This window comes from Dryobates pubescens, chromosome 7 (assembly GCF_014839835.1).
Source record: "Dryobates pubescens isolate bDryPub1 chromosome 7, bDryPub1.pri, whole genome shotgun sequence".
Classification (NCBI taxonomy): domain Eukaryota; kingdom Metazoa; phylum Chordata; class Aves; order Piciformes; family Picidae; genus Dryobates; species Dryobates pubescens.
Window position 1 is genome coordinate 39,835,839 of NC_071618.1, and position 71,805 is coordinate 39,907,643.

The 71,805-nt window shown below is 43.4% G+C and overlaps 1 protein-coding gene across 1 annotated transcript; it reads left to right on the plus strand.

Annotated features, from left to right (window-relative positions):
• Nucleotides 1-8,944: 8,944 nt before the first annotated feature.
• AKAP11 (A-kinase anchoring protein 11) lies at nucleotides 8,945-50,212 on the plus strand. Its single transcript, XM_054163090.1, has 11 exons — nucleotides 8,945-9,046; nucleotides 15,397-15,513; nucleotides 21,043-21,090; nucleotides 22,527-22,664; nucleotides 24,497-24,761; nucleotides 25,207-29,809; nucleotides 34,482-34,637; nucleotides 39,795-39,908; nucleotides 40,665-40,711; nucleotides 41,245-41,405; nucleotides 48,270-50,212. The coding sequence occupies exons 1-11, from the start codon at nucleotides 8,987-8,989 to the stop codon at nucleotides 48,414-48,416; spliced, it is 5,856 nt and encodes a 1,951-aa protein (XP_054019065.1). The 5' UTR covers nucleotides 8,945-8,986; the 3' UTR covers nucleotides 48,417-50,212.
• Nucleotides 50,213-71,805: the final 21,593 nt, after the last annotated feature.

A 71,805-nucleotide genomic window follows, 5' to 3' on the forward strand; every position in this document is an offset into this window, starting at 1 on the left:
CACAGAGAGAGCTGTTAGCCGTTAGGCTGCCCAGGGAGGTGGTGGAGTCACCATCCCTGGAGGTGTTCAAGAGAGGCTTGGACGTGGCACTTGGTGCCATGGTTTAGTAGTCCTGAGGTGTTGGGTGACAGGTTGGACTTGATGATCTTTGAGACCTTTTCCAACCTCATTGGTTCTATGATTCTATGAAGGAGCTCGTGCTGAAATGGAGGGCTGGAAAGTTATAAGAGGCTGTAGTGTTTCCATCCAAGTAGAAAGGAATCCCAGGCCCCAGCAGCACATTTCCATTGTAACTTAGGCAGATTTGAAAAGCAATTGCTTATTTTCTAGGGTAAACAGCACACCTAATGTAGGAGGAAGCCTGGCAATATCGAGTTTAAAAAGAAGTGGAAAGCAAGGAACTGCACAGCAACTCCAGACAGGGCTTAACAGCCAATGCCTTATCTGACTAAAACCAGACTCCGGCCTCTAACACATTCTGAGGAGCCAGCCAGATGGAAAGTAAGGCTGGCATCAGAGCCTTCAATGAGCACCCAGAAGGGAGGCCTCCTGCCCACACTGACCCGGCGGGCACGACCGCAGGCACACAATCTCCTGAACCTATGCAAAAAGCTGTAACCGCCGTGCTTTCTTCCACACAGGGCTGATCTTGGTCCCCCACCGTGCCGACCCACACGGCTGCTGTGGATGGGACCGAGCAGTACCGGCAGCAGCGGCTCCCTGGTCGGCGCGGTGCGTAAGGCGAGCGGCTCCAGCTGCCCTACCGCCCCTGAGCAAGCCTTCGGGGCGGCTCTGGCAGGAGCAGGCGGGGCTCCACTCGCGGGCGGGCGGGTGTAAGCGGGACTCGCGCTGCCAGGAGGGCGGCGCTGCACACAGGCCACGCCTCCTCCTCCCGGAGGCCGAGTAACGGTCGCGGACGGCGCGCGCGACACACAGCGAGCGCGAGCAGGAAAACTCACCGGCGCGCGCCGACACCAACGCAAGCTCGGCCCCGCCCTCTACGGAGCCTCTTTCCACAGCGGCCTCCACCTGCCGCCAATGGGATCGCGGCAGTGTTTTCCACGTGACTCTCTCTCTCCTCCGGAGGCGCGCGAGGTTGCGTGGGGCGAGAGGGGCGGGGTCGGGGGGAAGCGTCGCGAGAGCGGAGGCGCGCGCCGGGGGCGGGGCAGAAGGGGGCGGGTCGGCGGCGGGTGGCTGAGCTGCGGCGGTGACGGGGGCGGCGGGGCTGGGCCCGGTCCCGGGCTGTTGTGTTGGTGAAATGGCTGCGGGTGCCGGGTACTGAGAAGGCAGTCAGGTACGGGGTGCCCGCTCTTCTTCCTCTTCCTTCCCCCCAACCGTCCCGCTGCTGGGGGAATCGAGGGAGCCCCCCGGCCCCTCACAGAGCAGTGGGCAGCCGCCCGGTCTGTCAGGCAGGGCTCGCTCTCACAGGTGGTCCGTTCCTGGGTGGCAAAGGACGGGCAGAGCATCCTCCGTCGCCCCTCCCCCCAGGGAGCAGGCGCTGCTGGCGCCTCCCCAGCGAGCGCTGTGTGGCCTGGGGCAGCGCTGCCCGGCACGGGCCCGGCGGCTCCTCCGCGCACACACCTGAGGGAGGGCGCTGGGGGGGGGCCGCTCCGCGCGGGGCGCTTTTGAACCACAGTACGGAGTGGGGGACACGGGAGTGAGATAAAGCAGCGCTTTGGCCTCTTGACCCGCGGAGCGGGATCGGTGGTGCTTGCAGCATCCCTTCTTCCTTTCCGGATAGCCTCCTGGTAGGCGCGGCGGCCTGCGCCGAAGGCCTGCCGGTGGAGCGCCTCGCTGGGAAGTCCAGTAACCCCCTCGGTTACGGTTGTTTGCGGTCTCGACTGGCGACTGACTTACGCCTGTGTTGGTGCGGGTGATGCACGGAGGATAAAGAAGTTCGCGTTACCTCCTGCGCTGTTTGGCTTGTGATTAATGAATATGGGTTAAATAAGTTCACCCCATTCTCGACATTTCTCTTTCTAAAAGCGTCTCCTCCATCTCTTTCCCCACACCCTTCCAATTCCTTACCCCTTCAGGGAAGAGGGATAACGAATATTGCTCGTTTCCTTTATCTTTTGAAGGGCCTTTTTATTATAATTGAAGTCCATTTCGCAAGATTATTTTAGAATTGTGCCATTAACCTTTACTGATAAATACTGCCAATATTTATTTATTGAGAAATAAAGTGTTTTTAAATTCTATTGGTCTCATTTGCCCAGGGACATTTCTTGGTCTGCAGGGCAAGGTGGTTTTTTGAGGCCTGGTAACTGAATTGTGCCATCTTGGTGGATGTCTTGGTAATTTCATTTCCTTTGGGGATTCTTTACAATATGTTGGCAGCTGAAGTAGTGGTGGAAAGTCTTACTCAGTGTGGAAAAATAATAAAATAGATCAGGTTATTACTTCTTTCTGTTGATAATTTGGTATAATCTGTGAAAACAAAGCAAAACCCAACCAGATGAAAAACCCAACCCCGAAAGTACCTCCTAATCAAAGTATTGTCTGGTGAAGTTTCCTGTAAGGGGAAATAAGCTCACTTGAGAAAATGCTGCTGCTTATAAAACAATAAACCCCCCCACAACTAAATTGGTTTAGTTGTAGTATGTACAAAATAAGCAACATAATAAGAGTACAGAAACTTAATGCCACAAACCACAGAATCTATAGGCTAATGGATTTTTCTGGTGCATCAAGTAACATTTTCTTCCCCAGGGTGTAGTTGAGATTCCAGACCCAGGACTGGTGGAGAACACAGGGAAGTGGTGGGGTGATGATTTTTAGCAGTGATATAGGCAGAGAATTGATGAAGCTTGACATGGATGTCATGCTTCTATGTTACAAAACCACTGTAGAACTATTAGAACCAAAGAAGAAAAAGAAGATGCAACCTCTCATAGCTGTCATTAGTGCTGACCAACAATGATGTATTACACACACCCTCTTAGTGTGGATGTGGCTGCAGTCAAGACAGCTTCTCATTTTGTAAACAGCTTTTTTTCAAGCCTGCCCACCTAATTAGTGGAAATGCTAAGTCATTAGAAATGAGAAATAGACAAGGATCCATCAGGCTGTTCTACCTGCTGTTAGTGTAGGCTTGCTGAATTTGTTTTTCAGCAGCAATTGTTTTGCTAAGGTTATAAAAGAGTTAACATGTTATTTTTCAGGTGCTTTTAAATTTCATATTTGGAATTAATCTTTTAGAGCTCAGTATTGGTTAAACCCAGCTTTTGCAAATCACCAGCGAAGTTCTTGTGGCTGCTTCAGGTCATTGTATTGAAGACAAAGTATTTTCTTTAAAATATGTGTTTGGAGACTTGGTGGGGTGCTTGGTGCCATGGTTTAGTTGATTAGATGGTGTTGGGTGATGGTTTGGACATCATGATCTCAAAGGTCTCTTCCAATCTGGTCTGGTTTCGCCTCTTCTCTTCTCTTCTCTTCTCTTCTCTTCTCTTCTCTTCTCTTCTCTTCTCTTCTCTTCTCTTCTCTTCTCTTCTCTTCTCTTCTCTTCTCTTCTCTTCTCTTCTCTTCTCTGATATTACAGCAAAAACAATACCTTTTAAAAAAATAGATGCACTGTTTCCATCATCTAGAATTGCTTACTGGAAATTCAACTTAATGTCTTACATACAGTTCAAATGTATTGCCTGGTTAAAAATTATGATGTCCTTGTATGTGTTTCATGTGTGCACGCATAGATATGTATGGCCCTGTAACTGTTTAAGAGATTTATTGAGCATGTTTGCACTTGACAGAAAAATGATGAATTTTCCTCCTTTCTGTCAGCTAGTGATTGTCAGTGCATACTGATTTTTGATAAATTTAGGCATAGGCTAAATTTATGCCAAGAGAATAAATCCGTGGCAAAATTCCTGTTGTGTTCCCATAGGCTGCTTAATTAATTTTGCCCCTTGCATGTATTCAAACAAGATTGTGGAAGCTAAATAAATGCCTGTATCATGTTCTGATGGGAAAGGTGTTCTTCAGAAAATCACTGACAAGATGGATTTATAGAATTATAGAATAGTTTGGGCTGGAAGGAAACTTAAAAGTCATCTAGGCAACATCCCCCGTGCAATGAGTGATGGAAACCAAGTCATAGCTTTCTAGCAGCACTGCAGCTTGCAGCTTCTCTTGTTTGTTGCTCGTGTTGTGTGTGTTTAAGGTGATCCAACTTGCTAGAAATGTAGCCACAGTTAAACTTAGTGGGCATCCACCTTCAGCTGGATAGGTTGCTCAGAACCGTGTCCAGCCTGAGCTTGAATGTTTCCAGGGATGGAGGTCTACCACCTCTCTGGGCAACCTGTTCTAGTGTTTCACTGCTGTCATTGTCAAAAATATCGTTTCTATCTAGTCTAAACCTGCCCTCTTTTAGTTTAAAATAATTACCCTTTGTCCTATCACAACAGGACCTTGTAAAAAATTTGTTCCCATCTTTTTTCTAAGCCCCATTTATAATTTGAAAGACCTTAATAAGGTGTACCCAGAGCCATCTCTTCTCCAGGATAAAACCCTCGACTCTTTCGGCCTTTAGTTACAGGAGAGGTTTTCCAGCCCTCTGATCATTTCTGTGGCCCTCCTGGTAATGCTTCAACAGGTTCATTTATTTTTTTCCTCCTGTGCTGAGGACTCCAGAGCTGGATTCAGTACTCCAGGTGGGGTCTCACCAGAGCAGAGTAGTGGAGGAGAATTTCCTCTTGGGCTGCTGGCTACACATCTTGGTTTTCTGGGTTGCAAGCACACATTATCGGCCCATGTCAGCTTTTCTTCCACCAGTACCTCAAAGTCTTTTGCAGCAGGGCTGCTCTTGGTCTCTTCAGCCCTCAGCCTGTGTTGGTACCAAGGACTGCCCTGACCTAGGTGCTGGACCTTGCACTTGGTCTTGTTGAGCATAATGAGGTTCACATGGGCCCACTTGTCAGGCTTGTCCAGATCTTTCTGGATGACCTCCCAGTTCACTTTGTTACCTCGGTCTCTTAATTCTTAGCCATGAGATTTCAACCTGGTTATGGCAGTTCTTCAGAGACATCTTCACAATCTCTCCATTTTGTGATGCAGAGGGCAATGCCTCTGCCCCACCTTCCTCACCTGTCCCTTCTGAACAACCTGTAGCCATCAATGGCCACACTCCAGTCATGGGATTCGTCCCACCAAGTTTAAGTGATGGAAACTGGAGAGGAGGAGGTTCAGGGGAGCCCTTATTGCTCTCTACAACTACCTTAAGGGAGGTTGTGGACAGGCAGAGGTTGGTCTCTTCTCCCAGGCAACCAGCACCAGAACAAGAGGACACAGTCTCAAGCTGCGCCAGGGGAGGTTTAGGCTGGAGGTTAGGAAGAAGTTCTACACGGAGAGAGTGATTGCCCATTGGAATGGACTGCCTGGGGAGGTGGTGGAGTCACCATCATTGGAGGTGTTTTGGAGAAGACTTGATAGGGTGCTTGGGTGCATGGTTTAGTTGATTAGGTGGTGTTGGATAATAGGTTGGACACGATGATCTTGAAGGTCTCTTCCAACCTGTTCTGTTCTGTTCTATTCTATTCTATTCTATCCTATTCTATTCTATTCTATCCTATTCTATTCCTATTCTAAACCAAGTCATAGCTTTCTAGCAGCACTGTAGCTTGCAACTTTTCTTGTTTCTTGCTCAGCCTGTGTGTGTTTAAGGTGATCCAACTTGCTAGAAATCTAGCAACAGTTAAACTTGGTGGGGATCTTCTTCAGCTATTCGCACAATCAGTTTTTTCCTTTTGTTTGGAGGTCTGTTGATACTTATTCAGAATAGTAACAGGAGAGTCTTGTTTCTCTTACCTCTGATATTTCTGCCATTTATGCCTTTTTTAATTTACAGTAGGAAGAAATTAAATTTTAATAGTCAAATACAATATGCAGAAGTAAAAATAATTGTAGACAGTAGGCTTTATTTACACAAGAAATGAGCTATTTCCAGGCTGTTTTGTTTGTCAGTGCTTTCACTTCCTGTCCAGTTAGTTGTAGAGTTTGGGTACTTCTTGGATGATTGAGACATTTTTCTTTTGAAAATGGATAAGAATTTCAAAAAAGATACTTTGAGGTTTTGTTTTGTTGTTGGCTAAGTTGGATAACAGAGCTGAGGTGCTATAGGTGGTGGGGAGAACTTGTATAATTCAAATGCTGAAGGACAGGATGCAAACAAGACATAATGGTTATGGGTTTACATTGATAAACCAGTACAGTTGTAGTCCAGCATCTTTCAGAGTCTTTGTATTGTGATTTACAAGTCTTCTGGTTTCATGAGGTAGGTGATACTACAGGTGACTCTGTGTTGTTGCTCAGGCCTCCAGAGTTTACTATCTGATGTCACAGGGAAGTACTTCCTGAAAGCTTCCTGAAAGCAGTGTGAACTGTGGACTGCTGTACCTGATTAAATACTGGGGGACCCAAGGTGGTTGTAAAGTCATCTCCATGATTTTGCTATGCTGGGCTTTATTAAAATTGCTGCAAGGAGCAGTCAGTCCAGAAATGCAGAGTGCAAACAATTAGCATGACCCTATGTGAAAAAGACCAGCTTTTCATCTAGATGGCTCTTAGGACAAGGATGTGTCTGAGAATATTTCCCTGATGTGATTAGATTAACAGAGTGGATTAGCCACTTTAGATAGTGCAGGAGGGACAAATGAGGAGGATTCCATTCTCTTGCTTGATACTGCTTCAATGGTGTCTTGTTTTAAACAGGAGCCTCAATAGAAGTGTCCTTGTGTTTTTTAATCATCCATCCACAGAAGTTTGCTATGATTTGAGTTTTTGATTTGTATTTGTTGAGACTCAGGGGTGACCTTATTGCTCTCTACCACTCCCTGAAGGGAGGCTGTAGACAGGCAGAGGTTGGTCTCTTCTCCCAGGCAACCAGTACCAGAACAAGAGGACACAGTCTCAGGCTGCACCAGGGGAGGTTTAGGCTGGAGGTTAGGAGGAAGTTTTACACAGAGAGAGTGATTGCCCATTGGACTGGGCTGCCTGAGGAGGTGGTGGAGTCACCATCACTGGAGGTGTTCAGGAGGGGACTTGATAGCATGCTTGGTTGCATGGTTTAGTTGATTAGATGGTGTTGGATGATAGGTTGGACACAATGATCTCGAAGGTCTCTTCCAACCTGGTTTATTCTATTCTAAATATAATAGGTATGCATATAGTACATATATAATGATATACTACATATGCCTAAGTTCTTCATGTTAATGTCTTAATTTTCCAAACCTTAGCTATTCAGTTTAGTCAGATGTTGTGTTGCAGTTTATTTGCCTAAGTGGTTTGTGTTTCTTCAAGGGTTCTAGCAAGTTCATCTCATGAAGGGAAGCAGAAAGGTGAAAATGTGAATAGATATACCTAAGAATTTCATGCTATTGTATTCTTGAATAAGTTTTACTTTTCTAGGTGCTGGGGTGGGGAGGGGGGAAATGAAGAATACAATTAGTTGATACCACTGCTCATTTTATTTAAATTACATGTACTCAAGAACAAACCCATGTAAAGGTTCATTTCCTATGCAAAAGGTAAACAACATCATGTTCTTGAGCCAAGACTGAGAAAACCAAGGTAGACAGTCGTGCAAAGTTGACCTGCACAGTGATGTTTTGGTGTGTGGTTTTTGTTTTTAATTTATTTTGCAGTCACTTTTTAAATGTATTGGCTCTGTACCTGGTTTATTTTGAGCAGTCTAGGAGTTGCTTTTCCTGGCTACATTGTGTGACTACGGGAAAAGATGAACTATCAAAATTTGCGTAGAACTTAAAAGCCCGGCACATGCTTTCTGTCTTTATTAATACCTTATAGTTATTGTCTGGTTTTGGAGGTTTAGAGATGAACAAAACAAAACAGGTTATTCTTTCAGGAGGAGACTTGATAGGGTGCTTGGTTGCATGGTTTAGTTGATTAGGTGGGTTGGATTAGTTGATAGGTTGGACGCGATGATCTTGAAGGTCTCTTCCAACCTGGTCTGGTCTACTCTATTCTACTCTACTCTACTTTATTCTACTCTATTCTACTCTACTCTACTTTATTCTACTCTACTCTACTTTATTCTACTCTATTCTACTCTACTCTATTCTACTCTACTCTATTCTACTCTACTCTATTCTACTCTACTCTATTCTACTCTATTCTACTCTACTCTATTCTACTCTACTCTATTCTACTCTATTCTACTCTACTCTACTCTACTCTACTCTATTCTACTCTACTCTTTTCCTTGCTGCTGATTAAAGGGGGAAACTTTTTGAACATTTATTTTGATACCATTGCTGGTTTTCATTACTGTTGTTGGTTACACTGAAGATCAATAAGGGTAGCTGGCTTGAGCAGAAACTTTGCTTTGCCAAAGTAAGAATGCTGGTAAATACATCTTTGGTCCCTTGTGCTTTGTGAGCAGAGACAGGACTGCCCGGAGTGGTGCCAGAGAACAAGATTATTGGTACATGTTAGGCTAAACAGAAGTCACATATGTTTGTCTGTAGTGCTTAGAGTTGACAGAGATAAAGTCCAGTTGGTTCAGTGGATAAGTAGTGCATTTTCCTCTCAAGATCGTTGAAGTGTATTTCCAGTGCGTTGCATGGTAGAGAAATTAGCTGATAAATTTCACCAGAATATCCGTGGTTGTGAAACACTGTTTCACATCATGTTCCTCCCCCACCACAATGCAGCCTTGAAATATATATTTAAGGGAAAATATTGGAACAAACTGTAAGGTCCCTGTTCTGCATTTCACACATCATTTCAAAAATTGCTAAGGCAGTACTTATTTAAAGGCAACAAGCAGTGTGGATGGGGTGCTGGATAATCTTCCTCAGTTTTAAAATGCTTTTAAATTTGTTTTTTATTGGTTCTTGTTTAGTGTAGTTGGATATTCAAGATGCATGCAGACCAAACAAGGAAGCATAAAATAACTAAATGTAAATATTTTCCATAGGTGTTTCTGAGCAGAATTCTTCCATCAAATACTGAGATTGGTCAAACCATGGATGTGTACAGCAGGGCTCAGGGCAGTCGAATGAAACCAAGAATACCTGTGAAAAAGGTAAGTATCTGTTGGTTTGTTGATTTGTTTGGTTTTTAATGTATCAGACCTGACAGATTTTTATCGCACCAGTCTAGTAATGAACAAAGGGAACTGATACTGTGATTGAGTTTTTGTTGTTTGGTTGGTTTTTTTCCCTTCCTGTATTTTGATTTTGGTGTCTTTTAACATTTTAGGGAGGCAAAGAAACTGCCTTTGCTTTGTGCTTTGGTATATTTAGCACAGCTGAATTGGGAGGCAGAATAATTTAGGAGGGGATGCATGCTTTTGCCTTTTGTTTACATGAACTTGGAGGCAGTGTTTTGGTGAAAAAGGAAATCTCTCTAACACTTATGTAAGATACTAGTGTGCTAAGTACTTACTCTCTTAAATGTTGTTATTCTAGTTTGGAGAACATAAATGCTCTTCCTCAAATTGTCTTGCAAGTTCCATAAGCACTTACTCAAATGAAAGTTGCAGTTCATCCTGCAAGAACAAATGTATTTATCCAGCCATATTTCTCAAAGTAGTGGAGTAGCAATGAATATTCTTCTAGTTCTTCCCTGGTTACTTATACATCCTTTACTTAAAAGTGTGCAATGATTAAGAAGAGAAACTGAGCAAGGAGGTATCTTGCCACATGGAAATTGCATTATTTTATTGCATTTTGTTGTTTTAAGGAGACAATGCCTGTGGTATAGATCCTGTAGAAACTGCATGAAGGCAGAAGTAGACATGGGACCACCAGGCAGTTAATAGTTGTTTCAGGCCCTGCTATGGAATATTAACCACCATACACTAAGCATCTTTAATTATGGGTGATATTTTTTCAAGACACACTGTATAAAAGATTTTATTTTACTGGTTTATGAGGAATCTCCAGCTGAAAGAGTTCTTTATCTACAGTTATAAACCTGAACATAAACTGATTTTTAGAAGATTTTGTTTTAGTGTGCCCTTTATTTGTTTTTCCTCTTCAATTTAAAAAGCAAAGCAGAACAGACAAACCAGCACTCTCCCCTAGGTTTTTAGAGCTTTGGGTTGCAGAAACATCTTTCTGGTAATGACAGGGACCAGTACCTCACTGATCCTATTAGTTGCCAAAAATACTAGCTTTTTGAATTGCTCTGTTAATTACCTTTGAGCATTCTGTAGTTCCAGGAACATGAGTGTGGCCCTTCTTAGGTGTATTGCAGAATTCAGCCAGACTCCAGTGTTTTGATCTGAGGCTGCCTCTTCATGTTTCCCTGAGGGACAGCTACTTGGATTACAGCGTGGAACTTTCATTCTTTCTCAGAGCTAGGCAGTAGGGTGGTCAGAGTGGTTCTTATGTTTCATCTTCTCTTGATTCACAGCTTGTGGTTTGATTCATGTCTTCTTTGTGATATTTCATAACACTTGACAGGAGTTGTTGCAGTGCAGGGTTGTGGTATGCTCTTTTAAAGCTTTAGAGAATTACTTCAAAATACTCAGTCCATTAAAATCTTATGGCACATGAATTACTTCAAAATACTCAGTCCATTAAAATCTTATGGCACATGAAATCAAAGAGCTGCTTTGTTGTTCAAGAGCAGAGTAAACATGACTTCCCAGCACTGACCTTCTCTGCAGATCATGGCATCCTACAGGTTTGTGGGTTATTGAAAATATTAGAGAGCATTTGTTTAAAATAGTTCATGACACTGATTAGTATGGAATTTTCTCTAGTGTACTCTAAAGGATCCATGGATAGTGACTTCTTGATTTGCTGGCCACAAAATGCAAAACACTGAATTGCTCATTTGAGGTAGACCTTAACAGTGATTTTCATTGTTCAGGTCTGTCTGCCTCTGTGCACATTTGAGGATAATCATGGTTTTGTGTAGCGTATATTAGTAAGCTCAAAATCTTTGCTTATGATTGAAGTGGGATTTCTTGCAACTCACATGACTTGAATTTCTGTGTGGAAGGAGTTCACAAGCCTAGCAAGTAGAGCTTTACAGATTGTTTGGGGTTTTTTGCCCATAAGTTGAAAGTAGTATATCTTGAAAGTAGTCTTACTGTCTACAACTATACCTGAAGGGAGGTTGCATGCAGGTGGGGGTTGGTCTCTTCTCCCGGGTGGCCAGCACCAGAACAAGAGGACACAGTCTCAAGCTGTGCCAGGGGAGGTTTAGGCTGGATGTTAGGAAGAAGTTCTTCACAGAAAGAGTGATTGGCCATTGGAATGGGCTGTCCAGGGAGGTGGTGGAGTCACCATCACTGGAGGTGTTTAGGAAGAGACTGGATGGGACGATTGGAGCCGTGGATTAGTTGATTAGATGGTGTTGGGTGATAGGTTTGACTTGATTTCAAAGGTTTTTTCCAACCTGTTTTTTTCTATTCCTATTCTATTCTATTTGTTGAAGGTGACCTCTTGTCCTTCCCTAAACTGAGCCAGTAGTCTTGGGATCTTTGTGAGTTTCCATTTTTAATGTATTTGTACGTCCGTTATGTAGGAGAATTTGTAGGCGAATCTGAAATGGAGTCCAGTTCATTGCCATCACAAGCACAATTTTCATGAGAAGATGAAAAAGTTATTAAATATAGTCTCACAATAAGAGGAGATTAAAGAAAGCACCCTACTGCAGTTAAGCCTTTTTTAACCACACTAATGTAAAAGTGAAGAATCTTTTTAATTCCGGACTGAAGGTATTCACAGCATATTTATACCTGTTAGTTTAGGGATGCCATTATTCTTCAGCTTCAATAGGTAGTATTTTTCCTTTGTTTCATTGATATTCTCCCTTGTGATGTTTTTACAGTTGGTCTGTCCTCTGTTAGTCTTGGGTTTTGGAAACTGTGTAAACTAAGGCTTTAGTCTGCTTTCATACGCAAGCCTCTGCATTCAAGCGATTATCCTTCATAGTCCTACTTTCTGTGCTTGTTGGGAGTTAATCTTCTTTTTGCATGTGGATGATACTGTATGTGCAGTTGCGTGAGAGTCACTGAGAAGGACATTCTGTGTCAGTTCTTTTACTGAGGGCTGCATACTGGGGTAGTGTTTGCTGTCTTCAGTGCTGTATCATGTTGCCCATCCATTCCACTGTATTTTTCAAGAGATCAACTTACGTCTTTTATTTCTGAGCTTGTTAATCTGCACTTCTATTTTAAAGCTTGATTTTAGTTTTTAAGGGTGTAACTTTGCACTTCCTCTGGTTGACCTTTAAAATACTGTCACACTGAGCAAGTTATTTCTGTAAGATTTGCTATTTTTCTTGTTAACTGATCACTTCTGCCTACTTTGAATTATCATCACGTGTCATCTACATGTTTCCATTGGTGATACTTGACTTTAGTTCAAGATAAATTTTGGGGAAGTTGGTTATTGGGTTAGTGACCTACATCTATTATATCCTCAAAAAAAACCACTTTACTGTCTCCTTTCAGGCAATTTTTTCTCTTCCAGATACAACAGTTTCAGCAAACTATCTTTTTCTGGTTTTGTTAACACTTCATTTTATTTTGATGTAAATAATCTATGGATGTCCAGATAGAGGAGATCTTTATCTATGTGTTCTGCCTGTCAATTGCAATATCTTTATTCTTTCCATGTTCAGAATTTTTGTCTATTCATTAGTGTGATCTTACAAACATGCATCACTTTTTCCTCTTTTTTAAATACATGTATATTCTCTTTCTGGTTGTGTTATGCCTCCATCAGCATGATACCAGACCTTCGTATAGTCTCCTATGATGGTTCTTCCAGACCTGAGGGAGACTTTTTCCAGTTGTTGCATCTTGCTTCTCCCACTTCAACTTAGTATTATTCTCCAAAATCTGAATCTTTCATCACTTCAGTAGTTCCTTATAACTATACTCCTGTTCTAGTCATCCATCCTACCTTTCAGGGAAAAGAACTTGCTTACAAGTAAGATATATAGATATAATAATTTGTAGCCTTAGAAAACCTAAGTGCTGGAGAGTAATGCTGAGCCCATCTTAAACTGGATTATTAGTGGTCTGCAGAAAATGAGCAGCTCACATTGCATGATGGTTTTTTCCTTTTAATTATTGTTTTGAGTGCTGTGACTGATTATTGTAGAAGCTGAAAATTAGACATTTCAGCATGCTTGCTTGACTTCACAAATTACTTGTGTATAAGATGGATGGAGGAATTACTGGGGAGGAGTCTTTGAGCAATATTGGTATTGCAGCCACCTGTAAATTTGGAAGATTAGTCACCGTCACTGGAGGTGTTAGGAGGAGACTGGATGAGGCACTTGGTGCCATGGTTTAGTTGATTAGATGGTGTTGGGTGATAGGTTGGACTTGATCTTGAAGGTCTTTTTCAGCCTGGTCTGTTCTGTTCTATTCTGTTCTCTTCTGTTTTATTCTATTCTTAGCCTGGAGAAGAAGAGGCTCAGGGGAGACCTTATTGCTCTCTACAACTACCTGAAGGGAGGTTATAGGCAGGCAGGGGCTGGTCTCTTCTCCCAGGCAACCAGCACCAGAACAAGAGGTGACAGTCTCAAGCTGCACCAGGGGAGGTTTAGGCTGGATATTAGGAAGAGCTTCTTCACAGAAAGAGTGATTTGCCATTGGAATGGGCTGCCCAGGGAGGTGGTGGAGTCACCATCACTGGAGGTGTTTTAAGAAGAGACTGAATAGGGTGCTGGGTGCCTTGGTTTAGTTGATTAGATGGTGTTGAGTGATAGGTTGGACTTGATGATCTCAAAGGTCTTTTCCAACCTGCTTAATTCTCTTCCTTTCCCGTTCTCTTCCTTTCCCCTTCTCTTCCTCATTTCATTTTTAACAGGACAATTATGTAGAGAATAAAGAACTGTATTAACAATCTATAACCATGTAGTGATCTTATTTTTCTTCTTAACCATGCCACTTACTAGAGATAACAAAAATAAATAAATAATTTTAAAACCTCAAAAAAACACCACCACTAAAAAAAAAAGTTGCTAACTTCCTAAAACAGATGTGAGGACACTCATTTTTTTACATGCTGAGTAAGTCAGGTTTTGTTGTTCTGTCATTTTGTTTTATTTGCCTTCAGATGCCAGTGATAATTCTTTTGTTCTGCTGCACATTGTTACGCTGGGAGAAAGTCTTGGATTCTTAAGCCTTTTTTAGCCCTCTGTGGATGCTTGCATGACACCATAAGTGTAAACACTAGAAACATGGCAAGTAGTGTTTATATGGGACTAAATTGGAGTTGTCTCATATTCATGAAGGAACGGGAGAGCAGAATGTGTGTGTCAGCAGGAGCAGGGGGGTCATTCTCCCCCTGTACACAGCACTGGTTAGGCCACACCTGGAGTCTGTATCCAGTTCTGGCCCCCTCAGTCTAGGAAAGATGTTGAGTTGCTGGACTGTGTCCAGAGAAGGGCAACAAAGCTGGGGAGGGGGTTGGAGCACAAGTCCTATGAGGAGAGGTTGAGGGAGCTGGGTTTGCTTAGCCTGGGGAGGATGAGGATGAGGGGAGACCTTCTTGCTGTCTACAACTCCCTTAAGGGAGGTTGTAGGCAGGTGGGGGTTGGTCTCTTCTCGCAGGCAACCAGCACCAGAACAAGAGGACACAGTCTCAAGATGTGCCAGGGGACGTTTAGGCTGAATGTTAGAAAGAAATTCTTCATAGAGAGAGTGATTGCCTGTGGTGGGTTGAAAGGAAAGGCCCAGCTTCCCCTCCCCCACATTGCCCATTGGAATGTGCTGCCTGGGGAGGTAGTGGAGTCACCATCACTGGAGGTGTTTAGGAAGAGACTGGATGGGGTGCTTGGTGCCATGGTTTAGTTGATTAGAAAGTATTGGGTGATGGGTTGGACGCGATGATCTCTAAGGTCTCTTCCAACCTATTCTATTCTATTCTATTCTATTCTATTCTATTCTATTCTATTCTATTCTATTCTATTCTATTCTATTCTATTCTATTCTATTCTATTCTATTCTATTTTGTTGTGGTAGTAGTCTGTTTGCTTTCTTCCCCTCTGAATTTTCAAGCCACCTCCATTACTTTCACTGCCTAAATTTGCTTTTCTTCCTTTTTAAGGAAAAGCTGATGGAAAAGTTCCATATATAAGCTTTAATGCCAGAATAGGTGGGGACTGGATTTCTTCATGGATCCATATGTTTGATTTTTTCCAAGTCTGCCTGTTCTCACTTCTTTCTTTCTTTTTAATACAGAATGGTCAATTTATGTTGGAATGGAAGTATTGCTTAAATAAAACAACTTAGGTGTTTCAGTTCTGTGTCTTGAAGTACATTTAACTTTCAAACCTGATGATTTTATACACAAAGTAATTTGAAATAGTACTTGGAGCAGGGAAACCCATGGGGGCAGGGGAAGTATCCATAGTGGGAAAGCTTTTTTAATTCCCTTTTATTTTTCCATTGTTTTTCAGAGGTTTGGTGAAGGTCTGCTGCATTCTATGAAGTCACTGCTACACAGCAGAAAAGAATTATGCAATGTATCATCAGAGGAGTGCCTGAGTCGGGAAGAACAAGAGAATTTTATTGAGGTTTGGCATAACCTGATAATTTATATATGTGTTTATATTTTGCAGCTATGATAGAAAATGATTTAGCTGGAAACAGTATAGGAGGTTGAAGGATAGTAAATGTGAACAATACTGCCAGTTACTGGCTGTAAAATCTGTACCCCCTACTGTCATTCTGGAATTTAGTCACTCTAGTCTGGAAAACAGCTGCGACACACTGCATTGGTTAGGCCACATCTTGAGTACTGTGTCAAGTTCTGGGCCCCTCAGTTCAGGAAGGATGTTGAATTGCTGAAAGGTGTCCAGAGAAGGGCAGCAAAGTTGGAGATGGGTTTGGAGCACAAGCCCTGTGAGAAGAGGCTGAGGGAGCTGGGGTTGCTTAGCCTGGAGAAGAGGAGGCTCAGGGGTGATCTTATTGCTCTCTACAACTACCTTAAGGGAGGTTGTAGACAGGCAGAGGTTGGTCTCTTCTCCCAGGCAACCAGCACCAGAACAAGAGGACACAGTCTCAGGCTGTGCCAGGGGAGGTTTAGGCTGGAGGTTAAGAAGAAGCTCTACACAGAGAGAGTGAGTGGCCATTGGAATGTGGTGTCCAGGGAGGTGGTGGAGTCACCATCGTTGGAGGTGTTCAGGAGGAGACTTGGTGCCATGGTTTAGTTGATTAGGTGGTGTTGGATAATAGGTTGGATGCGATGATCTTGAAGGTCTCTTCCAATCTGGTTTATTCTGTTCTATTCTATTCTAAGATGGTATTGCTGTGCTTTGTAGGATTTGTGAAACTGAAACCCCCCAGATGTGTAGATAGATGATTTTTGTAAGAATTCTATAACTGGGTGTACTACATTTTGAGGTGATATGAATGACAGCCTAGCAAAGTAGCAGAACATTTTGATCCAGTGCTGAAGTTATAAGCGATTGCTCTTTTTTTGCCTTGTGGTCAGCACTAAAAGCTGAAGTCTAGGCATTGCAGTTCTTGACTTCTTTTATATTAATACAGATGAGCCAAAAGCTGATCAAAGTCTAGAGAGAAGTAGACCTGGAGAGAATGGAGGCCTACTAGGTGAATCTCAGGTTTTGAGGAAGGAGGACTATAGCTATTTGAGTTCCAGGAGCTTGTGCAAAGGGAAAAGAAAAAAAAGAGTAAGCAGCAATGTGTATCATGTATGTCCTATTAAGTGTCTTAGAAGTCTATTAAGTAGTAGTTGGCAGGCCTGACAAGAAGCTTGGTGAAGGGGAGGATGACCTGAAAAGGCCAGATGGAGAAGCTGAGAGGGGGAGGAATGAATCAAAACAAACTCAGGAAGTGGTTAGGGAAGACTGATAATTAAGGAGTAGCAGGAGGGAGGGAAGAAGCAGATTTTGTGACCAGCAGAAATGACATAGCATTGCCTTGATGACACTAGGAGCTTTTGGGACTGGCTGCATGGTGAGGTTATGACTATGAAATGTTTGGGGAACAGGTAAGAAGCTGAATTTGTGAAAGATAAAGAGTTGTGACAAATTAGAGGTAAGGAAGAAGAGTGAATCAGTGAAGGAGCAGGCCAAACCTTGTCTGTGTCTGTCCAGACAGACCATGTTCTAGAATCTATAAAACCCCTCAAACATTACTTACCCACCTCCTTTTTTGTTGGGGTGTGTTTGTCTTCTAGCAAATATCTGACAAATAGCTGGCAACATGTTTTATATGCTTGTAATGATGGTCCCTATGGAGAAAGATAGCTGACTATATTTAGTTACTATATTAGCTCAAGCAATTAAGAGCTCTCTAGTTGAAATGTAAAAAAGGTCAACATCCTGCCTCAGAGCAAGTATTCTTAGGAGAATATAGGGAAAGAATAGCAGACTGCAGAATAGCAGTAAAAGAACATCATTAAGACTGCAAAGGTAATTGCTTAGGCTTAACAAACACCAGAAATTTAGGCTTTCCCATACCATTTTAATTCATTTTCTCTGTACCCTTGGGTTATGATAACCTTCAAATACATTGTCTCATACACTATTTTTAGTGTAAAGAAAAGACTTGTTAACCAGCTGTTCACCTTTCTGTCTTCCTGGCCTACTCTCCAACAACTTTTAAACTGGTGTACTAACTTAAGACATGTTCAAAATATTACAAGATGGGGTTTGAGTAAAGGAGTCTAAATTAGTACTGTAACTGAGGCAAAAATAGGCAGCCTTAGTACTGGTTTGGTCTCTTTGACAGCAGTCTGCTGGCATGTCAGTGTTTATAAGGACTAGTTAGTCCTCGCTTGTGTGTAGCAATGATTCCTGCCCTGTTTGGCACAAAGAGTTATCCCCAAGGAAGAGGAATGGATTGCAGTCATTATCTTGTAGAAGAGGAAAGGGCATATAAGAAAACAAAAGAGCAAACACCAATTAAACCCCTCCTCCAAACTACCAAAACAAACCCTAAAGGCTCTCAAAATCCTCTTCAGAGAACAAGGGTTTTTTTCAAATCCTTTAAATTGTTTGTTAATTTGCTAATCCAGTTCATAGCTGATCACAAGTGGTGTTCCCCAGGGCTCAGTGCTAGGCCCAGTTAATGGCTTTATTAGTGGTTGGACAAGGGGAATGACTGTGCCCCCCAGTAAATCTGCAGATGACACCAAATTATGAGGGAGTGTTGATCCACTTGAGGGTGGGAAGGCTCTACAATGGGACCTGGGCAGGCTGGATCAATGGCCTAAGGTAAGTGGGATGAGATTCAACAAGGCTGGCCTTGATTCTGTGTCCAGTTCTGAGCCAATCAGTTTAGGAAAGTTGTTGAGTTGCTGGAATGTGTCCAGAAAAGGGCAACAAAGCTGGGGAGGGGTTTGGAGCACAGCCCTGTGAGGAGAGGCTGAGGGAGCTGGGGTTGCTTAACCTGGGGAAGAGGAGGCTCAGGGGAGGCCTTATTGCTCTCTACAATTACTTGAAGGGAGGTTGTAGCCAGGTGGGCATTGGTCTCTTCTCCCTAGCAGCCAGCAACACAAGAGGACACAGGCTTAAGCTGCACCAGGGGAGGTTTAGGCTGGATGTTAGGAAGAAGTTCTTCATAGAGAGAGTGATTGGCCATTGGAATGTGCTGCCCAGGGAGGTGGTGGAGTCACTGTCCCTGGAGGTGTTCAAAAAGGGATTGGACGTGACACTTGAAGCCATGGTTTAGTTGATTAGATGGTGTTGGATGGTAGGTTGGACTCAGTGATCTCAAAGGTCTTATCCAACCTGGTTAATTCTAATTCTATGAGCTGTGGATTGAATACAGAAAATTAAGTCTTCTGCACAGTGCATTGGAATGTGCTGCCCAGGGAGGTGATGGAGTCACCATCCTTGGAGATGTTCAAGAGGGGATTGGACGTGGCACTTGGTGCCATGGATTAGTCATGAGGTCTGTGGTGAACAGGTTGGGCTTGATGATCTTTGAAGTCTCTTCCAACCTTGGTGATTCTGTGCTCTGAAATAATTGAATCCAAGTCATATCAAACTTAAGTTCAAACATCACTGGAAGCATTTCATCTTTTACCTTCATCTGTATGTACACAATGGAGTCAATTTTTTTTTCCTTACAAACTTGTTTTGAAAATAAATGCCTTATGGATCATTTCTTTTTTGAGCATGCAAATGCTCTCTTGATTTGTCATTATGAAAATAAGGAGAACTGAAGGAATGTGATACTTGAAAGAAGGTTTGAGTAGTGGATGTTAAACAAATCATGGTGTGACACTGAAGAACAAAGGTAAGACAGAATACTGTCCTTTGTTCGTGTTGAATGATACAACAAGCCTGTAGACAGTACTCCAGGTGAGACCCCACCTGGAGTACTGCATCCAGTTCTGGAGCCCCTATTAAAAGAGGCATCTGGAGGTGCTTGAAGGTGTCCAGAGAAAGGCCACGAGGATGATCAGAGGGCTGGAGCACCTCTCCTATGAGGACAGACTGAAGGAGTTGGGGCTGTTCAGTCTGGAGAAGAGAAGGCTCCCAGGTGACCTCATTGTGGCCTTCCAGTATCTGAAGGGGGCCTACAAGAAGGCTGAGGAGGGACTTCTCAGGGTATCAGGTAGTGATAGGACTAGGGGGAATGGAATGAAGCTGGAGGTGGGGAGATTCAGGCTGGAGATGAGGAGGAAGTTCTTCCCCATGAGAGTGGTGAAGGCCTGCAGTGGGTTGTCCAGGAAGGTGGTTGAGGCCCCATCCCTGGAGGTGGTTGAGACCAGGCTGGATGAGGTTCTGGCCAGCCTGATGTAGTGTGGGGTGTCCCTGCCCATGGCAGGGGGGTTGGAACTTGATGATCCTTGTGGTCCCTTCCAACCCTGACTGATAACTGTGATACTGATAGTATGATGCCATGAAAAGAGGCACAGCATGTGATTAAAATGTCTCCCCTGACAACAAGGACAAAAACCTGAGGTAAAGCTGACATTTCTGACATATTCCATGTTCCTGAGCCTGATCAGACCTTTTTATTTTGTTTTAATACTTTCATTTTAGGGGTTCATCTGCTTGGAAATTACATGCAGACTTGTGGTTTAAGTAATCTGTTGTGTTTTGGCCTTAGGCTAATCAATTTACATGGTAAATTGTATAATGTGTTGGCATCAAGCTCACTTCAGTATATCCAAGGGTATCACAGCATGTTAGCATGGACATATTTCAGACTGGAACTGGAACTAAAGGGAAGTTGTAGCCAGGTGGGGGTTGGTCTCTTCTCCCAGGCAGCCAGCACCAGAACAAGAGGACACAGTCTTAAGCTGCACCAGGGGAGGTTTAGGCTGGATGTCAGGAAGAAGTTCACAGGATGAGTGATTTGCCATTGGAATGTGCTGCCCAGGGAAGTGGTAGAGTCACCATCACTGGAGGTGTTTAAGAAGAGACTGGATGGGGCACTTGGTGCCATGGTTTAGTTGATTAGATGGTGTTGGGTGCTAGGTTGGACTTGATGATCTCAAAGGTCTTTTCCAACCTGGTCTGGTCTATTCTAATTCTATATTCTATTCTCACTCCTCTCCTCACTCCTCTCCTCTCTCCTCTCCTCTCTCCTCTCCTCTCTCCTCTCCTCTCTCCTCTCCTCACTCCTCTCCTCTCTCCTCTCCTCTCTCCTCTCCTCTCTCCTCTCCTCTCCTCACTCCTCTCCTCTCCTCTCCTCACTCCTCTCCTCTCCTCACTCCTCTCCTCTCCTCACTCCTCTCCTCTCCTCACTCCTATTCTATTCCTATTCTAATGTGTGTCCAGGCTGAAGCAAGGACGTATGAGCACTGATCTCTGCAAAGTCATGTTTCCTTTAACAGAAGTACTGAGGTTTTTGTGTTACCTAGTGTATACCAGCCAACAGGCCACAAGAAAATGGTTGTGTATGCTCTTTAGTCTGACCTGATGTTTCACAAGTCAGAGTATAACATTACTGTTCTTTATGTAAGACTAGGTGCTACTGATTGAGCAAGCTATGCTACTTCAAGGTGGTTTTGGTGGCAGTAGAATGAAATCGTGGTAAAGCCTGCTGGGTTTTTTTAACTCCTAGATATCTGCAGGAGTTCTTTTCTGTATGTCAGTATGTTTTGTGTGTTTATTTTACAGATTGCATTCATGGGTTTTGCTGAAGAGATGGGTACTGCTCATTTGCAGGTACAGTATCTGTATTGGAAAACAATGTTCTGTAGCACTAGTGATGTCTTCAAAGTAGTACCTAGTTTTGGAGATGGAGGATTTTGGGGTTTAGGGATGTGAAATAGAGGTACCTTAAGCATTCAGAAACCTCAGTTGTAAATGTCATTAAAAGTTTGAAGATAATTATTTTGATATGATCATATGTGTTTTGTATCTTTGTATTAGAATGGTTTGGATCAGCTTGCTTAAATTGGAGAAGGGGGGTTGTTTTATGTGTGTGGGTGTTTGGGCTTGGAAAGGGATTTGATTTGTTGTGGGGGTTTGTGTTTGTTTGTTTGTTTTCAGTGTGGTTTGGGTTTTTGTTAAAAACCTGTGTGCATTAGTACTTTGGTTTATAGCCTTCCTCTTAGTAGAGTTCTATTTATTAGCTTGATACCTTTGACATCTGCAAAGACAAAACTTCCCTGAATTGACTGGTAGCTGTGAATTGCTGGTGGGAGACCAGGAGTCAATATTATTTATTGCCCTAAGATATTTTTCCTAGAGAGTTACATGAAGAAATACTATTTTAAAAGTAGAAGTGGAGCAAACTAGTGGGGTTGTGCTTTGCCATTTAAAGAAGTTAATGATTTAATCTTCCTGTGCAATTTACACATCAGTATAATCTTTACATACATGTATACAGTACAATTCTACACTCCTACTCTGTCTGGATCTTAGTAGATAGAGATTGCTCTAATAGTTTGCTGTTCAAAAACAGAAACTGAAGCCATTTGTGTTCAAAGGTGTATCAGTGTTGCTAGTTAATTGAATTGTAATAGTGCTAAGTGTTCTTTCATGTATGGTTAAGAGCTATTCAATGGTCTAGAGTTAGACTTAAGAGAAAATCAGAGTGAATAGGGTTATGGAGACATGCTTTGTACCATATGGATCAGTACTGTTTTAAAAAATCAAGCAGGCCTTACATTGGCCTTTGCTATGTTAGTTACATCTAAAAATGATCTGGGATCATGCATGTAGAAGTGCCTTGGCCCTGTTTTTTAATAGGGGGCTAAACCACCATTCCAATAAAGCACACTAAGATCTACTGAGGATCATTTTTGGCTGAGTTACATGTTCTGTTTGTAGTTGTGTACCATGTAGGATGTGCAGCTGCTTAAAAATGCTTACAAGAATGTCCTTTGTGACTTCCAAGCCTCTTCTGGCCCATGAGAAACAGTGGAATTTCCAGAGAGCTGGACGTGAGTGTGGACTGCATTAAAGCTTGTTTACATGAGCTTTACACCACAGTTCAAGATATTAAGTAGGGAATGGGGTAAGAGATGCGGGACAAAAGAGAAGCTTTACCAAAATGATCAGCTGTTACTCTTGAGTGGGGATGTGAGATAAAGAACTTTAACATTTATGTGTTGTTTCCACTCTGTAATCTCAGTGCGTTTGTATATTTAAATCAGGAGTTGGCAGCTGTTTCTGTAGAACTTCCAGATGCTCTGAAATCACTCCAGTTGTGTAAACTAAAAGAAAATGAGGTTATATTTCTAGAAGATGTAAAGAAAACATTGGGAAAGCCTCATGTCCCGAAACAGGTGAGCGTTTTGTGTGCTATTGTGTGCCTTAATTACGGAAGTGCTATATTTAACCTCATAAAGACTATAGTCATATCACACTCTGTCTTGTTTTTTCTTTTGGAGCCATTTTAATCACAGCACTATTAATGTTGCTGTAGTTCTTCAGTTTCTTTAAAATGAGTGTTAGAAGAATCTCAAAATAAACTTCAGGTGTGGTATTATTAACAGAAAATATGTAGCAATTATATAATTACAGTGCTGATCCCATGGTGCTTCTTCTGGACTATGATTGCTTTCACTGCCCATTTGGAAAAAAGGTGAAACTTGTCAGGTTGTTTGTCTCTGCTCTGTTCAGATGCAGCTTTTAGTTTACTTTTGTTTTGTTTTGTTTTTTTTTAAATAGGTGCCAAAAATTATGAGAATGTTAGATGTTCATAAGCTAAGTGGGTTCTTTTCTTGCTAAAACATTTATTGACAAAAATAAATGCTGTTAGTTGTTTATATTGTTTTTATGTCAGTATTTCCTGTGTTAGAGTAGAGTAGAATAGAGTAGAGTAGAATAAAAGAGAGTAGAATAGAATTAACCAGGTTGGAAGAGACCTTTGAGATCATCGAGTCCAACCTGTCACCCAACACCATCTAATCAGCTAAACCATGGCACCAAGTGCCCCGTCAAGTCTCTTCCTAAACACCTCCAGTGATGGTGACTCCACCACCTCCCTGGGCAGTCCATTCCAATGGCCAATGTTCTCATTCATTATTTTGTTAGTTCTAAATTTAATTACTATTTCCAATTTTAAATATTGTTAAAGAAAACTTCTTAAAGATATATTGACTAATCTGCAGTGTGCCCAGGCGGCCAGGAGGGCCAATGGCATCCTGGCCTGGATCAGGAACAGTGTGGCCAGCAGGAGCAGGGAAGTCATTCTGCCCCTGTGCACTGCACTGGTTAGGCCACACCTTGAGTCCTGTGTCCAGTTCTGGGCCCTTCAGTTTAGGAAGGATGTTGAGCTGCTGGAAGTTGTCCAGAGAAGGGCAACAAAGTTGGTAAGGGGTTTGGAACACAAGCCCTCTGAGGAGAGACTGAGGGAGTTGGGGTTGCTTAGCCTGGAGAAGAGGAGACTCAGGGGTGACCTTATTGCTCTCTACAACTACCTAAGGGAGGTTGTAGACAGGCAACCAGCACCAGAACAAGAGGACAGAGTCTCAAGCTGCACCAGGGGAGGTTTAGGTTGGAAGTTAGGAAGAAGTTCTACATAGAGTGATTGCCCTTTGGAATGTGCTGCCCGGGGAGGTGGTGGAGTCACCATCGTTGGAGGTATTCAGGAGGAGACTTGATAGGGTGCTTGGTTGCATGATTTAGTTGATTAGGTGGGTTGGATGATAGGTTGGACGCGATGATCTTGAAGGTCTCTTCCCTCCTGGTTTGGTTTATTTTATTCTGTCCTGTTCTGTTGTGTTCTATTCTATTCTTGCATTATAAATGTAATTATGCTGCAGTTAAAGTTCAGAGTACCTTGAAGAAGCAAATATCCACACTTTGAAATGCTGTCTTCCTTTACAGATTTTTAACATGTATACTTTAATAGATTCTTAATTAGATATTATCAAAGTTGTATTATCCAACCTTTGTTTAGTTTGGTTTATTGCAATGGTTTATTCAGAATGCAGAAGTTATGAAAATGAGTGACTATCACTCTACACAAACTGTTCCACTCCTTATCTTTAATTTTTTCATAAATTGATTATTGTTCATAAAAATGCATTGAAGGAATCTTCTGCTACTCCTGACAGCTGAAATTATTCCAAGATTGTTATGTTTGTTTTCTTACTGTTTTCTTTTTTCCCTCCCCAAGAATCAGCTTCCTGAAGTGTTTTGTGTGATGAGACTCTCTCCTTCATTCCCAAGGATCAAAGTTGATTATATATTTTCCTTGTTGAGCAAGTATACTACAGGCATAAGATATGCAGTGGAAAGAAACTCACCACAAAAACATCAAACAGAGACATCCCATGGAGAAGATGATGACACTAATCAGTCAGTTTCATCAATTGAGGATGATTTTGTCACTGCTTTTGAACACTTAGATGAGGATGAGCCTTCAAAGATACAAGGTGCTGGTAAGTTCTTGCTTGCTGTGGACATGTAGCCAGCAGTATTTGAAATTGTTGGGATTTTGTGAGAACGTAGATGTAAATGATTAGTAATTTTTTTAGTTCAGTCACATTTTGTAAAGGGTTATTAAGCAATGGAACATTTGCAGTTCTCACCACAGTTTCTCAACCCACAAATCAAAGATTCTAACCACATTGTCAGATGCAGGTCATATATAATCTTGTTCTACTTTATATGCTAGAAAATACATTAATTTGTCAGTGATTGTTACAATAGGATTTGGGGGGGGAAAAAACAACAAAACCACAAAAATTGCTTTATTCATGAAAGAACAGCTAGCATTTGGCCAGCAGTTGCCATCAAAATCTGTCCTCCATTTTCTGTAGTTCTGTGGAAATCCTTGGTTTTGAAGCAGTCTTCTTTCTTTACATTTGTGTGTGTTTTTTTCAGGTGCAAGCAACTTTACTTCTCGAAACCATCGAGATGCTTCTTCACAGACCATCCCTGCTCAATGTGTAGAAGCTGTTGACTCAAAGATCCTTGTAGGTTCTGCACGTCGAAAGTCATCTGCCAGATCTTCTGCTTTGATTGATATGTTAGGACTTAAGGAGATCTCTTCAGTGAAAAATTCAGTTACAACCTCAATTTCTGATCCTTGGATACAAAGGAGTTTCTATAAGCCATATAATCCTTCTGATCAAGGTGTTAATTTTTTACGTAAGACCTTGTTTTCTTCCTCTCCAGCTGAATCCTCCGAGTCCGATTGCTCCAGCCCAAGCCCTATCATCTTCTTAGACGAGGAAGGGTATCAGAAAAGCATGAAGGCAAAACTTCAGCTGCCAAAAATTCCAGTAGTGAAAGATGGTATAGAGGATTCAGACTCAGAAGTGAGTGAATTTTTTGATAGTTTTGATCAGTTTGATGAGCTGGAACAAGCCTTGGAAAACTCTTGTAAAGTTATTAGGGATCCCATCCTGGGGAATGCCTCCCAGAAAAGGAGGACTGCACATGAACAATTTTCTTCTTCAAGCATTGCAATGAATCCTCAGAAATTCAAGTTTGATCGACCCACTCTCCCAGCCAATGTAATGAAACCAACTCCTCGTAAACCAGAATCGCCGTATAGCAGCATCTTTGAGGTCCCAGATTCTCCTCGCCCGGTTAAAGCATCAGGGGAAGAGAATGGAGGCTTGTTCAGCCCTATTAGATCATCAGCTTTCAGTCCCCTAGGGAGCTGTGGTTCTTCTGAATGTTTATGTCGAATTAATCTTGGTGGAGATGGGACAGGCCCAAATCACCATGATGCAGTTTATAACTATTCATCCTATGCTGACAGAGTTTCCTGTGAAATACTGGGTTCTGTTTTTCATTCTGAGCCTTCATCGGAGCAAACACGTGCAGGAAACGATTCAAAACACAAAAGATTTACTTTGAAAGAGAGAAAAGGTCAAGCTGCAGATCTCAAAATGAAACCCAGTAAGGAGCCAGAAAAAAAAGCTAAATCTAAGCATAAGTCATTAATGATTAGGGATAGCATTCAAAAATTTGCAACTGAATTAGTGGAAAAAAGTTTTGGTAGTGCATTTAAAGACTTGCAAAAAGGTGTTTCTTCGTGCACCAATGCACTTTGTCACTTGGCTGCTAGGTTGACTTCTTCAGTCTTCCAGATGGCTTTTTATGAGATTGGAAGACGTAGGGCAATGGCCCTGAAGGAGCGTGCCATTAATGGGATAGCAAACTTTTTGGTGAGTGAAGCTATAACCGGGGCTTTGAAAGAGCTGCGGCACGTGAAGAAGCAAATATTCACTAACACCGTTGCGCGGTTTGCCGCAGACCTTGCTGAAGAACTTGTGTTTGAGGGAATCATGGAAGTATGCCAGTTTTCATATCCCACAACACCTACAGCTGCACAGCCTTCATCATTTGATTATGAAGACAAAGTGGTAAGATCCTATGCCAGAGATTTGTCTGAATCTGTCATTCAAGAGGCCTTTATTGAACTATCTCAGGTTGACGTGACTTTCACAACACAAGCAGCCATTAGTGTATCCATGGACAACATTAAATACGTGAGTGCAGAAAGTATGTTAGAGTCAACACAGACTTCCACAGTTTCTCCTAGTTTTAATGATAGGGTAGCACTGAAGCCAATTCAAGATTCCAAGAAGGAATATACAGTACAGCAAGCTCTGTTTTGCACCTCTGGTGTTGTGAGTTCAATTCCTGTGCCCTTAGCTGGAAGAGCTCTTTGTCAACATGAAGTTTCCTCTGATGCTTACGAAGCAAAACTATCCACTGCTGCAAATTCTGATGGCAATATGAAAGTATACGAAGACTCCACCCATTCATTTCTCACAAGCAGAAAGAGAGAGGAGGAAATTGGTTCTTTCAGAGATATATACCTAACATCAGATCACAGTCAAAGCATTGAAAGTACTCCATCCTTATTCAACCAAAATGATACCAAACAAACAAATAACAGATCTGGAATGAACACTAGTTCAGAATTAACAAGTGAGTCAAAAGGCATTAGTACTTTCTCTGGAACTATGGTAGATATGATAGTAAATGAAGCTTATGAAGCCATAACCTCATGTAAAGTAACAAAAGCAGTAGAAGAGTATACAGATTGTGTAACAAGGAAAATAATAGATAAAACCCCCTATGTGCAATGTATTGGTGAAGACTATTCCAAGAATATGTTGGCAGATCACTTGGTCAATTATGTCATAAACCAGTCTATAGATGAAAGTAAAACTGTGTTATGCAACACTAGTGGGAATTTACCATGTAATGTGGGCTCGCAGACTTATGCAGATAACAGTAGAAAAGAGCACTGTGTGATCAAGAAGCAAGAGGCTGAGAAACAAAGTGATGTTTCTGTAATGGTGCAACGACAGATGCCTTTGAATAATCCATGTAAATTTCTTCTTACTTCAGGTCATTCAGTGCAGTGTTTTTCAGAATGTAAAGATTGTTGGCAGGAACACAAAGGATGCAGGTTTTCGTTAAAATCACCACCACCTTGTTCCACTGTGACTTCTGCTGGGCATCGTACAGAAGACTTGACTGCCACAGGAAGCTGCTCAGTAGCAAGCAAGCCCTCAAAAGACCATGATACTCAGAAACCATCATCAGGACCTTGGTCTTGCAGGCAGGCAGATTTTCTGCATGGGAGCAATGTTTCTTCAGTGATATTTGGCAGTGAAGATGCCTTGCAGGTGGAAGATAAATCGGGACTCAAAGACGGAAATACCTGCGTAATGCCTGGTACACCCCCACCAACTCCTTTAGTACCATGCCAAAGTAGTTCTGAAAGAAACCTTAGAAAACTATCTAAAAAACTCAAGGGAGAATTAGCAAAGGAATTTTCACCTGCAACACCACCTTCTACACCGTACAATCCATCTGTCACTGGTTTGTCTGAAACGGACCGTGACTCTTTAGAAAATGAGGAATTTATGCTGAAACTCATGCGGTCACTTTCTGAAGAAGTGGAAAGTAGTGAAGACGAAGATCATTCTGTAATGCCCACTGAGAAAGAGGAACACTCAGAGAAAACAATTCAGTATGCAGATTGCTTAGCTAGCCATATCATTTCAATAGCAACTGGAATGGCTGCTTCCCATTTAGATGGTAAAACAAACGAAAGAGAAGCTGATAGACAGGTCCAGTTAGGTGTGCAAAGCAAAAGATGTGGATATACTGCATTTATAAGTATCCCAGAAGAGATGTGCAGTCCTGTATGGAATTATGCAGGTGATATGGCAGGAAGAGTCATCAGTGAGGCCAAGAAAATTGTGAAATCAAGGCATTGTAAACTCTGGAGGTTGAAGCGGGCTAACTGTCAGGTGGAGTGTCTTTACGTGAGAAAAGGTGAAAATAGCTCAGTGCAGGACCAGTGGCTGGGGGAGAGAGAGTCATCTGTGCTTCCTTTACCACAAAGTTCAGGTGTGACAGGTTTGACTTCCAAATACCCAAGCTGTGAAAGTGTGACTGATGAATATGCAGATCATATTATACGTGTTTTGAAAAGAGAAGGAGGCAATGCTGAACTGTTAATGGATCAGTACGCTAGCAGACTTGCTTACAGGTCCATCAAATCAGGCTTACAGCAAGCTGCTAGAAAAACCAAATTGAGATACAACAGAAAACCATATTCTGGGCAAAATGCACAGGTGAATGGTAAGCTGGAGCTGAGTAAAGACGCAGTGCAGCAAATGAAAAGCGGCGTTCATTGCTATGAAGACCAAAGGTACGAGAGGAGCATCGGGACGCAAAGACCAGAATGTGCAGAGCTGTTACACTTCTCAGAATCCCTTGCTCGCAGTATCACCTGTGATGTCAGGAGGAAACTGAAAATGTCAGGAGCGTGTTTGCCAAAGTCTCTAACAGATTCCTGTCTATATAAAAAGACTGAGTTTGATGAAGGCACGGGGGACCTTAAAAGAAGATTTTCTAGGACAGTTCTTCCTTTCTCCCCGGATCATAAACTATATCATAGTACAGGCAGTTTAAATGAAAGTGGCTACAGTGAAGGCATAATTCAAGCTATAGAACAATATGCTAGGAAAGTGGCAGATGATACTCTAGAAATGGGTTTAGAGTCAGCTGTTCTCCATGTGGCTGAAAACAGAAAAAATGTGGACAGACTCTCATATACTGAGAAACTGTCTCCTTTTTCTGGAGCTGTCTGTAGATGCTGCAGTATGAAGGAACATCGGTACTGTACAGAAACTACATCTCATTATCTACCCGCACAAGAATCCGCCATTCCAGTGAGGCACGTTCTGCATTCTGGATTGAACGGTGCCTGTCAGAAATCAAGAGTGTTTCAGCTAGATATTCCCAAGATTCACGTGGATGTGGAACAGAAGACAGTGTTTTCCCAGAAGGGGGCCAGCGCAGCTGTGGAGAAAACAGGAGAGCTCAGTTATGCAAGTCTGACAGCTGACAGTGGTATTGGACAAGAAGGAGTCAGCTTTGCTGAAAGCCTTACTACTGAAATAATGACATCAGCTATGACTAATATTGGTCAGGCAGTTAACATGAGGTAATATTAATTTTCTCTTACTTGTTGTGGTTTGTACTAGAGAAAGGAGGATTGTTACTGCAAATATGTGCACAGAAGAAATTTTTTTTTTCCCCCCAAGAATTGCACACATTATGCTCTGAAAGTTCTCTTTTTATTCTTCTGCTGATATTGAAATGATTGAGAACTAGAAAAACATTACTTTTTTCCAACTGTGGGTTACTATGTATATCAGCACACATGTTTCAGTAGGTGACTTACAAGAGGAACTTAGTATTTCAACTTGAAATAGAATCATACAACCAAAAAGGTTGGAAAACATCTCATGACTACTAAACCATGGCACCAAGTGCCATGTCCAGTCCCATCTTGAATACCTCCAGGGATGGTGACTCCACCACCTCCCTGGGCAGCACATTCCAATGGCTAACAACTCTCTCTGTGAAGAACTTTCTCCTCACCTCCAGCCTAAACCTCCCCTGGTGCAGCTTGAGACTCTGTCCTCTTGTTCTCCTGGTGGTTGCCTGGGAGAAGAAACCAACCACCTCCTGGCTACAACCTCCCTTCAGGTAGTTGTAGACAGCAAGAAGGTCTCCCCTCAGCCTCTCCTCAGGGCTTGTGTTTGAGGCCTCTCCCCAGCCTTGTTGCCCTTCTCTGGATGTGTTCAAGAGTCTCAATGTCCTTCTTAAATTGAGGGGCCCAGAACTGAACACAATACTCAAGATGTGGCCTAACCACTGCTGAGTCCAGGGGCAGAATGACCTCCCTGCTCCTGCTGGCCACGCTATTCCTGATGCAGGCCAGGATACCATTGGCCTTCTTGGCCACCTGGGCACACTGCTGGCTCATGTTCAGCCAGCTGTCAGTCAGTACCCCTAGGTTATTTTTTACCCACAGGAGAGAATAATACACCTTATGGGTTTTGTTTCTCTGCAAGCCATGGCAGAATGCACATTTGTTCCCTACCTGTATTTCTTCTTTTTGTCAAAGCAAAATCTGGTACCAACATCTGGCACTTGTCAAACTTGCCATTATTTTATCGTGTGAAGGCTTTATTCTGACTATGGCTTTGTTGTGATAGTGTCCTTGTTATTGGACACTCTTACTGAAAAAAAGCCTCACATAGCCTAAAACTGTCACAAACCCTTATTGAAAAAAAACCCACAATTTGCCAAAGCAAGCTTTAACTTATACAAAAGTGATACAATAGGCAAGGAACTGTAAATTCTTGTGTGTTTACCAAAGGCCAATATGCTGTTTCTTTTAATAGGTCTATAAATAGGAAATATGTGCCACAGTAAGTTTGCAGCAAACAACAACTGTTTCTTAAAACATAGCATGCAGTGTATCAGTGACCTGATATCTCCTCTTCTTCAGGTCCAAAAGCAAGCTTTGCCATGTTGGGTTTTGTTTTCAATTTATAGTAATATTTGTTTTCTTACTTCCTGGGGGGTGGGGGGGTGGGTGGAATTCCTCACACTATCTGTGACTTTCATCCCCTGGTATCTAGAGGGGCATCACAGTATCTCCAAGGTTGGAAGACACCTCAAAGATCATCAAGTGATGAATAATAAAATGGATTTGTTTTATATTCAGTGATTAAAGGTTACAGAGGGACTGAACTAAAGTTTTCAAGGTTTAACATGGCACACATACATACTAGCAGCATAAAAGTGCCCATAAGATAGTTATGTGCCTTTGCACAGCAGAATTGTGTCCTTAGTGTGTGACAATAACAAGGAGCAATGTGGCAATGGTTTTCTATACCTACAGTATCAAAGGTGACACAGTTTTTTGAACCACTTCTTTAAAGTGTTCTTTAAAATCCTAGTTAGAATATGAAGGCAATGAATGCAGGGTTCCTTAAGATGCTGTTTGTTCTTGTATGTGTGACAAGAAGGCAATTAGGGTTTCAGTATGACAGAATGTATAAATGTTGCTTACCTTGTCATATAATGTATGTAAAGTAGAGAGAATTGAATAGATTTGAATTAACCAGTTTGGAAAAGACCTTTGAGATCATTGAGTCCAACCTATCATCCAGCACCATCTAATCAACTAAACCATGGCACCAAGCACCCAATCCAATCTCTTCCTAAACACCTCCAGTGATGGTGATTCCACCACCTCCCAGGGCAGCACATCCCAATGGCCAATCACTCTTTCTGTCAAGAATTTCTTCCTAACAGCCAACCTAAACCTCCCCTGGCACAGCTTGAGACTGTGTCCTCTTGTTCTGTTGCTGGTTGCCTGGGAGAATCTCAGAATCATAGAATCAATGAGGTTGGAAAAGACCTCAAAGATCATCAAGTCCAACCTGTCACCCAAGACTATTAAACCATGGCACCAAGTGCCACATGCAGTCCCCTCTTGAACACCTCCAGGGACGGTGACTCCACCACCTCCCTGGGCAGCCCATTCCAATGGCTAACAGAAGAGACCAATCCCTGCCACCTGGCTACAACCTCCCTTCAGGTAGTTGTAGCCAGCAAATAATGTTTCTTGAGAAGCTGCCTTGTGTGGTAAAAATAACTGCTGCCAGTGCTAGTGTAACTGAATAAAAATGGGGGGGGGGGGTGAGAATCACCCTTGTGTTACCCAGATGGGTTCCAGTTTAAGCAACCCATTTGTCTGCACATAGGTGCACTCACTGGAGCTAAGTGTTATCAGTGATGTCATTATGGTTGGCTGAATAGTGAGTGTTACAGTGGCTGCTTGTTATGATGGTAGTAGAATGATCATTCTTGTTAGACATTTTACAACTGTATATAGATAATCACAGTTTGGCCCTGAAAGTTAGTTCGTAAGGGTATGTCCTCATACTGTAATTTTTCTTTATAAGGAGCTCAAACTCCTTTAAAGTTACCAATCTGGATACTTCAAAGTGTCTTCTAAAGACTACCTTTTATTAAGCATGCTTGCTTGCCCTTTCTTCTTTGGATAAATAATTGCTTTTTTTTTTCCTGAGGGAAAAATTCTATGCATGTCCTGCATTGCTACATTTCACTGAAGCAGGAAAACAAACTTGTATCTACTTGAAAGACTTCTATTAAAAAATAGACTGCTGACATTCTAAACACCAGTGTATGCTTAAGCACTTTGCCTACAATAGCAGACCACCTAGCTGGTTAGGCCACACCTCGAGTACTGTGTCCAGTTCTGTGCCCCTCAGTTTAAGAAGGACATTGAGACACTTGAATGTGTCCAGAGAAGGGCAATGACGCTGGGGAGAGGCCTTGAGCAGAAGCCCTACGAGGAGAGGCCTTGAGGGAGCTGGGGTTGTTTAGCCTGGAGAAGAGGAGGCTCAGGGGAGACCTTCTTGCTGTCTACAACTACCTGAAGGGTGGTTGTAGCCAGGAGGGGGTTGGTCTCTTCTCCCAGGCAAACACCAGGAGAACAAGAGGACAGAGTCTCAAGCTGCACCAGGGGAGGTTTAGGCTTGAGGTGAGGAGAAAGTTCTTCACTGAGAGAGTTGTTAGCCATTGGAATGTGCTGCCCAGGGAGGTGGTGGAGTCGCCATCCCTGGATGTGTTCAAGATGGGATTGGATGTGGCACTCGGTGCCATGGGCTAGTCATGAGGTCTGTGGTGACAGGTTAGACTTGATGATCTTTGAGGTCTCTTCCAACCTTGGTGATACTGTGATACTGTGTTGTATTTGAAAACAGGCAGGGGAAAAAGCAAAATTCTTCTATGGGAACTAGTTAAAAAATGGTGTGTCTTTTGCTCAAAAACTTTATAGGCTGTCCTTAAGGCTACAATATCTTCTATATGGCAAATGAGAGATTGTTTGTTCTGCTCCTTTGTCTTCTAGGGAAAGAATCCCAATCCTTGGCCTACTGGTTAGGCCACACCTTGAGTCCTGTGTCCAGTTCTGGGACCCTCAGTTTAGGAAAGATGTTGACTTGCTGGAATGGGTCCAGAGAAGGGCAACAAAGCTGGGAAGGGGTTTGGAGCACAGCCCTATGAGGAGAGGCTGAGGGAGCTGGGGTTGCTTAGCTTGGAGAAGAGGAGGCTTAGAGGAGACCTTCTTGCCCTCTACAACTCCCTGAAGGGAGGTTGTAGCCAGGTGGGGGTTGGTCTCTTCTCCCAGGCAACCAGCACCAGAACAAGAGGACACTGTCTCAAGCTGCAGCAGGGGAGGTTTAGGCTGGATGTTAACAGAAAGAGTGATTTGCCATTGGAATGTGCTGCCTAGGGAGGTGGTGGAGTCACCATCACTGGAGGTGTTTAGGAAGAGACTTGATGGAGTGCTTGGTGCCATGGTTTAGTTGATTAGATGGTTTTGGTTGATAGGTTGGACTTGATGATCTCAGAGGTTTTTTCCAACCTGGTTTGGTTCGGTTCTATTCTATTCTATTCTATTCTATTCTATTCTATTCTATTCTATTCTATTCTATTCTATTCTATTCTATTCTATTCTATTGTCAGATTCATTTCCAGAATCCTAAAACTGTTGAGTTTGGAAGAGACCTTGGAGATTAAGTCCAACCACTTGCCTAGAGCTTCCAATCCTGCTGCTACTGCTAAACCATGGTTGCTCCATTTCTTTTGTTAAGCATAGTGGAATCTCTCCTGTGTTTTTTTTCCCCCTTGGAATGTAATGCCTTTAAATTGGTGTTAAATTGCTGTAAATGAGCTAACACAGACTGGCAAGAAATGCAGTGATGTTTTTGTCTTAAATGTTTGTTCAGCTCGGCTGGAAGAGAAGGATTTCACTCTGTGGAATCTATTGTTAGCCAGCAGATGAGTCTTAGTATTGGTGATGACAGCACTGGGAGTTGGTCCAATCTGAGTTTTGAAGATGAACATCCTGATGAGAGCAGCAGTTTTCTTCACCTCAGTGACAGGTAACTATAAACACGTTAGTATAGCTAAACAGTTAATCTTGGCATGAAATAACTTGGCATCAAGTGTCTTTCTCCAGGGGTTTGGGGAAGAAGAGATTATTTTCTCTTCAGCACATGATGAATTTCATTAAAAATGGTTCTAATGTTATGTTTGTATTCTCTTACAAAATGCTGTTGCCCACAAATGTTCATGCTGTACACTGGAAAGCTTGTGGAGGATACATTGTCATTACTGCCAGGCAGTCACATCAAGTAAAGTAGTACATATGTAATTAAAGTATCAGCAAAAGAGGCAGGCATTTTGAAAATACCCACTGTACATAAAATACAGCTTAAAAGTTCTGCTTATGAGTTGTGTTCTGAAATGTTTAGGCATTAAGAACATGTTTTATGTGAATTCACCTATCCTTGAGAAGAAGCAATAGGAGTTTAATTTGTACAAGGGATTTTACAGGGTTGTTTTTGGTCTTCTGGGGGATTTAAATTTGTAAACTGGTCAAACTGATGTTGGTGGGGTATTTATGCATTGCTAAGCATGACCTTACAAGGTATATAATATTTGAACTTGCCTCTTCAGGGCAGTAACTTTTCCCACATTCTCACTGCACTTCCTCTGGCTGCTTGATAACTAATGAAGAACAGAATGAGAGCTTTAAAAATCTCCAATAGTATCAGTCAGGGTTGGAAGGGACCACAAGGATCATCTGGTTCCAATCCCCCTGCCATGGGCAGGGACACCCCACACTACATCAGGCTGGCCAGAACCTCATCCAGCCTGGTCCTAAACACCTCCATGGACAGTGCCCCAACCACCTCTCTGGACAACCCATTCCAGGGCTTCACCACTCTCATGGGGAAGAACTTCCTCCTCACCTCCAGCCTGAATCTCCCCACCTCCAGCTTCATTCCATTCCCCCTAGTCCTATCACTATGTGATATCCTGAGAAGTCCCTCCCCAGCCTTCTTGTAGGCCCCCTTCAGATACTGGAAGGCCACAATTAAGTCACCTTGGAGCCTTCTCTTCTCCAGAGAGAATGCCTCTGCCTGTTGCCAGGGAAAATGATATTGAAGAGTCATAGACTGAGCTTCTCTGTAAGGAATATATGAGGCTTGAGTAAACTTTGTTTCTGATTGATTGTTTATGATTGATTATGATTGATTGTTTATGATTGATACAGTTATACATAATGCTGTTGGATAGAAAGTTCAGTGTTTCCATTGAAGAACAGCAGATTAGGGGGAGAACCTTTTTCTTACTGGCTGTAGTACTTCTAGCGTCATTGGATTAAAGAAAATACAGGAGATATACTTCCTGATGGAATGTGAAACTGTTTGGTACAAGAAAAAGAAGCTTCTCACTTAAATGCCTACAGTATTTTTCATGTTTAGCTTAACTAAATATTTTAATCAAACTACTTGAGCCTCTCTGAAATTAGAGTAGAATAGAACCGAACAGAATAAACCAGGTTGGAAGAGACCTTCAAGATCATTGCATCCAACCTATCGTCCAACACCACCTAATCAACTAAACCATGCAACCAATCACCCCATCAAGTCTCCTCCTAAACACCTCCAGTGGTGGTGACTCCACCACCTCCCTGGGCAGCCCATTTCAATGGGCAATCACTCTCTATGTGTAGAACTTCTTCCTAACATCCAGCCTAAACCTCCCCTGCTGCAGCTTGATACTGTGTCCTCTTGTTCTGGTGCTGGTTGCCTGGGAGAAGAGACCAACCCCCACCTGTCCACAACCTCCCTTCAGGTAGTTGTAGAGAGCAATAAGGTCACCCCTGAGTCTCCTCTTCTCCAGGCTAAGCAACCCCAGCTCGCTCAGCCTCTCTTCATAGGGCTTGTGTTCCAAACCCCTCACCAACTTTGTTGCCCTTCTCTGGACATGTTCAAGCAAGTCAACATCCTTCCTAACCTAAGGAACTATTACACTTAATCACTCATACCACTCAATACTTTTGTTAGAGACTACATTGCCTTAAAGTTACTCTAATGAAGCATCATCTGACGAGTCAAAATGAATGAGAAATAATGAAACTCAAAGAGTACAAGAAGGGACATTCAGCATATTGGCAGTGAACAAAATATAGGTTAGTCTATGGGGGGGAAGGGGGAAGAAATGTTTGTAAACATTCCTGGGCCTGTAGTACCCACATTCTATTTGTTTTGTTTGTTTATTATCTCCACAACAGATTTAAATGAAAAGAAAGTAAATCCTATAACTTGTAATGAAATTCTGTGACTCATTAGAGAGGGAGTGTCCTAAGTTGCCATTTTCCTCAGAGAAGGGGAAGGAAGGTTTGTATAGGAAGATGTTTTCAGAGGAAACCTGCATGTTCCAGTTGTTCTACAAAACTAACTAGCAGCACAAGCATTTGTTTGTGTTACTGAGTTTTAGCAGGTAGAATAGGCAGGATCTACATTTGTTGCCCTGTGTAAAAATGTGTAGGAAAGACATACAACAAAACAAGATGCAGTATCACCACATTAATGGAACAGTGCTAGCATCTTCCAAGGAAATAAAACAATGCATGGCAGTGATAAAGATTTGTTACTTTTATTTCCTCTTTTTCACATAAGCCTTTATTAAGCAGTAAAATGGCATTTAGTCATGGGGCAGGCATTCACTGTGCAGTTTACAACAGTTGAAATTTTTGGCTTTTGATGCTTTTGTGGATTTTTGGGGTGGGTTTTGTTTGTTTAGGAGTTTGTTTCATTGTGGTGGTTTGTTTGTTTGTTTTATAGTTGGGGCTGTCTAAATATTACTGTGCAGATTATATGTATACCATGTCAGTTTGAAACATTTAAATGTACTATCAGGTACCATTACTTTCTTGGCAGCTGTTTCGTAATGCAAGTGGCTTCCTTGTGTGTAAAAAGCTGTCAGCACTCTTGCTTGTAACAACTTTGATGTACTAGATGCCATAAGACCTATTTGCCATGCTGGTACAGGGTAATTAAATAGAATAGTGAACATGAAGCAAGTTTTACTTGGTAAGGAAAGGCCTCTACCTTCCTTCTGTGGTTCTCCAGGCTGTTTGAAATATTCATTTAATAGAATAGAGTAGAATAGAATAGAATAGAATAGACCAGACCAGATTGGAAAAGACCTTTGAGATCATCAAGTCCAACCTATCACCCAACACCATCTAATCAACTAAACCGTGGCACGAAGTGCCTCATCCAGTCTCCCCTTAAACACCTCCAGTGATGGTGACTCCACCACCTCCCTGGGCAGCACATTCCAATGGGCAATCACTCTTTCTGTGAAGAACTTCTTCCTAACATCCAGCCTAAACCTCCCCTGGCACAGCTTGAGACTTTGTCCTCTTGTGCTGGTTGCCTGGGAGAAGAGGCCAACCCCCACCTGGCTACAACCTCTCTTCAGGTAGTTGTAGACAGCAATAAGGTCTCCTCAATAAGGTCTCCTCTATATGTTAAAAGCTTTTCTTGTAATTCTTCTGGTGCATGTTGAAGAGCTACTTTAAGCCTTGTTGAAGTATTGTAATACCTTTGTCAGTTTATTGCTTGCATTGTGGTTGCAGGACTTTCAAGGCTTTTGTTTTGTCCTCTTAAAGCAACATTTTGTTTTAAGGTGTCAAAAAAACTCTCATACATTGCTGTGTGTTTTAATCATATGGTTCAATACATGTGATTGCTTCAGACCAAGTCTGACCTCTGTAATGTTAATTAATCCCTTTCCTAATCAGAATAATGGTACATTTGAGAGCCTTCTGTTAGACTGTAAATACTTCAGTCCAAGAGGTGAAGCAGCTTTTATTTCCTCTTATGTTATTCATCTATAACATTCACTGAAGGAGTCTGAGTGCAAAGTATTGGTATTGATAGGCTGTATTAATGTTTTCTATACATGTAGTTCAACCCAAATTTCATATTTCATATACAATGTGACAGTCTCACACAGTAGCTGGAGAAATGTTCTCGAGCTCAGATTTTCATTCCCTGTGCAAATGGCATTGTTTGCTTTGGAAGCTTCTGCTTTCTTTCTTTCTTTCTTTCTGTGTTTTGGTTGTGGGGTTGTGTTTGTTTTGTTTGTTTTGCATGAGAGAACTCTTTGATTATTCTTTGCACCTATGGTTTAAATAAGCAACAATCTGCTGAGTGAATTACCTGCAACTTTTCATTTGATATTTCCTGTTAGGGTGTGTTCGTATTTGCAGGCTTGCTAAGCTGTTGTTACTGTGTGGAATAAGAGGAAAAGAAGCTTTCCGGTCACAAAGAGCTTAGGTGAAGAAAGCATCTTGCAGGAGTTTTCTCTGAAGGTTACTTCATGGCTTGTCATACCATCCCTAGCAGACAATCTAGCTTTCTCAAGGGCTTGCTGGTCATCTTGAAATTGTGTTCTTGGAAGGCTTCCAGATGTGCTCTGGAGGAGGTCTAAAGTTGGGGGAAGAGTGATGTAATCAGATCAATAACTCAGTCTTGTATATAAGCACAGGCTTAACAAACTGTGCTAATTATAATGCCTGCAATGTACCAGTGTAAGGTCAGTTTTTTCAGTTCTCCTCATTGGCTGGAATGTAGTGGTAGAATAAGTGCAGTCTATTCATGTGAAGTAATCATTTTAGCATTGTCTTCACTGATCTATAACCCCCCCATATTTTAAAGAGATCCACTTGTAGAACAGTGTTCAGAATGAAGTTCTCCCGTTGTTGCTACAAGAATTCCTTCTCATCTGGCGGTTGAAGATACTCATTGGATTTTTGGAATGAGCTGGAAGGGTTTTATTTGTGTGGTTATCTTCACAGTGTGTAATTTTATGAACTTTTAGCTAGTTCTTAAGCAAACATTATAGCTGTAATCCATATTCCTGTGAGTAATTGCAGTGAAATTGCCGAGCTCGTATAAATAACAAGCAATGTGCTTAGACTTGAGGACAAAATTACTGCTAGCACTGATCTGGAAAATTAATGAGTACAAATGAATACTTTTCACCTGCTGCTGAAACTTAACCAGTTTTGCATTACTGTGCACATTGCTGCTCTGAATAGCACTGACAGTCATGTTTGTTTGCACTGTCATAGAGCAAACCGGCTTAGGACGTTTCAGTGCTCTTGCATTAAATGTCTTGACAAAACAGCTCTAAGCAAATTGAAGGTTCTAGTTTGAGCTATTGTTCTTTTCTAGTTCAGCTGTGTTCTCTTCTTCTCCTGGCAGTAATGGTAACAGCAGTAGCTGGAGCAGTCTTGGTTTAGAAGGGGATATGTATGAGGAGAATTTATCCTTTCCAACATCAGACAGGTTAGTTGAGTTGAGAAATATAAATCAGATGGGTTCCTCATAATTAATGCATGAAACCATCATTTTGGAAAATAAATACATGGTGCATTTTTTATGCTGATACATTATTCACACTCTTCTCCCTTAATCACAATATGATTTTTACCATTAATTAATCCATACTGACTGGTTACATTTTGCTGTGCTAAACTCATGAATGCTTCCTGCTTGCAAAATGAAAGGTCCCTTTTGTGCATGTTCTTGCTTGCCATTTTACCAAGTCTTTAGGTTTACTTTTTCATGCAAATTAGAGCTTGCTTCCTACAGGATTTCTGTGCATCCCTTTAGCTTGTGGAAATTCTCAAAATTGCTTGGTTTTTTGGATTTTGGTAGAGCTACTGTGAATTACAGCTTTGACTAATCTATAGCTGTTCATACCTCTGACATGAGATGCCTCAATCTTTTCACAAATCTAAACTACCCTCCTTAATTAAAATCAGTAAGTTTTCTTCTTATTTTAAAACATCTTCATGTTACAATCCTTCCTTTTAATGCCCTCCTCTTGTTTCTCTCTTCTTTCCCCCAAAGTGAATCTTGTGAAGCTGATGATAAATCTGTTTCCAACCCGAACTGGTGCGAGAAGCAAAGCTTCTTTTCATGATAATTTCTTCATTATTTTATGATCTTCTTGACCTTTAACCTTCATTACAGTCTTAGGACTGACTGCATTTATTGTGCATATATGGGATTGTATTAACTTTTTGTTTTGCAATACAGTGATGGAATGGAAGATAAAGATGAAGACTCCAAAGGAGCTCTAGAAGGTAATATCAAGGCTGGCATATACTGCTGTTCTTGACCTCTGCACTCTACATGAGTTATTTCCTTTATTCTTTTCTTCTGTATTCTGCAAAACAAGGTGAAAACCCTATTACCTCTGTTCATCATATGTCATAGCATTGTCTGTCAAGTATCATAGTATCAGTCAGGGTTGGAAGGGACCACAAGGATCATGTACTTCCAACCCCCCTGCCATGGGCAGGGACACCTCACACTAGATCAGGCTGGCCACAGCTTCATCTAGCCTGCTCTTAAACACTTCCAGGGTTCTTTGTCATTTGGAATATACATGGAAGTTTAGATGTCTTCTAATACCCAGCTATGTTTGCATACAGTTGTAAATGGGATAAACAGGACTCCCTTGTGTGAAAGTACAGAAACACTTCAGGCCAGTGTGACTTCTTTCTTTTTGTGTGTACTCTATTGAAGGTTTTAATACAGACTAAACAGTGGACTATGGAGAAATTTTGGAAGCAATTTGAAACTATAGATCTGATGATTCTCTTTTCAATGTTAGGTTTGGAACAAATACGGAAGACGTTAGCAATAGTGAATGTTGATCTGGAACCAAATCTAGTGGACCCCCAGCTCAGAGCAGTTCTCCAGTGGCTGGCAGCTTCTGAAACAGAGGTGTCTGATCTTCACTTCCACGATGCTGCTGCAAGGGAATTTGTTTTTGTAAGTACTGGGTTTGATGGGTAGAGGGAAGGGGAAGGACTTGATTGATTTACATTTGCTGTGATGCTTTATTTGTCACTCTAATAAGGAGGTACCCACTGTTGAGGAAAATCATTATTTAAATCCTGAGAAGTCAAAATGGAACAGCCTGTTTAGCCTATGCATATGGAATAGAATAGAGTGGAATAGAATAGAATAGGACCAGGTTGGAAGAGACCTTCAAGATCACTGTGTCCAACCTATCATCCAACACCACCCACCCAATTAAACCATGCAACCAAGCCCCCTATCAAGTCTCCTCCTGAACAGCTCCAGTGATGGCGACTCCACCACCTCCTCAGGCAGCCCATTCCAATGGGCAATCACTCTCTCTGTGTAAAACTTCCTCCTAACCTCCAGCCTAAACCTCCCCTGACGCAGCCTGAGACTGTCCTCTTGTTCTGGTACTGGTTGCCTGGGAGAAGAGACCAACCTCTGCCTGTCTATATACCATGCATGCCTGTCTATATACCATGCATAAAGCAATATTGATCAAAACTGAGTCATTTTCCTTGTTTCACTCAAACAAGGTTACAACTGCAGCTTTGTTTAAGTGCAGAAAGATTTTAAAAGCATTTTTCATATGGTATATTTAATTGTCTATAAATTGAATCCCTCTGAGAACTTAAGATCTTGCAAGGCCAAGGTCTTGCAAGTTAATTTGTAACTGAATATGCCCTGCCTTGGTTGGGGTTTTTTGCTGGCAATTGCACTTTTTTTCTCAGTTCTGTAATTTAGTATGGAGTCTTTAACTTGATGTTTCCCAGAGCTCAAATCATCATTTCATGAGAAAACAGGAGTGACTGATAGATGGAAGTCAGTATACTGTGATGGGTAGGGGCCGACCCCCTCCCCACCACGGACAAAAATAATGACTCAGACAAAGGGATTGCAAAAGTGGTGGAAGGTTGAAATGGAAAGTGGTGAATGTTTACAGAGAGCCAGATGTGCAGAGACAAAAGAGATCCCAAAGCATACCCAGGAACATCCCATCCCCACCTGGGGGTACACCCATAACCTCCAGGGCTCTTTCTCCACCCCCTGACTCCACTGCTAGGCTAATCCCAGCTGGCCAGATCGGAGACTGCCCATTCCCCCTGCCTTGGGCCTAGCCAGGCCCAAAAGAATACATAGAATACATAGAATAAACCAGGTTGGAAGAGACCTTCAAGATCATCACGTCCAACCCATCAACCAATCCAACACCACCCAAACAACTAAGCCATGGCACCAAGCACCCCATCAAGTCTCCTCCTGAACACCTCCAGTGACGGCGGCTCCACCACCTCCCCAGGCAGCCCATTCCAATGGGCAATCACTCTCTCTGTATAGTTCTTCCTAACATCCAACCTAAACCTCCCCTGACACAGCCTGAGACTGTGTCCTCTTGTTCTGGTGCTGGTTGCTAGAAAGAAGAGACCAACATCCGTCTGTCTACAACCTCCCTTCAGGTAGCTGTAGAGGGCAATGAGGTCACCCCTGAGCCTTGTCCTCTCCAGGTTAAACAACCCCAGCTCCCTCAGCCTCTCCTCATAGGGCTTGTGCTCAAGGCCTCTCACCAGCCTTGTTGCCTAGTGACCCAAGCATTCTGCCTTCTTGAGTTTTCTGCCACCCTTTGAAGATCTACCCCATCATTCATGCTTGTCATATGCACATTGCAGGGTTGCAGTTACTCAGGCAGAGTAAGACCTGTGAAAGTGTTAATAAGAGTCTTGTTTGTGTGCAGATGTGAATGAGACAGACCTGAATCCTACACTGTAACATAACACGTAAGACCAAAAATAGATGGCCAGTGCCTTTGCTTTTCCTTTTAGTTTTCCCTCAAGTATCTCATTCTTCTGCCAGAGCTGACTTAGTGTGATTCAAATTTGTATTGCCACAGTTGCAAGCCAATGCCTGTGGACACACACAAAAGATATTATTAGCTGACTGTGTATCTGACCACCACTCTTAAATGTCTTAATAAGACAATATACTGAGAAAAGCACTCTGGAAAATAGAACAGAATAAAATTAACCAGATTGGAAAAGACCTTTGAGATCATCATGTCCAACCTATCATCCAACACTATCTAATCAACTAAACCATGGCACCAAGTGCCCCATCCAGTCTCTTCCTAAACACCTCCAGTGATGGTGACTCCACCTCCTCCCTGGGCAGCCCTTTCCAATGGCCAGTCACTCTTTCTGTGAAGAATTTCTTCCTAACATCCAGCCTAAACCCCCCCTGGCACAGCTTGAGACTCTGTCTTCTTGTTCTGGTGCTGCAGTGTCTTATTATGCACTGCTAAAAAATTACACTCCTTTTCTACTTGACACTTCAGTCATAAATTGATAGCAAGTTGGCAGTTGACACTTAAAGAGAATACATAAGAGCTTCAGGCAAGCATTAGTCACACAGTTCAGAAAATGTTCCAATAGTTAATTGATTTGGCTTAGTTTTATAGATTAAAGTTTTAGTTCTCCAAATACAGGTATATTAAAATGAATTGAAATCCTGTTTACTTCACACACACCTCCCACTCCCCCAAAGGACAGGAAAGGAATACCAGGTTTTATTCCATCCTATGTATTTGTCGATTGAAATCCAACCTTATTGATTCTGTGATTCTATGATCTCTAATCTGAACTGAGGGCCTTAAATGAGAAGCAGTAATGTGCAATTCTGTCGCTTGTAACGCTGGACAAGCACCGCCAGAGGGCACTGCAGCCCAGCAGAAAAATAAAGTCACCTTACGATGAAGTCATAGAATCAATAAGGTTAGAAAAGACCTCAGAGATCAAGTCCAACCTGTTACCAAACACCTCCTGACAACTAAACCATGGCTCCAAGTGCCACATCCCTTTTTGAACACCTCCAGGGATGACAACTCATGATGCTGACCTCTTACCAGCTAGAGGGTTTTGGTCATCTCATAGGTACTTTGGTGAGTTCTCTAAGTTACATGGGAAATTAACCTGAGCATTAGATCACACTGTGAACAGTAATTTCCACTTTAAGCAGTGGGTGGATTCTGGAAGCGGGGGAAGGTTTATGTTAGCTGGTCACAGCAGGGTAAGGAGCCTCTGATGTGACAGAATAGAATAGTAGAATAGAATTAACCAGGTTGGAAAAGACCTGAAAGATCATCGAGTCCAACTGATAGTGACTGATAATTTAGTGGGGATAGTATTCTGGTTTTTAAATATTCTTTTCAATAAGCTTCTAAAATATTTTAAGATGCCTTTTTTCCCCCCTTCCTCACATCTCCTAAGAATTAGTTCACTAGAATAGAATTAGAATAGAAGAGAGTAGAATTAACCAGGTTGGAAAAGACTTTCGAGTTGGGAAAGATCATCGAGTCCAGCCTATCACCCAACACCATCTAATCAACTAAACCATGGCACCAAGGGACTCATCCAATCTCCTCCTAAACACCTCCAGTGATGGTGACTCCACCACCTCCCTGGCCAGCCCATTCCAATGGCCAATCACTCTTTCTGTGAAGAACTTCTTCCTAACATCCAGCCTAAACCTCCCCTGGTACAGCTTGAGACTGTGTCCTCTTGTTCTGGTGCTGATTGCCTGGGAGAAGAGACCAACCCCCACCTGGCTACAACCTCCCTTCAGGGAGTTGTAGAGAGCAAGAAGGTCTCCCCTGAGCCTCCTTTTCTCCAGGCTAAGCAACCCCAGCTCCCTCAGTCTCTCCTCATAGGGCTTGTGCTCCAAACCCCTCCCCAGCTTTGTTGCCCTTCTCTGGACACATTCCAGCAAGTCAACTGATGTGACTGTGTGAAATACTCCTAGCATGTATCAGGCAGGACATTACTTGCTGCAGCTGGTATGAACTCTTAAGGATATATGTTATGCTCAGCAAGGCAGGAAAGTTAAATACATATGTATGAAACAAAAGACATTTGTTAGGAGCTAGAAAAAAAAGACAACAATAAATGAGAATAGATAGTTCTTGACCTTTTTTGAGAAGCCTTACAGCATGGATATGCAAATGCTTGCATTAAAAACCTGTATGTATTCAATTTTTAACTAGACCTTACCTAGATGTTTTAGCATGCCTTGTGTCTGTTTTGAGTAAACTCCAAATTTTTACTTATCTGACAGCAAAAAATAGATCACTCAGCTAAAGAAATAGTGGGATTTAACTTGGAACACTAAATTAAAACAGAAACATAGGTGAAGCTGGGTCCCAGCTCTGTTATCTTACCATGGTGGGATGTTCTTCTTTGGACTGCAGTTTTATGCTGTATTTGCTGAAGAAGGCCTTTGGATGTTAGTCAGACTTTCCTGTGGCGTAAGAATAAAGACCAGTCTTTCATAAACCAACAGTGTTGCCTGTTGTAGACTAGAAAACTCTTACTTCCTGTGCTCTGTTTTAAAAATTCACAGAAATAGAATGGAATAGACCTTTAAGATCATTGAGTCCAACCTATCACCCAACACCATCTAATCAATTAAACCATGGCAGTAAGTGCCTTGTCCAGCCACTTCTTAAACACCTCCAGTGAATGTGACTCCACCACCTCCCTGGGCAGCACATTCCAATGGCCAATCTCTCTTTCTATGAAGAACTTCTTCCTAACATCCAGCCGAAAAATTCCCCGGCACAGCTTGAGACTGTGTCCTCTTGTTCTGGTGCTGGTTGCCTGGGAGAAGAGACCAACCCCCACCTGGCGACAGCCTCCTTTCAGGTAGTTGTAGACAGCAATGAGGTCACCTCTGAGCCTCCTCCAGGCTAAGCAACCCCAGCTCCCTCAGCCTCTCCTCATAGAGCTTGTGGTCGAGACCTCTCCCCAGCCTCATTGGCCTCCTCTGGACGCATTCAAGTGTCTCAATATCCTTCTTAAACTGAGGGGCCCAGAACTGAACACAGGACTCAAGGTGTGGCCTAACCAGTGCTGAGTCCAGGGGCGCAATGACTTCCCTGCTCCTATTGGCCACACTATTCCTGATCCAGGCCAGGATGCCATTGGCCTGCAGGATTCAATTTTATGTACAAAAGGTGTTGTGATTGATTATTTATTTTGCTGAAAATAGTTTCAGTGTTCAGGATATATTGCACTCAAGACTTTTTTTGTTGTTCATTGGAGTTATTTATTTTTCTCAAGAAGTTAAATATTTTACACATGTTCTCATGCCCACATTCTTTCTGGCAATTCCATCACCTGCTTTGTTGTACTTGGAGCATCACCTAGGCTAAGAAGCAGAGAAAGATTATCTCCCTTTTCATTTTCTAATAAAAATGCATGTTGCAGTCTGACAGGTCTCTAAAAAGCAAAACACCAACATTATGAAATGTTAATTTTGTAGCTGTGGAATGTGTTTCACTGAATTGCTGTTTATGATTTATTTTTTTCTTTAAACTCAAGATATAAAATGTTGTGGTAGGGACCATAAAAGGCAATAAAATTCTACAGTTCCAATGACTAAGTTCATTAAGGGTCTGAATTGTGTTTGCTGCATGCAGCTTGGACAGTTGACAGAAAGTTACAGGGAATAAAGTTTGTTTGTGTAGGTGCTGGATTTTCCTAGGATCAATAAGGTTGGAAAAGACCTCAGAGATCACCAAGTCCAACCTATCACCCAACACCCTAGGACTAACTAAACCATGGCTTCAAGTGCCACGTCCAACCATTTTTTGAACACTTCCAGGGATGGTGACTCCACCACCTCCCTGGGCAGCACATTCCAATAGCCAATAACTATTTCTGTGAGGAACTTCCTCCTGACCTTGAGCCTAAACTTCCCCTGGCACAGTTTGAGACTGTGTCCTCTTGTTCTTGTGCTGGTTGCCTGGGAGAAGAGACCAGACCCCACCTGGATACAATCTCCCTTCAGGTAGTTGTAGACAGCAAGAAGGTCTCCCCTGAGCCTCCTCCAGGCTAAACAACCCCAGCTCCCTCAGCCTCTCCTCATAGGGCTTGTGCTCAAGGCCTCTCCCCAGCCTCATTGCCCTTCTCTGGATGCATTCAAGTATCTCAATATCCTTCTTGAATTGAGGGGCCCAGAACTGGACACAGGACTCAAGGTGTGGCCTAACCAGTGCTGAGTCCAGGGGTAGAATGACTTCCCTGCTCCTGCTGGCCACACTATTCCTGATGCAGGCCAGGATGCCATTGGCCTTCTTGGCCACCTGGGCACACTGCTGGCTCGTGTTCAGCTGGTTGTTGAGGTTTTCTATGCCTGCACAAACTGGGTAATTCCTCATTGTCTTAGGGTAGAGTTTCTTTCACATATAGCTGAGCTTGACACATAAGCTAAGGAAGATTTTTTCATCTGAACCCTGAGTGAAAAAAATGTTTTCAGCTACACTGATCTCTGCTCCCAAGTCATAGTTTAGCTTAACCCCCCTCTCTTCCTCTTCCCTAAGATGTTATAATTTCCCCACTCTGAAGACACTGTTTTCATTGAGGGTAGCATCTGTGCCACCCAAACCACACTCACTATATGTTGTGAAAGGAAAATCCACATCCTTTTATTAAGTCTGAGTTTTGTCTTTTTATATGTGCGTTAATGGCCTGGGAGGAGTGGTAAATGTCTTAATCTTGTGTTCAGGATTTCCTGTTTTCTGCAGTCTTGATGAACCACAGCCCTCATACCTGTGGCACCACATCATTTGGAAATACCACTCCATCCAGCAGAAAGTTTGTGAGAACTGCCCTGCAGTGCCTGATGGTTGCAGAAGTGTTTGTTTTTCTAGATGTGGGAGTAACGATTAACTCATTACAACTGATCTCTTCTGAGCTAATGTTTCAAGGATGACTTCTGTAACTGTTCATCAGGATGTGCTGCTCAAAATACTGTGTTTTGTGTTCCCCTGTCTCCCCTTAGCTTTCCAGAAGAGTGCAAGAAAGAGATTGGAAAGTCGGAGACCTCTTGCAAGCAGTGCTGAAATATTGTGAAACGATAGAGAAGGCGTCTGATGGAGAGCAAGTTCTAAACAAGTCTTTGGTTGGTTGGCTTCTGGAAAACATCTGAAAAAGCCAAGGATGCAACACTCTTCATTTCATTCCTCTTGTGAAAGGAGACAGAGAGAATGCAGATGCGTGAAGCGAAATTCAGCTGATGAACGTTCAAGTAATTGTCAGCATTTCAAAGGCTTCGAGGTGAAAGTCAAAATAGCTGTGCTGTGCTTTGTGATACTGTGCACATGGTATGTTTATTCAGTCCATAATTGGTATTGTCCACCCACACATAATGTGTATTTACTGCTGTGTTCAGGCCATTGCAATATTGGTGAAAAAAAAATCCTCGTCTATGATAGTAGCTCAGAGGAGCCAGTCTCAGGCATGGCAGTCAGGATGCCTGCTGTGCCAGTGTAGCTCTTCTTCCCACTTGTATGTGTGCTGTATACACAATAGGACTGAGAGCACTGATGTTCTGCAAAAATCTGTTCTGGAATACCGTGCTGCAGACAAAGGAAACAAATTGCTGGCATCAGCCAGGTGTTCCATGGCCAAAAGGAAAATTGTGACCTGCCCAAGCAGCCTCTTAATACACTCTGGCTTCATAGCCACCTTTCTCAGATTTAACTTTATGTGACAATGTGACAGTCTGCTCTGAAATCATTGAGGTGCAAATAGATGTTCCCTTTTGTTGACTACTATAGATCTGGTAGCTTCTGGTAGAAGGACAGAGTGGGTAGCTGAGCATAAGTTCATGCATAATTCTTCAGCAAGGTTTCCTGAAGCTTTCTAACCAAGTTTCAATTGCTAAATTTCGTATTGAGGCTTTTTTGTATGCAGATACTTCTATGACATTAATTATGTATCAGAGGATTTGTATGTTAGTCTCTCACATAGCTGTGTTACAAGTAACAGACAGGCAACTTCTTTTTCTGAGGATTTTGGTCATCTTTTTGAACAGTCTAATTCTTCAGTTCTTAGCCTTCCACAGAGGAATTTTCTTTTCACTGACAAAGAAAATCTTGTTACTCGGTGAGCACGTAAGCATTGGAGCGAAGAAAGCTAATGAAAGCTAATGAAAACATAAAGGGGAAATCTCTTGCAAGTTGATTTTTCATTTTCCTTAACTATTCAGTGAGCAACACCAAAAAAAAAAACCCAAACCCAGCCACACACATTCCGAGACTGATTTAGGTCTCTCAAAAATGGATTCAGGTTTTCAAAGTTGCATTTGCTGAGGTAACTTTGTCTGGGACCTTTTCTGCGAAGAGCCACGTGATTGTTGGAGATGGGAACACAGTAAGTAGTAAACACTGTCACCAGCATGGAACCCCCCTAGTTTTACACAGTTGATTTGCAAAGACAAGATCCAGGAGTGATTCTGGTGGAAGAATTTTTGGCTTTTCAGCCAGAGCCACTGCTGTCGAGCATTTACATTACTTGAGCTCTGAAGAAGGGAGAACAGAGCCCAGCCACTGTAGTCACTTTATTTTGTACCATCTTTGTACATTCCTGATGTATAGCTGGAGTTAGAGGTTTAGAGGGCCTTTGTTCTGTTGTACTGTCTGAATAGTATTTAATACTAAAATGTATTATAATTTGCTGGAACTGCTGCTTATTTGTGCAGTGTTACAGTAATCCACAGCTCCAGTTAGTGATGCAGTTGTATACCAAAAGCAGTTTGAATAACTCTAAATGTTTCTGTAACTGTACTCAATGAATATGAAGGTTGTGTACTGTACAATGGTGATAAGTTTTGCCATCTTAGTAATTTAACAATATTCAGTTTTCAGATTATGATGAACTCCAGGTTGCACTAAACTTGTTCTTGTTTTAGCGGTGGCTTAAAATAAAACACATTTCACTGGCTGCTAGAGCACTGTCATTTCTGGTAAATTCAGGGAATGTTATTCTTATTCTCAGCAATCAAAGGTAAGATTGGTCTGAAGTGGTTGTGTACAGGTGCTTGAAGAATGGTATAGTAAATACTGCATCAGTAGATGGCATACTTCTTACAGAATTAGATTGGTGCTCAGGAAGAAGGCAGGAGCACAGTTTTACTGCCTTTGGCTTGAAAGGTAAGCCCCTAGTTCCTATTACATACAATAAAGCATTGCATGGATTCTGTGAGGAGAAACTGAGTGAGAAATTGACCCTAGTATCTTGACATAAGTAGGATGTAATAATCAGTCTACCTCAATGTCATCCTGTCTGGGAGCCTGTACTCAGCGCTGATTAGGCCACACCTTGATTACTGTGTCCAGTTCTGGGCCCCTCAGGTTAGGAAAGATGTTGAGTTGCTGGAATGTGTCCAGAGAAGGGCAACAAGGGAGGGGAGGAGTTTGGAGCACAGCCCTGTGAGGAGAGGCTGAGGGAGCTGGGGTTGCTTAGCCTGGAGAAGAGGAGGCTCAGGGCAGACCTTCTTGCTGTCTACAACTCCCTGAAGGGAGGTTGCAGCCAGGTGGGGGCTGGTCTCTTCTCCCAGGCAGCCACCCCCAGAACAAGAGGACACAGTCTCAAGCTGTGCCAAGGGAGGTTTAGGCTGGATGTTAGGAAGAAGTTCTTCATAGAAAGAGTGATTGGCCATTGGAATGTGCTGCCCAGGGAGGTGGTGGAGTCACCATCACTGGAGGCGTTTAGGAAGAGACTGGATGAGTCCCTTGGTGCCATGGTTTAATTGATCAGATGGTGTTGGGTGATAGGTTGGACTTTATGATCTCAAAGGTCTCTTCCAACCTGGTTAATTCTATTTCTATTTCAGGAACTTAGGAAAGTTTTGCTGAAGTTAACCAGTGAGCATGTACAACTCTCCTTGATTCTTTATTTTCCCAAGGGTTGTTTGAAGGAGGTTTTGATTGTGTTGATGTGATTAATTCCAAAAGGAGCATTCTTTTGCTTCATTACTGTATCTGTTTTAAAGAGATTGTTGTTGTTGTTGTTGTTATGTTTTGTGTTGTGTTGGGTCATGCCTCACGTTCAGTCACGCAGAAAATGTTAACTGAAGCAAATGAACATTTAACTTCATCTTAAAATGTTGTACAGCTAAAAAAAGATGGGTGGAGAGTTTGGGAACAAAAAAAATAATATATTTTTGTGAAGGAAAAAAAAAAAAGAAAAGAATATTCCTGTGGAAGATCAGTCTGAGCTTTTTTCTTCCTTTATTTTTCTTTCTTTCAGCAGGCTGGGTCTGGCTGGCTTGATTCGACCACAGAACAGTATCCGTGCACTTTGTTTAACCTTGGTGTATTAAATTGAGAGTAAAGTCTCCAGCTATTCCATAGTCCAATGTGTGTGCTACTGCATCCCTTGCTGCTCTTGCTTGGACCTTCCTCTTGCTCCATAGCCTGAGCTTCTGGTGTGACTGAATTCTGTGCTGGTTACTGCTCCAAGCTGCCGATTGTAAGGTGGCTGTGGAACATGAGTCACGCCAAGGCTGAAGAAATGTACCCAGATCACTAACCTTACTGGTTATTGAGTACCCTATTAATCAAATACTGTCTCTTCCCCCTGCTGTTAAGTCAAACCACAAAGTGTGTGACTGCTTGGAGCAGGAGAACTAACCATAACAAGCATGAGACTGTGTCTGTGGTCAAGGTGCTGCCTATCTAGCCTGTGATCACACACCACCATTCCACAGGAATTGCAACAAATGAAGCTGGGGCCCTGATATAATCAACAAGGCTGGGGAGAGGCCTTGAACACAAGCCCTATGAGGAGAGGCTGAGGGAGCTGGGATTGTTTAGCCTGGATAAGAGGAGGCTCAGGGGTGACCTCATTGCTCTCTACAGCTACCTGAAAGGTGGTTGTGGCCAGGAAGAGGTTGGTCTCTTCTCCCAGGCAACCAGCAGCAGAACAAGGGGACACAATCTCAAGCTGCACCAGGGGGGGTTTAAGGTGGATGTTAAGAACAAGTTCTTCACAGGATGAGTGATTGGCCATTGGAATGTGCTGCCCAGGGAGGTGGTGGAGTCCCCATTCCTAGAGGTGTTCAAGAGGGGATTGGACGTGGCACTTGGTGCCATGGTCTAGTCATGAGGTCTGTGGTGACAGGTTGGACTTGATGATCTTGGAGGTCTCTTCCAACCTTAGTGATACTGTAAAATATATAGTCTGGCTTTCCTTCAGTTCTTCTAAAAGTTGCTGCTGCTTCACTTGCTGTGAGGGTTCTTTGTGTGCATTTTGGTTCTTTGTGTGCACTTTGTGTGTGAGTTTTTGTTGCTGTTGTTTGGCTTTGGTTTTAATTGAGAATGGGCAGAAGTGAACGCTTGTACGACTCCCTTGACTTGGTTTCCTGAAGTTCCAGTGCTTCAGCCAGGAGTGTCAAGGAGGAGTATGAAGAAAAGAAATAGTGTGACAATGTGGCATGTTTTTCTGCCTTCTGCCCCTGTAGCCCACGTATTGCCAATCTCTTCTTTTGTACAGTCTCCATATAACTTCCAAGTCTCCTCCTACACTTTCCTTGTGGCTCTTGCTGGTTTCTACGTTTTCCTGAGCCTCATCCAGTCTTGTACTATGGCCATCATCTTCAGCTTCTTTCCTGACCTTGCTCTCTTGTCCTGGTGTGACTCCTGGCCTTCTCATTCTTGGCTGGTGGAAGTGGTTAAAAACCAGCAAGAGGAGTCTTCTTAGCCGGGGTGCTATGGAATAAGGCTTGCCTACCAGAAATCATCAAGCAGTGAAGAGGAGCTAAACTTGCTTTTGGCTGAGTTTTTCAGTCCTGTAGGAAAGTAATCTGTGGTTGCTTTGGTTTGGAACCAGACTTACTTCTTGCAAAACCCTTGTGTTTTATGCTGATCTGAACGTAATTTTGAAGCGGATACTGAAGTATAATGGAACTAACATACTACGTTATTCAGTCAGCCTGCTGAGTAGCAGCAGCTCCCAGACAGGGCAAAACTTGTTCCTTTTGAAAGCTGGCAAAATTCCAGTTGTCTCAGACACTTACCAGGACACATTTTAGCTAGGTATTCACCTTTAATTAGCAAACAGTGTTTCTGAGAAGGTATTTTCATAATTATTGTCTCATGATACCTTGCTCTGAGCTGATGTTGCATCTGGCTTGATTATCCACATGAAATCAGACATACTACCCAGGCTGCTGTAGAAATGCTGACATGGTATACAAATACAACAGAGAACTCCCACCTCAGCCTGAAAGTTGTAGATTTAGAATAGAATAACCAGGTTGGAAAAGAACTTCGAGGTCATCAAGTTCAACCTATTAAAGGACACAGTCTCAGGCTGCGCCAGGGGAGGTTCAGGCTGGATGTTAGGAAAAAGTTCTCTACAGAAAGAGTGATTGCCCATTGGAATGGGCTGCCTGGGGAGGTGGTGGAGTCACCATCACTGGAGGTGTTCAGGAGAAGACTTGATGGGGTGCTTGGTGCCGTGGGTTAGTTGTTTGGGTGGTGTTGGATTGGTTGATGGGTTGGACGCGATGATCTTGAAGGTCTCTTCCAACCTGGTTTATTCTATGTATTCTATTCTATTACCCAACACCATCCAATCAACCAAACCATGGCACCAAGTGCCTCATCCAGTCTTTCCCTAAACATCTCCAGGGATAGTGACTCCTCCACCTCCCTGGACAGCCCATTCCAATGGCAAGTCACTCTTTCTGTGAAGAACTTCTTCCTTACATCCAGCCTAAACCTCCCTTGGTGAAGCTTGAGACTCTGTCCTCTTGTTCTGGGGGTGGCTGCCTAGGAGAAGAGACCAAACCCCAGCTGGCTACAACCTCCCTTCAGGCAGTTGTAGACAGCAAGAAGGTCTCCTCTCAGCCTCCACATCTCCAGGCTAAGCAACCCCAGCTCCCTCAGCCTCTCCTCATAGGGCTTGTGCTCCAGACCTCTCCCCAGCTTTCTTGCCCTTCTCTGGACACATTCAAGTGTCTCAATATCCTTCTTAAACTGAGGGGCCCAGAACTGGACACAGGATTCAAGGTGCGGCCTAACCAGTGCTGGGTCCAGGAGATGCATTGTGTTTCTCTAGGAAAGTAGAATACAAATGTGTGGTAACCAAACTTGAAAGAAGCTCCTGAGAATGTGGTTGTTGAGAGCAATTAGAGAAACAGTAATGCTCAACTGTCCTGTTGAACAGAACTCTTTACAGTATGTTACACAGTGTGTATCAGAAGTCACAGCTAAGTCTGCTAGCACTGTGCATAAGCAGGTTCCAAGCTAGCTGCTGGGGGACTGTGGGATGTTTAGCTGATATTGCTATGGCAGTACATCATACACATTTTTGTCCTGTTAGCTTAGGAGGTTCAGGACTTGGCTTATGTCTTCATTTCATTCTGTAAACTATGATATGAAAATTACATCTTCATGGTGGTCAGAGTCATCAAATGGTTAAGCCTGAGACATCCTGACAAGACTAATACAGGCTGGCATCTTTGTCTTGGTCCAGAGAGGGAAAGAGACTCAGTTCTTTTGAATATTCCTGTGTTGTGAAATGAGAGGCACAAACGAGGCCAAAATATCAACAGCTGGGCTATTGATTACATACATAAAGTGGTTGGCTTGATCAGAAGGGGAGAGAGAGAGAATAGAGAGAAGAGAGAGAGAAAAGGAATTATACTACCACACCCCTCACCCCCCCCAGACAGTTTGAGTCTGTGGAGGAAAGGTGCTGCAGGAGATGTTGGGTCTGTAGAGAAAGGGTGCTGAGCCTTTGGCTGGAGAAGCGATGTGGTCCTCTGGGCAGCCTCTTCAGCTCCATGAGTTGCAGCAGCAGGAACTTAGGACACGGAGAGAGGGTTCAGCCTGCTTCTTCCAGGCTCCATGGCCTCTTTTCTTCAGAGCAGCATTGTCCTGGGCTTTCCCTTCTCTTGTGCTTTCTTTCTCAGCAGCATTGTCCTTCTCCTGTCTTTTCCTTCCTGTTTTTGGTTCTCCGTTTTTCTTCTTCTGAGCCAGTAGTGGCTCAAGTATTTTATACATTTTTTTAGTGCTTAGCTATGTGTCCAAGTGTTGTCCCTCAGGAAATCAGGGGCCAGGAAATCATCCTTAGGTAAGTATCCAGGTATCGTTCCCCAGGCAATCTTTCTGTGCATTCCTGTGTGTTTGGGCAGGGGTCTGGATGGGGGGGAGGGGCCCTCCGCCTCCTCTTTCTCCATCTACCTGCCCACACACTCATTACACATCAGGAAACAGGTGGTGAATCCATTGTCTCACCATCCTCCCTTTCCAGGGTACTTGATGGGTGATTATCTTGTCTTATGCATACTCCTGAAGGTGGCCTCGGTCCATTGTTGTGAGGCCAGCTGTGGTGCAGTGAGCAATGTTATCTTTGCACCTTCCAAGAGTCGTTCCAGTGGCTCTGCCCAACACACATCAGCTATTGTCTGAGCAAGCAAATGATTTTGTCTTTGTTGAGTCACACCAGAAGAGACAAGCTTTTAGTCTCTCACAATCTTCCAATACAGCTTCTTTTCCTGTGACTGCCTGAGAAAATAAAGAGGTGGGAGTTGGAAATTCCCCAAGGAGTCCGGAGGGCCCTCATCAGTGTGATCAAAGTGCTTCTGAGAGGCTCCTAGAGACATGGTTTCAGAGGAGGAGGAGTGGTAATTTTCACTTAAAACAATTTTGTGAGGGTTTTTTCCTTCCTCAAGGATTGGTATGCTTATGGTATATGGCCAGCTTGTCATTTGTCTTTTTAAAATGTGACCTTTTCTCTTCCCCCCTCTCTCTCTCCATGTATTAGCTTGCCACAACTGTTACAAGAAAATGTAAGTACATAGGAAAGTCATCTTTGCTACAGTCATCCAAATTACACTGGATGAGTGGCTCAGATTAATTAGAGGAAAAAACATTAATCTGAATAGACGTCAGCAAGGAGAAGGTTGTTTGTTACCATCACTGATTCCTAATTTTATTTCTTAAAATGTGACCATTTTTTTTCTATAATTAGCCTGGGAGAGCACTAAAGCTAAAGTTCAGATAATTGTATCTCATTAAGGAGGAGAAAAAAAGTGAATGAACCGTGGTCATAACACAGTCTTGACCTTGGCAGCTCGCTTAATTTAAACACAAATTTATTTGCTGCTGTCTTCTGTTTGCAAGCCCAGTGTTCAGACATGATCCTGTTGTAAATTCACCATCTTCTTTTGTATCTGTAGGATAGAATAGAATTAACCAGGTTGGAAAAGACCTTCAAGATCATTGAGGCCAACCTATCACCCAACTAAACCATGGCGTTAAGCATCCCATCCAGTCTCTTCTTAAATACCTCCAGTGATGGTGACTCCACCACCTTCCCAGGCAGCACATTCCAATGGCCAATCACTCTTTCTGTGAGGAATTTCTTCCTAACATCCAGCCTAAACCTGCCCTGGTGCAGCTTGAGACTGTGTCCTCTTGTTCTGGTGCTGGTTGCCTGGGAGAAGAGACCAACCCCCACCTGGCTACAACCTCCCTTAAGGTAGTTGTAGAGAGCAAGAAGGTCTCCCCTGAGCCTTCTCTTCTCCAGGCTAAGCAAACCCAGCTCCCTCAGCCTCTCCTCATAGGGCCTGTAATTTCTGCAGTCTTGGGATGCTTAGAGGAGTAAAGGTTGCAAGATTTTCTTTCCTCTTGGTTTTGATGTCCTTGCTGGGTGGGACTTTAGCCAGTCCACCTTCCCAATGTAGCAACTTAAGGCAGAGTTTGTGGAATGCACTGACTCACTGGAATTTCTCAGCCTTTTGTTTGTCTGACTTGGATTTCATGTTGGTTTCTGCGTCAGAAGGGTCTCCCACCCTCAGGTCCTATATTCCAGACACCTCTCTAACCCTGAAGATGGCCTGGTGCTCTCAAAGAAGGTGAATTCTCCTTTGGGATGTCAGTCTGTAGAGAAGTGTGGCACAGCCAGAAGGTGGCAAACAGTCACCTTTCTGGTGCTCATCCTCTCCCTTGCTGTTGAAATGTGCACAGGGAGCTGCCACCAAATATGTCTTGGTCACGTGGCTGATAAAAATTGGCCTCAGTTACTATGTGAGAGAAGAGGCTGACAAAGTATGTAGGACTTAGAGGGTTTCATTTGAAGTTTGCATGAGGACCTGGGTTCAGTACCTTCCTCTGCTGATGCCTTGCCTTGACCTGAGACAAATGGTGCTTTTCAGGGGCACGCATATGTCACCCTCTGCGAAGTGGAACAAAGATCCCAGGTTTTTTGGAAGAGTTCTGGACACAGAATGAGGATCATTCCTTTTCTTTGCCAAGTCCCACAGAAGCTAGCATTTTTCTTGTGCTCCCAAATATATTCCAACAAATATTTTACAGTTTCAGATTCTTTCCTTTGATAAAGCTTGAAAATGATGTGCCTCCTCAGGCTAATCCAGAAATTATTCAGACACTGTCCCAAGCTGGTTGTATATAGAAAAGCCCTCCCAGTTTGGAAGACAATCACAGGGCAAGGCAAGTAGAATAGAATAGAATAGAATAGAATAGAATAGAATAGACCAGGTTGGAAGAGACCGTCAAGATCAACCAAGCCAACCAATCAACCAATCCAACCCACCTAATCAACTAACCCATGGCACCAAGCACCCCATCAAGTCTCCTCCTGAACACCTCTGGGCAGCACATTCCAATGGCCAATCACTCTCTCTGTATAGAACTTCTTCCTAACATCCAACCTAAACCTCCCCTGGCGCAGCCTGAGACTGTGTCCTCTTGTTCTGGTGTTGGCTGCCTGGGAGAAGGGACCAACATTCACCTGTCCACAACCTCCCTTCAGGTAGGTGTAGAGAGCAATAAGGTCGCCCCTGAGTCTCCTCCAGGCTAAGCAACCCCAGCTCCCTCAGCCTCTCCTCATAGGGCTGTGTTCCAAACCCCACACCAACTTTGTTGCCCTTCTCTGGACATGTTCCTGCAAGTCAACCTCCTTCCTAAACTGAGGGGCCCAGAACTGGACACAGTACTTGAGGTGCAGCCTAACCAGTGCAGTGTCCAGGGGCAGAATGACCTCCCTGCTCCTGCTGGCCACACTGTTCCTGATCCAGCCAGGATGCCATTGGCCCTCTTGGCTGCCTGAGCACACTGCAGGCTCATGTTCAGCCTACCATCGACCAGCAGGCCTCTGGTTTGGGAACCTTTTAATGGTGAGTTGAAAGGATGAAATCTGTGTTTCTCTGTTCTAGATGACTTACCTTCAAGGTAGTAGTAAACCCATGGGTACATGACCATAAAGTTTAGGAGCTGCCAAAGATAACATGAGAAATGCAAGGATCTGAACTTCCATGTGATTGGTATTCTTACTGTTCTGCCAAGGGCTTGGCAACATAAAAGCCAGAGCAGTAAAGAGTTGTGAATAGGTTGTATGATGTCTGTTGCACTGTGCTTGGCTGGAATAGTGGAGTTCTCCACACAGCTCTGACCTGGGGTTCCAAAATGGTCTCCTGGTTAGGTCTCCTGTCTTCTGCTGCTTCACTTCCTATTCCATGAAGCTGACTGACACTTACTGCCCTTTGCACAGGGAGCTGGTGAGAATAGTCTCCTTCTCTCCTCCAAGTGAAGGAAGAGTCCCCTGCTGAGCTGAATTTGATTGATGAGGCTCCAGAGAAAGAGATCAGGAGCATGGGAAGATGCGTGGCAGATGGATGTTAACAGGCGTATTAGAAGCTGGTCATGGATTAATTGGGTTGCACATATCTAATTCAACAGCTAACTAACCACCTCTTGAGGAGACCTGAAGTGACCATTTCAGAACTGTAGTCCTCTCCCATGAGAATGTATTGGTTATGGACTGCCACAAAATTGCAGTCTAAAAGGTAAAATATTCATTGGAATAGAATAGAATTAACCAGGTTGGAGAAGACCTTTGAGATCATCAAGTCCAACCTATCACCCAACACCATCTAATCAACTAAAGCATAGCACCAAGCACCCCATGCAGTCTCCTCCTAAACACCTCCAGTGATGGTGACTCCACCACCTCCCTGGGCAGCACATTTCAATGGCCAATCACTGAAGAATTTCTTCCTAACATCCAGCCTAAACCTCCCCTGGTGCAGCTTGAGGCTGTGTCCTCTTGTTCTGTCACTGGTTGCCTGGGAGAAGAGACCAACCCCCACCTGGCTACAACCTCCCTTCAGGGAGTTGAGAACACTAAAGTCTTGCCTGAGCCTCCTCTTCTCCAGGCTAAGGGACAGAAAGACCAAGATGTCTCGGGGCACTTTGTATAAATGAGCTCATCATGTAGGTGCTAGGCCAACACATCCATAGCTAACCATAAAAACAGAGCAAACTCTGTAAACAGGTTGTGGTGGTGTTACCTGGAGCCAAAGCACAAGCCTGGCTGCATTTCACAGCAAACCACTGACCAGCCCTATTGCTGTTCGGAAAGTATGGCTGACTTCCGACTGCGGGTCACCCCGTGAGGTTCACCAAACCACCAGCAGCAGAGTGGTCATGCTGCTTTCTTCAAAACATTCTTGTGGCTTTCTTGAGAACACAGTATTTGCCAGGTGAGCAGCAAAGCCAGGATGGTTTCATCTCCTTGTTGCTCTTACCTGTGCTCCAGTACCATTCCAAAGGCCTCCCTCTGCTCAGCCGTATAGAGAGTGTAGGAAGAACCATTCTCTGGAGGCATCAGAACACATTTTAAGGCTCACAAGGGGCATTTTCAGTCTGAACTCCCATACACCAAACAGGAAATAGCATCCAGTTTCATACAAACTTTCAACCAAGACCAGTTTCAAACATAACCAGTTTAGGAAAGATACTGCGTGGCTGGGGTGTGTCCAGAGAAGGGCAACAAAGCTGGAGAGGGGTTTGGAGCACAGCCCTGTGAGGAGAGGCTGAGGGAGCTGGGGTTGCTTAGCCTGGAGGAGGCTCAGAGGAGACCTTCTTGGTGTCTACAACTACCTGAAGGGAGGTTGATTAGATAGTGTTGGATGACAGGTTGGACTCAATCTCAAAGGTTTTTTCCAGCCTATTCTATTCTATTCTATTCTATTCTATTCTATTCTATTCCATTCTATTCCATTCTATTCCATTCTATTCCATTCTAATGTCTGTGCTGGGTTGCACCCATCTTGTGGGGGGAGGGTTGCGAGAGCCCTGCTTCCCCCAGGGGACAAAAGAAACTGATCCAAGTTGAGTGGTTTCTCACTCCTGGGAGGAGGGGTCCCCCAGGTCATGTCTTGTCTTTGCTCCTTCCTCACCTGTTTGAAAGGACCCACAGCTGCTACTGGCCTCCTGGTTCTGCCACATGGTCAGGCCTGATCTTCTCCCCGCCACATCCATGCTTCTCTGAAGCGCTGAAATCTACGTGCATCGAGGGAGATACAGGGCCACCCACATTTGGTTTTGTATATGTTCCTAGTCATCCTTATTCCATAGAATAGAATAGAATAGAATAGAATAGAATAGAATAGAATAGAATAGAATAGAATTAACCAGGTTGGAAAAGACCCCTGAGATCATCGAGTCCAACCTATCACCCAACACCATCTAATCAACTAAACCACGGCACCAAGTGCCTCATCCAGTCTCTTCTTAAACACCTCCAGTGCTGGTGACTCCACCACCTCCTTACCCTTGTAAATCCTCCCTGTTATTTCTACATATATGTATTTTGTTAAAAAATTTACTTCTACTTCCAAACCAACTCCAGATTATTTTTTTGTGGATTAAACTTCAGTTAAGGCTCAAACCACCACAATCTCATATAAATTTAAGAAGGACATTGAGACTCTTGAATGTGTCCAGAGAAGGGCAGCAAGGCTGGGGAGAGGCCTTGAGCACAGCCCTGTGAGGAGAGGCTGAGGGAGCTGGGGTTGTTTAGCCTGGAGAAGAGGAAGCTCAGGGGAGACATATTGCTATCTACAACTGCCTGAAGGGAAGTTGTAGCCTGGACGGGGTTGGTCTCTTCTCCCAGGCAATCAGCACCAGAACAAGAGAACACAGTCTCAAACTGTGCCAGGGGAAGTTTAGGCTCAAGGTGAGGAGAAACTTCTTCCCAGAGAGAGTTGTTAGCCATTGGAATGTACTGCCCAGGGAGGTGGTGGAGTCACCGTCCCTGAAGGTGTTCAAGAGGGGATTGGATGTGGCACTTGGTGCCATGGTTTAGTAGTCCTGAGGTGTTGGGTGACAGGTTGGACTTGATGATCTCAAAGGTCTCTTCCAACCTTATTGATTCTATGATTCTATGAAATGCTGCATGGTCAAATCTTTACTCCACCTGAAACACAGTCTTGATACTATGGGCTTGCATGGCAGCAGACTGCCGGGCTTTCAGAGAAGGCCAGTGTGATAAATTATAGTAGATGTAGTGCATGCTTTGTTCTGTAGCTTGATAGCTGTAATTTCTTAGCTAGCAATGCACTGCTACATACATACTGAGGTTTTGTGGATTTCCTGGCTTCGTTGTTAGAATGAGGACAAGTGGTTAATCGTGTAGCATGTCTAGTGAGGAGTGAGGACATCCGGTCCAGTTTTTATCGTTGTCATGTATTCATTTTTCTCTACCTCTCTAGCTTGTACATGGTGCTCTAACAGTTCTTCTGCTCAGCTTTAATCTTTGCACTAACCACTGATGCTTATAACTGCCTTTGAAGGAGAAGAATGGTGCAAGATTAAGACTTCAGAATGCTCTGGAATGATTGTCTATACTCAGACTTTTTTTCTTAGGAGTTACAATCTTTTTGCAGGTAGGAGGTTTCAAATGTAAGTCTCTCTCACATTAAGGGTAAACTTACAGCCCTGGAAGTCAAAGATGAAGTTGTGCTTTGACAGCTCAAGAAGCAAACTTTTCCTATCAGATCCTTACGTGTCAGCTGTATCTGTGGGACAGATGCATCTTTACTTTCACAGAATCACAGAATCACCAAGGTTGGAAGAGACCTCAAAGGTCATCAAGTCCAACCTCTCACCACAGACCTCATGACTAAACCATGGCACCAAGTGCCACGTCCAATCCCCTCTTGAACACCTCTAGGAATGGTGACTCCAAGACCTTCCTGGGCAGCACATTCCAACAGCTAACAACTCTCTCTGTGAAGAACTTTCTCCTCACCTCGAGCCTAAACTTCCCCTGGTGCAGCTTGAGACTGTGTCCTCTTGTTCTGGTGCTGGTTGTCTGAGAGAAGAGACCAACCTCCTCCTGGCTACAACCACCCTTCAGGTAGTTGTAGACAGCAGTAAGGTCTCCCCTGAGCCTCCTCTTCTCCAGGCTAAACAATTCCAGCTCCCTCATGATGCTCCACTTCCTCCACCTGCTTCCCACTCTCACTTGTCCTTGAAGAAAATATTTTGTACCAAACCAATATCAGAGATACTCAGCATTGGTGGTGTCCCATAGGTAACATTCAGCGACCATCTATCCTCTAAATATTGTCCTGCTTTTAATGCTTCACATTCCTTTGCATCTCCTGTTAATCACTTTGCTCTGGAAATGGCAGTAAAACCTGGCTCACAGCTGAGTTTGCTTTGAACATCCTTCCTTTGCTCTGAAACGCTGACACCTTTCTCCTCACCGCAGTGAGAGCAGCAGCTCCACATTAGGCAATTACTGCAAATGTTAAGCTTGTGATTTCAGGGCTAGTTTTCAAAGGGAGTGCACATTTACTCAGCTGTGAAGATGACAGAGGTGGGTTTCTGCAAAGGGGATTTTCCTGTCTGATTCGTGTTGCAAGAGAGTGAGAAGAAGAGTCAGCCAAGAGGTGGATGAGGTTACCCACAGGCACCAGTGGTGAACCCAGTAGGGCTTGATTGCCAAGTTGCAGGGATATGGGTCAGTGGAAAGGCAGATTACTGGAACAACAAAGAGGTGTTAGAGCAGGGGAAATCTAAGTGACAGAAAAAGAATGGGCAGTATTGTATGTCAGAGCTGTAATCAAATCCGAAACTGCACAGCTTTCCTGTAAATGGAGTGCTCATGGGTGAATTTCTGGAGGCAAGGCATAGATCTTGTAACTTGTACATGCACACCTCCAGCCAGTGTACAGCTAATGAGTAAAATGTCAGGTTGCAGAACCAAAAATGAAAGTCCATGTGGAGGTCTTAAGTTAAAACTACAAGCCTAGTAAAACCCAATAGCAGTAATGGGTGTTCAAAACCAAGGGTCCTTATTTATGTAATTCAATTTGCCATCATCTGCCTTGTCTGCCTTGTTCTTCAAACTGGCTGTGAGCACAAATAAGCTCATGTTTAGTCAAGTGCCTCAATGGCTATGAATGCTCACAGAGATTTAAGTCAATCCTAAAATGTGTCCATGGTGTAAACACAGTTTTGTGTATGTAACACTAGGATATAGACTCTACATCTGGAAGCTTGGCAGGTCACATTTTTCAGCTCTTTAGAGAGTGTGCAGTGTCACCAGTTCCAGCTTTTTGCTGGATTTTTTTAGATGGAGAGAGAAGGAAAATAGAGTTCTCAAGTTCAGACTTTCACAAAGCTTTGGGGTTACTTGCAGAGATGCTTTGGGGTTAGTTGCAGAGATGCTTTTGGGTGTACTCAGCACTGGTTAGGCCACATCTTGAGTCCTGTGTCCAGTTCTAGGCCCCTCAGTTTAGGAAAGATTTTGAGTTGCTGGAATGTGTCCAGAGAAGGGCAACAAAACTGGGGAGGGGTTTGGAGCACAGCCCTGTGAGGAGAGGCTGAGGGAGCTGGGGTTGCTTAGCCTGGAGAAAAGGAGGCTCAAGGAAGACCTTCTTGCTGTCTCCAGCTACCTGAAGGGAGGTTGCAACCAGGTGAGGGTTGGTCTCTCTCCCAGGCAACCAGCACCAGAACAAGAGGACACAGTCTCAAGCTGTGCCAGGGGAGGTTTAGGCTGGATGTTAGGAAGAAGTTCTTCCCAGCAAGAGAGATTGGCCATTGGAATGTGCTGCCCAGGGAGGTGGTGGATTCACCATCACTGGAGGTGTTTAGGAAGAGACTGGATGAGGCTCTTGTTGCCATGGTTTAGTTGATTAGATGCTGTTGGGTGATAGGTTGGACTCAATGATCTCAAAGGTCTTTTCCAACCTCGTTCTATTCTATTCTATTCTATTCTATTCTATTCTATTCTATTCTATTCTATTCTATTCTATTCTATATCACAGATGGTCACAGTCTGCATATTTCAAACCCCAAACTGGACACTGGAAACTATTTGTCCTCATTTCCAGTTAGACAATTAAACTGTGAGGCCATTCTTAGTTACTGGGAAATCTTGGCAGACTGATGCCATGATTTACATAAAGGAAGATTTCTGGAAGTGCAGGAATTGTATGGGGAAATGACACCTTTTTATTGGCTGCTGCTAAGAACATACCACAACGAAGGTGGCAAGGCTTGTTACTCTGGTGGCTGTTCTTATCTTGAGCTTTTTAAAAGCCAATGAATCTGACAGATCAAGATGACTTACGAGTGGCTGAGATGGAGACATGCAGTGTCCTTCCTACTTAACAATGAGGCAATTTCCTACAGGAATTTCTATCTGTCCTTCACTGCCTGACCTCTGTGTAAAAGGGGTCAGTAAAATGCACTTGTCAGTATGAATGCCTGCTTGGAAAATGGACACTTTGATTACACTAATGGGCAAGAAACCAGAGAAAAATATATAGCATGGAGTCCTCATTGTGTTATTAACTTTTTGGAGGTTCAGTAACAAATAAACATACAGAGGTGTCATCATGAGTTGAGACTGAAAAATTACTAGGAGAAGTTAAAAGCAATGTGTTTGTGTATTCAGAATCCATTTCTTCTGCCAGAGGCTGATTTTATAGTACTTTTACTTTCCACAAGCATGCAGCACAATGTAGTTAGCCTGCATATCAATACCTGTATTTGACAATAGAGTGGCACACACTGCTTCATACCATAGATGGCATTGTCAGCTCATTAGAGGAAAACAGGCATATCCCAGCCCAAAGCACACTGCTGACTCTGTCTGTCACATCCTTTATCCCTAGGTATGAGTGCTGCTTCAGACAGCTGAGGATATGCCAGGCTGGTGAGAGGTCTCAAGCACAAGCCCTATGAGGAGAGGCTGGGGGAGCTGGGGTTGCTTAGCCTGGAGAAGAGGAGGCTCAGGGCAGACCTTCTTGCTGTCTACAACTCCCCGAAGGGAGGTTGTAGCCAGGAGGGGGTTGGTCTCTTCTCCCAGGCAACCAGCACCAGAACAAGAGAACACAGTCTTAAGCTGTGCCAGGGGAAGTTTAGGCTGGATGTTAAGAAGTTGTTCTTCCCAGAAAGAGTTGCTGGCCATTGGAATGTGCTGCCCAGGGAGGTGGTGGAGTCACCGTCCCTACAGGTGTTCAAGAGGGGTTTGGATGTGGCACTTGAAGCCATGGCTTGCTTAGTTACTCAGGTGTTGGGTGACAGTTTGGACTTGATGATCTCTGAGGTCTTTTCCAGCCTTACTGATTCTATGATTCTCTGAGTCCAGTTCAGACAGGTGTCCCCACTGAAAATGTCTCAAGTGAACTTCTGAAGGACTGAGAGGCTGAAACACCTAACATCTCCCATTCATTTTGGCATGGTTGACATCAATAAAGCCAGGGACAGGGAAAGAAAGACATTTTCCACTGCATTTAAATCTTATTTGCAGAAATAGGCCAGAGACTGCCTTTTGGCACCTCTGTTACAACTGTTCATGCATTTTGTCTGAATCGCTTTGAACAGAAAGTGTAAAATTGCATAAGCAGGCCTAGAGGAGAGACCAAGATGTTCCCTGTCTTCAACAAAGATGCCACTTTATTTGGGTTACAGTCACATTGCTCTTATTTCTATTGCATTCCCATAGGCTATTTTGGTTAAAACTGTGAAGTCAAATTGTGCTACAGGGTGACAGTGAGGACCACCACTCAGACTGCAAGATGTTGAGTTGCTGGAAGGTGTCCAGAGAAGGGCAACAAAGTTGGTGAGGGGTTTGGAGCACAGCCCTGTGAGGAGAGGCTGAGGGATCTGGGATTAATTAGCCTGGAGAAGAGGAGGCTCAGGGGAGACCTTCTTGCTGTCTACAACTATCTGAAGGGAGGTTGTGGCCAGGTGGGGGTTGGTCTCTTCTCCCAGGCAACCAGCACCAGAACAAGAGGACACAGTCTCAAGCTGTGCCAGGGGAGGTTTAGGCTGGATGTTAGGAAGAAATTCTACACAGAGAGAGTGATTTGCCATTGGAATGTGCTGCCCAGGGAGGTGGTGGAGTCACCATCATTAGAGGTGTTTAGGAGGAGACTTGATAGGGTGCTTGGTTTAGTTGATTAGTGGACGTGATGATCTTGAAGGTCTCTTCCAACCTGGTTTATTCTATTCTATTCTTTGGTGGTTTAGACCTCCATCAGATGAGATAGGCCTAGTAGTAGGTGTATTCTATCAGGGTACAAAGTTTCTACCAGGAAGTGAGTATATGAAAAGCAAGGGGCATCTCAGTTTTCTTCTGAAAGGATCTCTGAGTCCTTTAGGCTTGAGCAGACTGGATCTGACCTCTCTAGTGAATTTGCTAGGGATTTGGAGCCCTTCCCTTTCCAGTCTGAAATTGCAACAGAGATTGGGGTACAGCTGAGGCCCTGATCTTAAAACCTGCAGTGTAATAAAAGACTGGTACTTCAAAAGCCAAGTCCTATTTAGAGCTGACATGTTGTTTGTGTGAGACGTATAGGCACCTGAGGGGTGACTTGATTTGCCTGCAGCACGTATTGGAATCAGTTGCCATAAGTAAACCTGCAGTGGCAAGGTAAACTAAAGTAAGCATAAAAGTCTCCTTCTAGGGCATGATTTGTCCAGAGAAGGGCAACAAAGCTGGGGAGGGGTTTGGAGCACCCTAGCTCTCTCAGTCTCTCCTCACAGGGCTTGTGCTCCAAACCCCTCCCCAGCTTTGTTGCCCTTCTCTGGACGCCTTCCAGCAATACAACTGTCAACTCATCCTGTGCTGCTTTTTCCCCAACCCTCATGACTCAGCTAAGTATTTTGATAGAAAAGCCCAAATGCTTATTTCCAGCATGAGGACAATTCCAGAAGTCTCCAGCCATAGCAGAGAAAACCGATTAAACCCAAACAAACAGCAGACTGGACGCACTTGTGTTCTTTTCCAGCCTGCTCAGTTATCAGCGGGCTTGGAATATTGCAAAAGCTCTGTGGGTAACAAAGTTAATCTGAACAAAACAAAACAAAACAAAAGAACTCCAAAAATCCTAATGTCTGTCAAGGGATTGAACTATTTATTTTACATTTGATGCTTTAAAGGGAAAAACAAAGTATTCCAGTAACGCGGAAGAACGTGTCGTGGAGCTGGGAGAGGCTGTCTCACCGAGGAACCTCAGCCCCTAGCACTGGAGGCCTGGCATGAGACAGTAAACCACATGGACAAGTGATTATTAGTGACAAACTGAAGCAGTTTTGGCAACCCCAGAACTTCGACACTCATGAGTCAGGACTCCAACCGGTTAAAATTGAAAGGCATACAAAGAATAGAGTAGAATAGAATAGAAGAGAAGAGAATAGAGTAGAATAGAGTAAGATAGGATAGGATAGGATAGGATAGGATAGGATAGGATAGGAAAGGAAAGGAACGAATAGAATAGAAGTAATGAGGTTGGAAAAGACCTTCGAGATCATAGAATACATAGAATAAACCAGGTTGGAAGAGACCTCCAAGATCATCATTGAGTCCAACGTATCACCCAACACCATCTAAACAACTAAACCATGGCACCAAGCATCCCATCCAGTCTCTTTTTAAACACTTCCAGTGATGGTGACTCCACCACCTCCCTGGGCAGCACATTCCAATGGGCAATCTCTCTTTCTAAGAACTTCTTCCTAACATCCAGCCTAAACCTCCCCTGCTGCAGCTTGAGACTGTGTCCTCTTGTTCTGGTGCTGGTTGCCTGGGAGAAGAGACCAACCCCCACCTGGCTACAACTTCCCTTCAGGTAGTTATAGACAGCAAAAAGGTCTCCCCTGAGCCTCCTCTTCTCCAGGCTAAGCAACCCCTGCTCCTGCTGGCCACACTGTTCCTGATACAGGCCAGGATGCTATTGCCCTTCTTGGTCACCTGGGCACACTGCTGGCTCATGTTCAGCCTACTATCAACCAGTACCCCTAGGTCATTCTCTGCCTGGCTGCTCTCCAGCCAGTCTGACCCCAGCCTGTAGCACTTCATGGGGTTGTTGTGGCCAGTGTGTAGAACCCGGCACTTAGATGTGTTAAATCTCCTGCCCTTGGACTCTGCCCATCTGTCCAGCCTGGCAAAGTCGTTCTGCAGAGCTCTCCTACCCTCAAACAGATCAACACCTGCTCCCAGCTTGTTGTCATCTGCAAATTTACTGATGATGGACTCAATCCCCTCATCCAGATCATATGGACGTGAGAAGGAAGTTTTCACCATGAGAATGGTGCAGCCCTGGAATGGGTTGTCCTGGGAGGTGGTTGCAGCCCCGTCCCTGGAGGTGTTTAAGAGCAGGCTGGCTGAGGCTGTGGCCAGCCTGATCTAGTATGGGGTGTCCCTGCCCACGGCAGGGGGGTTGGAACTAGATGATCTTTGTGGTCCCTTCCAATCCTGACTGATACTATGATACTATGAATAAAGATATTGAACAGCATGGTGCCCAGCACTGATCCCTGGGGGACACCACTAGTGACTGGCTGCCAGCTGGCAGATTGTGTTATGTGTTGGTTTTGTTTTCTTTCTAGTGGTTGAGTATTCAGGGCTCACATTTTTCTTTCCTTTGTAAGATTTTGAGACAGCAAATGAATTTGTGCTGTTGGGTGGTAGGGAGTAAACAGGTCACTTATCATGGTATCTATGATGAAACCACAAAAGGTTGCAAACACTGTTTTGAACCTGAGATTTATTCTTTCCATTTGCTAACCAATGACTCTGGATGCTTACGGATATGTTTGTTAGCCATAGTGAAGAGCTGCTAACCAATGACTCTGGATGCTTACAGATATGTTTGTAAGCCATAATGAAGAGTTGCTAACCAATGACTCTGGATGCTTACAGATATGTTTGTTAGCCATAGTGAAGAGCTGCTAACCAATGACTCTGGATGCTTACAGATATGTTTGTTAGCCATAGTGAAGAGCTGCTAACCAATGACTCTGGATGATTACAGATATGTTTGTTAGCCATAGTGAAGAGCTGCTAACCAATGACTGGATGATTACAGATATGTTTGTTAGCCATAGTGAAGAGCTGCTTGGAAATTCTATCTCAAAAATGGAAAATGTGGCTCTCATGCCACAGGAAAATACCACAGGAAAATGGTTCAATTTTTTTTCTCTTTTCTTCTGAAATGCTTCCATCAACACTTAACATTTATTGCCTCAGGTTGGGAGGACCTGGGATGCATGGTAAATTGGTTGACAGAACCCAAATTAAACAAACAAACAAACATAGAATTATTAATTCAATGTAAATGTTCATTCATGTCCTGTGAAATGCTGAAGGAGATTAGGATAGGATAGGATAGGATAGGATAGGATAGGATAGGATAGGATAGGGTAGGGTAGGGTAGGATAGGATAGGATAGGATAGGATAGGATAGGATAGGATAGGATAGGATAGGATAGGATAGGATAGGATTGGATAGGATAGGATAGGATAGGATAGGATAGGATGGGGTAGCATAGACTAGACTAGACTAAACCCTCAGTTTAGGAAAGATGTTGAGATGCTGGAAGGTGTCCAGAGAAGGGCAACAAAGCTGGGGAGGGGTTTGGAGCACAGCCCTGTGTGGAGAGGCTGAGGGAGCTGGGGTTGCTTAGCCTGGAGAAGAGGAGGCTCAAGGGAGACCTTCTTGCTGTCTACAACTACCTGAAGGGAGGATGTAGCCAGGTGGGGGTTGGTCTCTTCTCCCAGGCAACCACCAACAGAACAAGAGGACACAGTCTCAAACTACACCAGGGCAGGTTTAGGCTGGATGTTAAGAAGAAATTCTTCAGAGAGAGAGAGATTGGCTATTGGAATGTGCTACCCAGGGAGGTGGTGGAGTCACCATCACTGGAGGTGTTTAGGAAGAGTCTGGATGGGGTGTTTGGTGCCATGGTTTAGTTGATTAGATGGTGTTGGGTGATAGGTTGGACTTGATGATCTCAAAGGTCTTTTCCAACCTGGTTAATTCTATCCTATCCTATCCTATCCTATCCTATCCTATCCTATCCTATCCTATCCTATCCTATCCTATCCTATCCTACTCTATTCTATTCTTCCATTTTATCATTCCATTCCATTCCATTCCATTCCATTCCATTCCATTCCATTCCATTCCATTCCATCCTATCCTATCCTATCCTATCCTATCCTATCCTATCCTATCCTATCCTATTCTACTCTATTCTATTCTTCCATTTTATCATTCCATTCCATTCCATTCCATTCCATCCTATCCTATCCTATCCTATCCTATCCTATCCTATCCTATCCTATCCTATCCTCTCCTCTCTGTCCAGCTCTCCAGTCTGTCCAGGTCTTGTTGAATGGCCACATAGCTCTCAGCTGTATCAGCCAAGCCTCCCCATTTGGAATTGCCAGCAAACTTGCTGAGCAGACCCTCTGTCCCCTCTTCAGTGTCACTGATGAAGTTGTTGAACAGAACCAGACCCTTCTTGTCACGTGCAATCACAGTATAGCAAGTAGTAGATGCTGGCCTGGCAGTTGTTAAAAGGTTCAAATGCTTCCTGCACTTGGTGATCACCCACTGGTTTAGCCAGACCATGCAGGACAGTGTGACAAACCTGTACCATCTGTGTCCTGCCCTGTCATATGGTTAGAACGTATATATCCAGGGAGGATGGTGTGCTGCTGGCTGGGAGTCTGAACAACAAACCATAAATAGGATAATGGCTTCCCTCAGTACATTATCATTATTCAAAAAACAAAACCTCAGTTGTTTTTGAGGACCTTTTGGGTTTCTCTAAATTTCTCCATGGATATGGCTTTCTGCTAGGGGTGGATGACAGAGGTGCACGTTTGTTGTCATCTTAACCACTAAAAACCCCGTGCCCTGTCTGCGGTACACGACATCCTCCCCGAGTCTCCTCTTACGCTTTCCGCCCTGGGATGCACAGCTGGGCCTGGCACTCTGTCAGGAGGACAGGCAGCCACTCTCAGCTCATCTCCTCTCTGCTCAGGCAGGCTGTTAAAGCTATATAAGGATGCTCTGTCAATACAAACAAACTCTCTTACCTTGAGGCTTCAGGACTGAACATCTGCTATGTCTTGGTGTATTTTGACTCCGACAGCTTAAATATCTGATGCAACCAAGCAACTGCCTATTCCAGGGCTAAATATAACTTGTTTTTAAAATGCACTGAATGGGGAGATGATGGAGAGGTTGCTCAGCGGGTTAACTGGAAGATCCAGGCTGTGGAAGTCTTGGTGCAGATGCACACCTTAGGCCACACCTTGAGTCCTGTGTCCAGAGAAGGGCAACAAAGCTGGGGAGGGGTTTGGAGCACAGCCCTGTGAGGAGAGGCTGCAGGAGCTGGGGTTGCTTAGCCTGGAGAAGAGGAGGCTCAGGGGAGACCTTCTTGCTCTCTACAACTACCTGAAGAAAGGGA

What these genes read in the sequence shown, in the direction of transcription:
- AKAP11 (XM_054163090.1), top strand. Translation starts at nt 8,987, where the DNA reads ATGGATGTGTACAGCAGGGCTCAGGGCAGTCGAATGAAACCAAGAATA. An exon ending in AACAAGAGAATTTTATTGAG is followed by an intron (nt 15,514 to 21,042) that starts GTTTGGCATAAC and finishes TTTATTTTACAG; the next exon opens with ATTGCATTCATGGGTTTTGC. An exon ending in GGTCAGGCAGTTAACATGAG is followed by an intron (nt 29,810 to 34,481) that starts GTAATATTAATT and finishes ATGTTTGTTCAG; the next exon opens with CTCGGCTGGAAGAGAAGGAT.